Source organism: Pristis pectinata, chromosome 13 (assembly GCF_009764475.1).
Source record: "Pristis pectinata isolate sPriPec2 chromosome 13, sPriPec2.1.pri, whole genome shotgun sequence".
NCBI lineage: Eukaryota > Metazoa > Chordata > Chondrichthyes > Rhinopristiformes > Pristidae > Pristis > Pristis pectinata.
In genome coordinates this window covers 29,004,276-29,068,061 of record NC_067417.1, presented here as the reverse complement: position 1 = coordinate 29,068,061, position 63,786 = coordinate 29,004,276, and the positions used below count along the sequence as shown (strand labels likewise).

Here is a 63,786-nt window from a genome sequence, read left to right as displayed (position 1 = left end):
GCAGCAGATAATTTTCTGGTAGTAGGGTACCATTACAGATCAGCTAGATATATTTGTGGTGTTTTTGGCAGATAGCATATAAACTCTCCTGTACTGAGAGTAGCAGCAGTTCCCATCTATCAATCCCATTTTTAACTCTCTCTTTTCCAGTCCTAGAAACAGGATTCTTGATATTCACAATTCCAAAGATGGCAGCAGTCCAAACTAATCTGCCTCTTCTCAAATGTGAGAGTACAGGTATTGATTGCAGGCAGACGATTGAAAATGGGAGCCTTCGCTGCCAAACCCACCCCTGTCTTCTGCTATCACTTGCACTTTTTAAAAAAAAAATCAAGATTGGGCCACTGGCAGTGACGATTAATTAGATGTCTAGCTTTTTGCCCCCTACCAAACAGACAGTAACCTTCAGCTAGACGAGGAGTTCACTTCCAGCCTTCACCTCACTTCATGGTTCTGGCAGTACTCACCTTTGTAAGAAGTATCACAATTGGTAGCACTGTCTTGCCTCTGAGTCAAAAGGTTGTGAGTTTTGATGCTTAGGGCAGAGACTTGAGTTTAAAAAAAATCTAGACTAATATTTCAGTAGGAAATTCTACACTATCAGGTGTCCTGTCTTTCAGGTGCCACCCTAAGCTGAAGCCCATCTGCTCCTTCAGATGGATGCAAAATACCATGGAAGTTTGGTAAATAAGGTTGAATGGCAGGGTTCCTATGCATATCTGTTCTGCCCAATATTTATTCCACTATCACTAAGATATAGTTTATGTTGTGTTTGTTGCTTTGTTGTTAATGGGTGCTTGCTGCCCAAAAATTGGTAGAACACCTCCAGTGTTGCATAGTGCATTTGAGGTGTGATCATTTCTTTGGAAATCCCAAGATTACAAATCTTTGTGTAAAGAAAGAAAACAAAGCTACTTATGAGAGCACATACCACCAGTCTCAAGGGCAGTTTCTATCCCGCTGTTATCAGACTCTTGTATGGACCTCTCGTGTGTTAAAAGATGAACACTTGACCTCCCAATCTACCTGTGCAGCATTTTCTCTGAAACTGCAACTATATTCTGCATTCTGTTTTAGCGGTTAGCGTAACGCTTTACAGTGCCAGCGATCTGGGTTCAATTCCCGCCGCTGTCTGTAAGGAGTTTGTACGTTCTCCCCGTGTCTGCATGGGTTTCCTCCAGGTGCTCCGGTTTTCTCCCACATTCTAAAGATGTACAGGTTAGGAAGTTGTGGGCATGCCATGTTGGCGCCGGAAGCGTGGCGACACTTGTGGGCTGCCCCCCAGAACACTACGCAAAAAATGCATTTCACTGTGTGTTTTGATGTACGTGTGACTAATAAAGATCTTATCTACCTCCATGTAATTATGTATGACCTGATCTGTCTGGATGGCATGCAAAACAAAAGCGTTTCACTGTATCTTGGTACATGTGCCAAAAATAAACCAATCCAATGTTGTTGGCATTAATAACAATAGCACAGGAGGGAAATATGAAATAGTAGCAGTGTAACATAACTTCACTGTCAAATTGTATCTGTTTTCTTCCACTATCCTACCTGAATTTGGGTAGGAAGCTGAAGGAAAATCCAGCATTGAGAGTCCAAAATCAATAACCATTTGACATTTGCCATGAGTGAAATTATAGAAGTTGTCAAAGATCCAATCTACTGCTGAGTTATTGGCAACTATTAGAGAGATTAAAATGACCATCCTGTTCTTATGATGCATCTTGATTAAAACAATTTCAAATTCAAACTCTTCATACTGTTTATCATTATTTCTACTCCTTTTAAAACTTACTTAATCAGGTTTATAACTTCTGTCTATACAGCATCATGAATCCCAAGGACCTGTTTATAATTTTTAATATGTATTCAATCAGATATTTTGCTCTAATGGAAATGGTAAATAGTATGTTATTGCAACGCTAAAAAGCAGATTTATCACAAAATCAAAATTATTTGTCTAATAGCAGTTGAGCCCAAGAGCTAACCTTATATCAGAACATTGTCCAAATGTTTGCAATTTTAATTTTGGTAGATGAGTTTAACTATTTCCAATTAGAGAATGTTTAGGATATTGAGTTGTGGAAAAATGTTATTCCACTGAAATTCACTATTTTATAACTATGGGAAAACATTGTATGGAGCTGATTTTCCCAAAGGCTTTAATAATTCCAAATAATGGATGATTTATATGAGATATATTTCCTTATTACATTGCATTTATGGTTATGTCCGATAATAAAAATATGCCAAAATATATATTGTTAGTTTTTGAAGTCTGAAATAAAAATAGAAAATGCTGGAACTATCATAGCTGGCAGTTTCTGTGGAAGAGAAACAACTGATGTAGGAATAATTATGTGAAAAAAAATCCCTTTCCCTGGTGCCCACGCAGCTCGTCCCAATTTCCTGCGTTCGGCCCCTATCCCTTTAAGCCCCGCCCCTCTATGTACCTATCCAAGTGCTGCTTAAATGCCTCAACGACTACGTCTGGCAGCTCGTTCGATATACTCACAACCCTCTGCGTGAAAAAGTTGCGCCTCAGGTCCCGTTTAAATTCTCCCCCTCTCCCCCTAAATCTATGCCCCATGACTCGCTGAATGAAACATTTTATTATTTATCATACAGAAATTAAGCGTTAAATATACAATGGTGTAGAACCTAATATTTCAAACATCTGACATGTCATTTGGAAATTGACATGAAAGGTCGCATATAAAGTTAGAAATTCCTTATTGGCATTATGCATTCATTTGTGATAATAGCTTCCAAATCCTCTTAAACGTCTTCTCTCCCTTTTAACGTTGTGAAATACTTATTACGTGTAAAAGCTTGGTGTGATTTACTGCAATTCAGTTACAGTTCTTAGAAGAAATGTTACTTCGAACACAGATGGATGAACTCTGCATTTCCACACTGCAGGGGTTGTATTAACAGATACTCCTATTGCTTATGCTCCTGATGACGACGGCCACAGACTATCAGCAGCTGAACTGGAGGTTCGTCGATCACAATGAAAGGGCTTTGATTTATATTTATTTGATGAGAGATTTAACAACACCCCACCGTCCAATATCTGACAACAAATGGTCACACCCGGCGACGAAGTGCTCCCAGGGCACGCCCGCTGCCTGGACTCGATTGGCTGCTCGTCCAACCAATCAGAGCGCGCGGGCGGGCAGCCGTCAACGGGTTCCAGCGGCAAAACATTTTGAATCTGGAGGGAAGTTTAACGGCCGGTGGCGCGCGGTTGTCGTCCAGTCCCCTCCCGCCAGGGCAGTGCCGCCATGTCCGAGGAGCAGCAGCGGCACAGTCCGCCGGCTGAAGCGGTCGCCGTGCACGGGGAAGGAGCAAGCGAGCAGCCGGAGTCGCCCAGCCTCGGCGACAGGGGGAGGGAGGAAGCAGGAGGTGAGTGTGAGAGGAGCCCGGCTGCAGAGGTGGACGGCCGAAGGGAAACGAGCCCCACCCCAGCCTGGGCACCCGTCGACATTGGTGACGGACTCGCCCGCCCCGGCCCGAATCATCCTCGCACTTGATGCCGTTTGTCGGCCGTCCATTTCCCCGAAACATTTCCCTCCGCAGATGCTGCCCGGCCCGCTGAATTCCGCCAGCAGTTTGCTTTTTGCTCCGGTTTGTCCCGCCTGCACCATCCTTGGACAAAGCCATAAAGTTCTCCACACAAGCCTCTTATCCCCGCTGGGCTTCCCCTTCCTAAGTCAAGCCGGGTGCTATGGGTGCAATGACAAGAGCTGCCCAGGAGCCGTGGAGAGAGAAACACCCGATGTCTTAAGTCGATGACCTTTCATCATAACTTGTCCCTGAGCGGTGACAGAAGGGCAAACGAGACGTTTAAACCACGCCCCAGCCGGTGTCGGGGGAGATGTTTATATTTGCGGGTCCATCAGATCTGGGAGCCGCAAAGATAAAACGTTTAATAAAATCTTGAAGAAATTCACGAGAAACTACTTCACGCAGTTTACCACGGGGTGTGATGGAGGCGTGTGTGGAGTTGGGGGGAATCTGGATGGAAAAATGTTCAAAGATTTTAAGGTTGAATGAAAGATGAGGCTTATTTGGAGATGAGTGCTTCAATGTAGCAGTTGTGTAGAACGGCCTGTTTCCTGCATCACGTAAGGTATAAACCTGGATTTTTTTTCCCTATAATGTACGTCATGGTTTTTTGTGAGCTAGATGCTAATGAAATTTGCTAAAGGTGGAGTCTCATCCAAATCTTAATATTGAATATTTTAAAAATGTAGTTTTTTTTAAATCTGAGATTTCTCCTAAACTGCTTGATTTTTTTTATCTTGAGTTCTTTTCCATTGCCTTATTATCAGTATATTCTGAACTTTGTTTCCCAATTTCAGTGCTTGATTTTATTTGCAGTCTTGTTCTGCACTTATTTCTTCTATTGACGGTTTTGTTTATTTGCCTCTTTAGCCTAGAGCTTTTTTCAAGAATCTTGTTGTATAACTTCTTAAAATTTTCCTTTTCATTTTGTCATTAACACAGCTCATGAGTGACAAAAATCAGTGCATCGATGATTCTGGATATCTTGCCTCATGTTGCTTAGCACTTATATTTGTTGTCAACTCAATGTTATAAATGTGCACCCTACTGCTCCAGGTATCAAGTAGCCCTGGGAACCTCAGTAATCTAGTCATCTGAATTGGGCAGTTTGCACTTAAGGACATAAGAATCAGAAGCAAAAATAGGTCGTGCAGCCTCTCAAGCTTGCAAAATTGTGGTTGATTTTGCCTTTAGCCCAATTCCATTCCCTATTTGTTATTTGCTAGTTTGTTATGTTTAAATTTTGTAAGTGAAGCTGTGTGTGTGTAAAATAGCTCACCCATATAGTAATGTCCTTACTGGCCTCGTAGCATTGGCATTTTAGGAGTGGAAAATGTTGGAAATTGTTTTACTAAAATGGTTAGAAGAACCATGGTTGGCTGTAGTCAGCTACTTTTGCAATATCACAGTTTAGTATATGTTCTAGCTTAGAAAAGGTTTGTGCCTGAAAAAGCACAGGAGGTATCAGCAGGGAGGAATTTTTAGGGATGAGAGAGAGGATGGAGTAGGAAGAGAGTGGAGAATGACATGTGGTCACTTCATGACTGGACCCATCCTGCTAAACTGGTTCCTTGCTCCTCTGCCTTTGCTGTAGCTGATCTTTTAAAAAAAATTCCTATTGTGCAAGCTATTTGATAAGAAGTCAGATGATCACCAATGATTAGACAAAGGAAATTTTGGGTGTGCAGGAATTGAAGGATTTAAGGAGGTTGCCGGGATGGCATGGGGGAAGCCAGTAGAGATGTTTGAGCATGGTGACAATTTTATCTTTTGTCTTTTGATGTTAAGGCAAAGCATTTTTATTGAACTACTCAAAATTAAAAACAAAACATTTTCCTTTGAATCATTCAAGTACTCTACTATTACTACTAGGGTGATTAAAGGTCCAGTTTGCCTGTTATATTTTTTTTAAATTGGTTAACTGACCAAATAAATGTGTATTTTCTAGTACTTGTTACATTACAAACATTAGTCACACTATACAGATGTTTTAATGTGATGTTTTAAATAAAAATTCAAAATAAGTTGGCCTTTAAATTTTACAAGGAAAATGCCTAAATGACAGTTATCACAGTAATTAGAGTGTGAGAGGTTATGTTGACATTACTGTACTTGTTTCCCATTAGAGTGGCCCATTTAACCTACTGCCCCCATGTTTTTGAGATGTGGGAGGCAACCCATGTGATCACAGGGAAAATGTGCAAACTTCGCAAGACAGCACCCGAGGTCAGGATTGAACCTGACTCACTGGTCCTGTGAGCCAATGGCTCTACTAGCTGCACCACCGTGCATCACTACAATGCATTTGTGTGTGTGATGTGCAAGGCTTGTGTATATGGTACCCAATGTCAAATGTAGGAGTGTGGCCTCTGAACATGAATGGTTCCAAGGCTCTATGTGATACACATACTCAATTCAGGAGCAGCTTCTTCCCCTCGTCAGATTTCTAAATGGTCCATGAACACTAACTCATTGTTCCTTTTATTTTGCACTGTTTATTTTGTAATTTATAGTTTGTTTTTGCATTGTACTGCTGCAAAAAAAACATTTTACATTATATAATAGTGATAATAAACCTGATTGACTTTATTTGCAATGACTGTTCAAAGCTAGGATCATCCAGGTGATGAGACAGCTTTAAGCGCATCATCATCAACCACCTCCAAAGAACCCTGACTCCCTTTTCTAGGCCCTGATCACCTTCATCAGGCCCTCGTACACTTCCCCCAACCCTGACTGCTATCTTGGCTCCTTACTGAGTCTTGCTTTTCATTCCCCAAGCTCTTCACACCCTTGTTCAGGCACACCCTAGCACCCAACCTCTTGCCTCAAGTCCTGACCCACTCCCTGCTATGCAACCTCATCTTCACCTTGGCCACTTTGTCCAGACCCAAAACCACTGTTCTAGTCCTGATCTTCTGCCACAGTCCAGAAGATAACATCCTGCCCACAATCCCATTCTGCCCCAGACATTTGTTTAATGCTGTGTGTATGGTCTCCAGCCATGCCTGCTCTGCTTCTTTCTCTAGGAACACTTGTTGTCTGGGATGCCTAGGCTAAAGAAAATTATCAGCAGACCTTGATCCTTAAAAAGGTATTGTGTTTCAGCATGAGATCAGTCCAGGTGAAGGAGCACCATTGACCCTCAAGGTTATACTTTGTTCCCCTCTCAGCACCTTGCCACTGTGGGTACAGGATGGCATGCCTGTCTCCAGAAGGAGAGGGAACATTTTATAGCTGAGACTCTTGCACATAGATGCCTGCAACAGAGAAGGCAGACCTATATCAAAAAGAACCACAACAGTAGTCCTGGTTTCATGGAGCCCAGTGAAGAACACAGGTCATTAATTTTCATCTTCATTTGCTTAACCTCTAACAATTTCATCATACTCATTCTGCAGGGTGACCTTCAAAGCCATTTACTAAATTCCAGCCAACAAATTGCCAGATTAAGTGAATTTGTTTTTACATCTTGTCCTGGTAGGACTAGGAAAATGAGCATAATATGCCCTCTTATTCACCAGGTGAAATGTACAAGAACTCAGGGTTGACACATACTTTTGTGGAAAAATTTAAGAATGGGAGGCAACTATCCAAGACTTGCCTTTATTAGACAGATGAGACTTCCCCCCTGTGGTTGAGAGTCTTGAGTTCTTTGTCAAAGCTTGGTAGAAGCAGATTCTTGATATGCAAAGGGTGAAACATCATTGTAAGCAGAAATGTGGAGTCGAGGTTGCAATCAGCCTACTGTTCCTAATTTGTATCTTTGTATGCAAAAGGTAGTGGTGGCTTTGCAAATTAAGGTGGTAGTGGGAGAAGTGAGAAGGCAGAATTGTTGCTGGTATTTGGATGATGGTGTTGGTTAATCTGAGCTTGGAGTTTACAATATTGATGATTGTTGTTCCTGTGACTTTTGGTTGGCTGATGAATGAGGCCTAAGGTGTTAGTGGACAGCTCTTTCATCTGTTATGCGAGGTCCTGGGTTCAAATCCCAGACAAGCCCCCAATTTTGTTACGAACCTGCAACAAAAGAAAGTCATGTGATAAGTGTTGAAAACTACTTTAATAACTACTTATGATAATAAGAAAAATAAAAGTAAAAGTGTTAGAAGTAACAATGTTAAACCTTGAACATTAACCCCAAAACTAAACTCTTCATGTGTGTGTGGCAAAGTCCCAAACTCCAAGTCCAGGAATGGTTCTTAAAGTTCAGTTCAGCAAGCCACAAGGTGAAACATGAGCAAAGGCTTCAACAACCACAGTTGTCTGAAGATAAAACGTAGATGTCAAGAACAGAGAGAGTAATTACAAAATCCAAATGGTCCACGATGGAACCAAACAACACCTCAGTGTTTACTCAGTAGTGACTTCCTCACCCTGAAAAGAGTCTGAATCGTGGCCATCCACACATACCTGTTTCCCTCCACAGGTCAGTAACAAAGTTAACTCCACCAGATTACTCCCAATTTCCATACGTGGATTGCAGTAACAGAGTTATTTCCTCATCCATCAATAGAAAAAACTAGCAGGCTGGTGTCTCTTTTCTCTCCCCTGACTGACTTTGTCAACAATATTAAGTCCTTTATCTTCTGTTGATGTAAGCACGCCACACACATACCACTGCTCTTAAAGGGGCATTTACCTAGTCTGTAACATCTGACAAAGCTCCTTGAAGCAAAATATGGCATCTTGCACTTTAAAATCAATGACAGCTTTGACAGAAGACAAAGCACTACCATCTTTGCTTTCTGCTTGGGGCACTTTGGGGTCAGGGCCTCCACATTACACCACCTGCAGCCCTGTCATCATCCTGATCTTGCTGCTGGATGTGCACAAGGAGACTGTGAAATGACTTCTTTGCATCTGTCCCAAATGAGTGCAGGTACAGTGATTGCAGGTGGTGATCCTGGGGCATGGTCCCTTTCCAGTATGATCTTGCCCCATACATCTTAAAAGTTGTTCTTTTCCAATACCTATTCTTGTTAAAGCTGAAGAAAGGCTTCACAACTTTGTGTCAGTTGACAAATAGTTAGCTCTCATAGCTCCCTCCTACCTACTTTCCTTCATTTGAAGGAATTGGTGTTGCCCTGCAGTTACAGAAAGGAGGGGTGGGAAAACAGACACAGGTACTCAATCTATGAATGTTTGATTTTTATAATGTGTTCTTTTAAATGCTGAAGAATGCTAACACAATCTCTCAACTACTTCCTGCAGTGGACAGTGATGAATTCAACAGCCCCAGTGGATCTACTGACCAAGTATCTACATGTAAGTATCCAAGCAGTATGGACAATTGTGAAGTTTAGGCACAAATACTTTCAGGTATAGATTATCTTGGCAGTTGATCTTGCAAGATCTAATGTCAGCCATGCTTAAAGTCAAGCCAAAAGCAGTAAAAGCTACAGAACATGGAAATCAGAAATAAAACAGCAAATCAAATGGCATCTGCAGAAAGAAAAACAGCCACTGGTCAAGAGTAACTTATTCCCCATACATGATTCTTAGTAGACTCTGTAGGTAGATACTGTTAGTGCAATAATATTGTAATATGTTGGGCCAAATTGAGCTTACTGACAGATCTGAACTTCTGCTCCACTGTTGGACTTTTTAATTGAGTCCAAGGGCAGATCACTGATATGCTGAGGGGAATTGGATACTCTTGGCATTTACCTTCAGCTTTATCCCAGGGGTGGCTGATGTGTGAATGGCAGCCCAATTCATTTGAATGGCTTGAAGATAATGTAGAAAAACTTAGTTGCCAGTAGGTGTAACTTTGTTTTAATATTTTTGATTTGTTAGTAGTTCAAGTTGTCCTTAAATATTTTGTTTTGTTTAATTTTAAGTATCTGTTTGAATAGTTTTTAAATGTCTCAGATGCTTAAACATTTCAAAGGCCTTTTACAGTAACAAGCTGTCAAAGGTGATTGGGCTTCTTATTTCAAAATAGATTTCCTAAAAATTGCAAATATTAATACAGAACATTTAACATTTTTATCACAAATGTTTACCTTAATGTGGTTTCAGTTATCATTTGTATACAGCCCTTGAGCAAATAGTTCATGGAGATTTAACACAGATTTCAATCAAAGGGGTACTTTGGCAGGAGACCCTTAAATAATTTCTTCACCATAGAGTCTTTGAAGTAACTGCACCCATCTTCAGCATGTCACCTTGGACCTTAGAATGTGCCAATTTGCAGGACTCAGTTGTGGACAACATCTTGCCCTGCAAGTTTTGGGCAGACCAGAGTGTCTTTCATACTTCTCCAGCAGAAGTTTGTATTTCTCTCAATATGTTCCTAGGAACAGCCTGTAATATGTAGAATCCTGTATTATGCAACTGAATGGAACAAACTTCAACAAATACCACTATCTTTTCCAAGGCCTTCCTGGCAAATGTGCATTCCAGAAGAGCAACCGACTCTTTTCCTTTTCAGTACAGCTGTCATAGCAGCATGTGGAATGACTGACACCTATCCTGTACATGACAGATCTGACAATGAGATCTTTCTCACCATTAGCCACATCAGATCGCAGCCTGTTCCATACTCCCATCACTGAGTGGTGAAGTTCCCCCAAACCTTTCTTCTTTCACCCTAAAGCCACATCCTCTCATACTTCTCTCCTAATCTAGGAGAAAAGAGCCTACTCACATTAACTGTCTATACCCCTCAATTTTGTAAACCTCAAATTTCCCCTCATTCTTCTGTGCTCCAAGGAATAAAGTCCTAACCTGTTTAATCTTTCCCTGTAACTCTTGAAGACCCAACAACATTCTAGTAAATCTCCTTTGCACTCTCAATCTTACAAATGTCCTTCCTATAGTTAGGTGACTAGAACTGCAAACAATACTCCAAATTTGGCTTCACCAATCTCTTATACAACCTCACCACAACATCCCAACTCCTATACTCAATACTTTATGAATGCCAGGATGCCAAAAGCCTTCTTTACAACCCTGTCTACCTGTGACGCCACTTTCAGGGAATTATGTATCTAAACTCCCAGATCCTTTTGTTCCTCTGCAGTTCTCAGTGCCCTACCATTCACTGTATGTCCTACCTTGATTTGTCCTTCCAAAATGCAACACCTCACTTGTCTGCATTAAATTCCATCTGCCACTTTCTGGCCCATTTTTCCAGTTGGTTCAGATCCCTCTGCAAGCTTTGAAAGTCTTCCTCACTATCCACTACACCTCCAATTTTAGTGTCAAACTTGCTGATCCAATTTACCAAATCTAGATCATTGATATAGACAATGGACCCAACACAGATCCCTGAGGCACACTAGTCACAGGCCTCCAGTCTGAGAAGCAACCATCCACTACCACTGTCTTCTCCCACAATGAATTTCAAATCCAGTTTACAACCTTTCCGTGGATACCTAGTGTCTGAACCTTCTGAACTAACCTCCCATGTGGGACCTTGTCAAAGACCTTACTAAAGTCCATGTAGACAACATCCACAGCCTTTCCTTCATCTACTTTCTTGGTAACCTCCACGAAAAAAGCTCTACAAGATTCATTAAACATGATCTACCATGCACAAAGCTATGCTGACTATCCTTGATTAGCCCTTGGTTGTCCAAATACCTGTACACCTTCCAATAATTTACCTACTACTGATGTCAGGCTCACCAGCCTGTAATTACCTGGTTTACTTTTAGATCTTTTAAACAACAGAATAATGAGCTACCCTCCAGTCCTCCGGCACCCCACTTGTGGCTAAGGACATTTTAAATATATCTGCCACGGCCCCTGCAATTTCTACACTAGTCTCAATGTCCGAGGAAATATCTTATCAGGCCTGGGGATTTATCTACCTTTATTCGCTGTAAGGCAGCAAGCACCTCTTCCTCTTTAATCTATTTGTTTCATGACACCTGCTCATTTCCCTTCCTTCCATATCCACTATACCAGTTTCCTGATTAAATACTAATGCAAAAAACTGTTTAAGATCTCCCCCATCTCCTGCAGCTCCACACAGATGACTACTCTGATCTTGTAAGGGACCAATTTTGTCCCTTACTATCCTTTTACTCTTAATATACTTGTAAAAACTTCAGGTTTACCTTCACATTATCTGCCAAAGCAACCTCATGTCTTCTTTGCCTTCCTGATTTCCTTTAGTATTTTCTTACTTTCTATACTCTTCAAGTACCTCATTTGTTCTTATTGCCTATACCTGCTATACACCTTTCTCTTGACCAGATCACCAATATCCCTTGAAAACCAAGGTTCCCTATGCTTGTTAACTTTGCCTTTAATCCTGGCAGGAACATGCAAACTCTGCACTCAAAATTTCACCTTTGAAGGCCTTCCACTTACTGAACACATCCTTGCCAGAAAGCAATTTATCCCAATCCACTCTTCCTAAATCCTCTCTCATTTCCACAAAATGGGCCTTTCTCCAATTTAGAACCTCAACTTGAGGACCAGACCTGTCCTTATCCATAAGGAACTTGAAACTAATGACATTATGGTCACTGGACCCAAAATGCTCACCTACCCATACTTCTGTCACCTGACCTGTCTGGTTCCCCAATAGGAGATCATGTATTGCATTCTCTCGTTGGTACCTCTATATATTGATTTAGAAAATTTTCCTGAACACATTCGATAAATTTCAAGCCATCCAGCCCTTTCACAGTATGGGAGTCCCAGTCAATGTGGAAATTTAAAATCCCCTACTATTACAACTTTGTTTCTTACATCAGTCTGCTATCTCACTACAGATTTGTTCCTCCAATTCTGACTATTGGGTGGTCTATAATACAGCCCTATTAGTGTGGGCACACCATTACTGTTCCTCAGCTCCACCCATATGGAGTCTGTAGATGAGCCCTTTGGGCTATCCTGTATGCACAGCTGTGATATTTTCCCTGACCAGTAATGCCACTCCTCCCCCTTTCATCCATCCCCCTCTCTCACATCTGAAACAGAACCCCAGAACATTAAGCTGCCAGTCCTGCCCCTCCTGCATCAAAGTCTCACTAATAGAGATGTTGTAATCCCACATGCCAATCCACACCTTAAGCTTATCTGCCTTACCTACAATACTTCTTGCATTGAAATAGAAGCACCTGAGAACATTTCTATGTACAAACCTTTGATTTCTGTCTATACCTGCAGTCCTCTCATGACCTTTTCCCTCCTCCACCTCACTATCTGCTCTAACACCCCAGTTCCTCTGCAAATCTACTTTTAAACCCCCCAGAGAAGCACTAGCAAACCTACCCACAAGTAGGTTAGTCCCCCTCCAGTTCAGGTGCAAGCCATCCCATCAGAACAGGTCCCACCTTCCCTGGAAGGAAGCCCAATTGTCTAGAAACATGAAGCCCTCCCTCTTGTACTATTTCCTTAGCCACATATTTAGCTGCATGATCCTCCTATTTCTAGCCTCACTAGCTCATGGCACAGGTAGCAATCCTGAGATTGCAACCTTGGAGGTCCTGTCCTTCAACTTTGCACCTAATTCTCTGAACTCTTTATAGGACCTCCTCTTCCTTCCTATCCACATCATTGGTCCCTACATGGACCACAACATCTGGCTGCTCACCCTCCCTCCTGAGAATATCAAGAACTCAGATATCACAGACCCTGGCACCAGGGAGGAAACAGACCATCCAGGATTCTCAATCTCTCCCACAGAACCTCCTAACTATCAAATCCCCTATCACTACTGCTCTCTTCTCCCCCCCCCCCCCTTACTTTCTGAGCCAAGGGTCCCACCTTGATGAAAGACACAACCACTGCAACTTGTCCCTGATAGGTCATCCCCACCAGCAGTATCCAAAATGGTATACTTATTGTTGGTGGGAACAGCCACAGGGGTGCTCTGCTCTTTCTGTCTATACCCCTTCCTTTCCTGACAGGGACCCAGCTACCTGCCTCCTGACTTTTAGGGGTGACTATCTCCCTGAAACTCCTGTCTATTTCTGCCTCACAAATGATCCAGAGTTCATCCAGCTCCAGTTCCCTAACTCAGTTCATCAGGAACTGCAGCTGGATGCACCTTTTACAGGTGTAGTCAGCAGGGACAAGTGTGCTGTCCCTGACTTCCCACATACTGCATACAGAGCACACAACTGCCCTAACAGCTGCCATCACTACCTACACTTAAGTTAATTAAATTAAAAGAACTCATCAGCCTTGCCTCTCAGGGAGCAAGCTCTTCCTCAGCCTCTGCTCACCAAGGCCACTTGAGTCAAAGCTCTTTTCCTACCCTGAGCCACTGACCACTCCTCTTCAGTTACCCCTCCTTTATATTTGTCCCTGCCAATTACCTCAAAGACACACTCCCTCTAATCAAGCACTCAACACTCTGTTTAACCCTTCAGTTGCCCTCCACTTATTAAGCTTTTTAAATACACTCACCGGACCTGAAAGGGAACTGCTGCTCCAACGGTGCCGGGCTTATAGTGGAAGGTTATTAGAGATCATCTTACTGGGTATGGCACAGGTCTGATCTAGGTGAATCACCAAGCCTAGATAGACTTGACTCAATTGGCAATGATCTTTACCAGAATCTTGTAATAAGCAACGCAAGGGGTCAGCAATTTCTGATTTCCTCCCTCCTCTTTCAGCTTGTAGATGCACGTGATGATTCCCTTCCTCATATTCTGACATAGTACACTTTCAGCAGGACTGGACCAATCCAGTCCCACAGAACTAAGTACAACTTGTGTTACGAATCAGCAACAAAAGGAACACACGGAGTCATGATTCAGTGTTAAAAACTATTTTATTAATCACTACTTATGATAATAAGAAAAATAAAAGTAAAGATGTTAGTATGTTAGAAGTAAAAATGTTAAACCTTGAACATTAACCCCAAAAACTAAACTCTTCATGTGTGTGTGGCAAAGTCCCAAACTCCAAGTCCAGGAATGGTTCTTAAAGTTCAGTTCAGCAAGCCATAAGGTGAAACATGAGCAAAGGCTTCTTCAACAACCACCGTTGTCTGAAGATAAGACGTAGATGTAGAGAACATAGAGAGAGTAATCACAAAATCCAAATGTTCCACGATGGAACCCAAATGACACCTCAGTGTTTACTCGATAGTGACTTCCTCACCCCGAAAAGCATCCGACTCGAGGTCGTCCACACAAATACCTGTTTCCTTCCACAGGTCAGCAACAAAGTGAACTCCACCGGATTACTTCCAATTTCCATACGTGGATTGCAGTGACAGACACAGCTATTGTTTCTCATCCGTCGATAGAGAAACTAGCAGGCTGGTGTCTCTCTCCGTTTTCTCTCTCTCTCTGTCTTTGACTTCGACTGACCTTTTCAACCACGTCATTATGTCCTTTATCTTCTGTTGACGTAAGCATGCCACACACACACACACACACACACACACACACACACACACACACACACACACACACACACACACACACACACACAAAGACAGACACTACTAACTCTATCTTAAAGGGACATTCACCGAGTCTGTAACATTGACTAGCCTGCCGTCACTTCGAGGAGTCTTACTTGCCCTGAAGGAAAGAACTGACCTTGACATCTTGTCAGGATTAACAGTTGGTCTAGAGTTTCCTGCTTGTTGAGATCTTTGCTTCTCTAAATCCTCAGATGGAAGACAAGAAGTTCTGACAGGCTGTGGTTTCTGTGGCTTTTAGATCATATAGAAATTATGGATCCATAAAGCATGAGGCTGTGAAAATGTTGCTGCTCTACTTGGGCTGTTCATCATTAGAGCTCCCTTTGTGAACCTTTTGAAAGAAGAAGCGCAAGCACGTCTCGGCCTGCCTCGAGCAGACTCTGGATTTTGAGTTGAGAAGCAAGGTTTACTCTGTCTTTACCCCTCGGAGCTCCTTCCCAATAGTTAATCCTATCTACTGAGAAGGAGCAGATTCTGCATTCTTTCTTTCTTTTTCAATCTTTTTATTGAATTTCAAATCAATTCAAATTAATATACATAACAATAATTATACATATGGTGCGAAGAGATCGGGATAACAATAATAACGGTTAATATTTATACTCACAAGGAGTAAAGTATGTAATCTAGACCTCCCACTCTCTTGCTAAGTGTACATAATGCAAAAAGAAGGAACTTCAAAAGAAATTTGATGATATAAAAAGAAAACGCCCAAATCCAAAAAAATATAATAATAGACAAAAGCAAACCAAAAACTTCAAAGAAAAAAAAAACTGGACTGATATTTTTAGATTAAAAAAAACATTATTATGTCGTCATCTCTGCTCCTCTATATTCAAAGGTTATTGAAAGGGATTTGAAAAAGGTCTGCTTATATCATATCGAAATATTGAATAAATGGACTCCAAACTTCCTCAAATTTAAGTGAAGGATCAACAGTACCACTCCTAATTTTTTCAAAGTTTAAACATGTTATAGTATGAGAAAACCATTGAAATGTAGTAGGGGGTATAGGGTCCTTCAATTTAAATAAAATGGATCTCTTGGCCATTAATGTAACAAAAGCAATCATACGATAAGCAGAAGCGGGTAAGTGGCCAGAATCCATCATTGGTAACCCAAAAATTCCAGTAATAGGATGGGGTTGTAGATCAATATTCAATACAGTTGAAATAATATTAAAAATGTCTTTCCAATATTTTTTCAAAAGAGGACAGGACCAAAACATATGCGTCAGGGAAGCCACTTCCAAATTACATCTGTCACATATAGGATTTATATGGTGATAAAAATGGGCTAACTTGTCCTTCAACATATGGGTCCTATGAACCACCTTAAACTGTATCAAAGAGTGTCTAGCACACATTGAAGATGTATTAGCTAATTGGAGAACTTTCTTCCATGTCTCTGTAGGTAAGGGTATCTGGCGTTCTCTTTTCCATTCATTCTTAATTTTATCAAGTGTCTCTAGACGTATTTTTATAATCAGATCATAAATTATTGTTATCAAGCCCTTCTGATAAGGGTTAAAACCTAAGATTTTTCCCTTAATTTCAGTTTTATATAGTATCGGAAAAGAAGGTAAAGTAACTTTTAAAAAGTTTCTAATCTGTACAAATTGAAAAAAATGTGATCTAGGCAAATTGTATTTATTGGACAACTGTTCAAAAGACATCAAACAGTTATCAATGAATAAATCACGAAAGCATGTTATTCCCTTCATTTTTCCATAAAGAAAAAAGCTAAGTCAATTCTAGATGGTTGAAAGAAAAAATTAGATTGGATAGGACTTGATAAAATGAATTTATTCAATCCAAAAAATTTACGAAATTGAAACCATGTTCGTATTGTATGTTTAACAATTGGGTTAATCATTTGTTTACTCAATTTAGTAAGTGCGAAAGGGAGTGAGGCTCCTAAAATAGAAGCTAATGAAAATCCTTGCACTGATTCATACTCAAGATACACCCATCGAGGACATTGAATTACATCTAAATCTTGTGCCCAGAAAATTAAGTATCTAATATTAATTGCCCAATAGTAAAATCTAAAGTTAGGCAAAGCCATACCACCAGCCTTTTTTAATTTTTGTAAATATTTCTTACTTAACCTTGGGTTTTTATTCTGCCATATATATGAAAGAATTTTAGAATCAATAGAATCGAAAAAGGATTTCGAGATGAAAGTTGGAACCGCCTGAGATTCTGCATTCTTATCTGAAGTTGGCATATCTGCCTCTTGGTTTCTGAATACCACCTTAAGGAAGAAGAACTTATTGACATTCATCTTGATTGCTTTCCACCAGTGCATTGGAAAATCAAAGAGTTTCACAACTCTCCAACCTTTCTAATCCCTCTTGAGTTCCTGAATGTTTTTATGGGGTCATCAGTTTTATGTTCTGTTTCTAAATCTCTCGGCCAACCCTCTGGTCTTCTTGTAGGTGACAGTCAGCCAGCAGAAAGCAATGGTCAGAGAAGGACACTGGTGTGATTTTTTTTTTTCCCCCCTTTTTTGGTGGATTTAACAGTGAGTTTTCTGGATATCCTGGTGCTTCCAGATGCAAGGCTTAAGAACGCTCAGCCCTGTTTGCAACTGTGAACTCATTCTGCGTCAAGGGTCACCTGTTTGTGTGGAGGGTTGGCTTGGCCTGCACTTAGCATCCGGAAAACAAAGTCACAGTGGGTATTGTAGATGATGATTTTGGCAAATGAGCCAGGTCTGTAATGCTCTGGTCCTTAATCTAAAAAGAATGGGCTACTGATGGGTTCATTTCAGCTTTGTAAGAATATGTGCTTAACAGTAAACAATGTCTTTCTAAATTCAGGTCTTTTTCAAGATCAAAAGGAAAGTAATGTCAATTGTGACAGTTCTAACAAGGAAATAACTTTGAAAAGAATTTTCCATGGAAGAACAGCCATGTTTCCAGAAGTTGTTGAGACAACCCAATTATCATACTATGAAAGATACAAGGCTTACCAGGACTACATCTTGGGTATGTAATTTCAATCAATGGTACTTGAAATCACTTTTTTTTAAATTCCAAGAGTAACAAGGTAATATTGATTATACATTGTGATCTAGATCTTCAAAAAGAAAAAAAGTATGGACTGCAGGTACTAGGTAGTGTTTAACTCAATAATGACAGTTTATAAAACAAAAAGGCAAGAGAAGGAAGAGTGTTTCCTGCATTAGTATTTAGAAACAATTAAATGTTTTGACAGTTTAAAAGGTTGGATATCTAGTTTTGAAAGAGTGCAAATTTTGACTTAAGTAAGCATCTAAGTAATGTAAAATTCTGTGGGACATTGTTGCTCTTATGCTGGTTAAATGTAGTTGCTTAGGTTGCAAAGAAGGCTTGAAATTAATATACAGTTGATATTTTGGAGACCAAGAGGGAATTTTATATTTGATCATTTTTAATAATTGGGTGATATCTTTTATAAAATGCATTTTACTAAAATCTATGGGTTGAATTTGCAGAATGGCACATGATTATCTTTTTCAGTATTAATTTCTCTATTGTTCTTATGATGCAGAATGTTGGGTAGAACTCTTGAAATGAATAATCTTAGATAGTTTAGGAGAATGGGCAAAGAAATGGCAGATGAGAGTGAATGTTGAGAAATGTGCCGTTGTACACTTTGGAAAAAAGAAATAAACAAGCAGATTACTATCTCGATGGGGAGAAAATTCAAAGAACAGAAGTACAAAGGGACTTGGGGATACTCGTGCAGGATACCCTGAAGGTTAACCACCAGGTCGGATTGGCGGTAAAGAAAGCGAATGCTATGTTAGCATTCATTTTGAGAGGTATAAAGTATAAAAGTAAGGAAGTGTTGGTGATGCTCTATGGAGCACTGGTGAGGCCTCATTTGGAGTACTGTGCACAGTTTTGGGCCCCATATCTTAGGAAGGATGTACTGATATTGGAGAGAGTTCAGAAAAGATTTATGAGGATGATTCCCGGAATGGAAGGGCTTACTTATGATGAGTGTTTGTCGGCTTTTGGACTGTATTCATTGGAGTACGGAAGAATGAGAAGGGGACCTCATAGAAACATTTCGAATGTTGAAAGGACTGGACAGAGTAGATGTGGCTAAGCTGTTTCCCCTGGCGGGTGAGTCCAGGACTAGAGGGCACAATCTTAGAATTAGAGGGTACTGGTTTAAAACAGAAATGAGGAGAAATTTCTTTAGCCAGAGGGTAGTGAAATTATGGAATTCTTTGCCATGTACAGCTGTGGAGGCCCAATCATTAGGGCGTTTAAGGAGGAGATTGATAGGTATCTAATTAATCAAGGTATCAAGGGATATGGGGATAAGGCCAGAAATTGGGGCTAGATAGGAATAGTATTAGTTTAGCTCATGGAGCAGATTCGATGGGCTAAATGGCCTAGTTCTGCTCCTTTGTCTTGTGATCTTGTGAATAATAGTTTTGAATCAAAAATTTTAAGTCATTGTGAATAGAAAATAGTTTGATTGTGATTCTTTTTAACTAATAGGTGATACAAAACCATCAGAAGTGCAGGAATTCATTGCAGAATATTTGGAGAAGGTTCTAGAACCATATGGATGGCAAGCAATCTGGTCCAATGATATATTTGAGGTGCTGGTTGAGGTAAATAACGACTTGGAACATTTATGGTGATGTTAACTACTGCATTTTGATATTTGTTTTCATTACCATATAAGAATCCATCTGTGGTGGGTAATTAACAATGATAACTTTAGGTATATTCCCCAAGATCTTATAGGCTTTGGATCCTTGTTACTCCAATAGGAGATTTTTTTGTTTGATGTGTTCTGGAAGTAAAACAAATTACTCATACTTTTTAAAATTTGCTGATACAGATCTATGATGAAGCATTATCATTTAAGTCCTTCATACTTCTACATATTCGCTATTATTTGGCCATCTTTCACTGACCTCACAATCTACCTTGTTATGACCTTGCACCTTATTGTCTGCCTGCACTGCACTTCCTCTAGCTGTGACACTTTACTCTGTACTCTGTTGTTACCCTGTACTGTCTCAATGCACTGTGTAATGAATTGATCTGTACGAACAGTATGCAAGACAAGTTTTTCACTGCACCTTGGTACAAATGATAATATACCAATTAGTTTAACTTTCTTTGGCTAGGGAATTACATTTGCCTTGATTTGGTCGCACATGATCAAAATTGTAATATGCTTTTATTTTCTATTGTACTGTAAAATAATTAAATTTGCATTCTAAATTGTGCAAATTAAACATAATTAGAAATAAAATGCTGAATTGTTTTACTAGTTTTGTTTTTAAAACAATTTCAGGTGACTGATGTGGAGACTTCAAGCCTAAGGGCAGCGGTAAAGCTAACAGAACCATTCCTTTATGAGTCTGAAATGTATTCTTTGAACATGGAAGCAATGGAAAGTTTACTTGAGGCAAAAGAGCACCTTGTGCCTCTACGAGAATTGTACGTGGTTTTTGATGAGTCAGGAGAGTTTGATCAAACAGCCCTTGCTATTGAACATATCAGGTAATAGACTTAATTAAAAACATTTTTGACATTTTCTAAACAATCAAGGATTCAGACCATACTTGAAATAAAAGTGAAAGACTGATCATGTTCTTACTGAAAAACTATTGGAAATAAAGAAACTATAAATAACCTGTGGTTGTTGACCAGTAAGAGTTATCTTTTTTCAACAAATACTCATCTTTCATGTTGAATGTGGTGCATGGTTCATTACTCGTACATAAAGTTGCCACCAATTGACCCGGAGAGGACAGCCAAGGATGGAACTGAGCAATGGGGTAGATGAGGCTTGGGTAGCAAATGATAAAGAAGATGGATGGGTGATGGCGAGATCTCTGGAAAAGGGTACACTGGTGGCAATATGTTGGGAAAGTGTTATGCAGGTGTGATATTACTCATCTCCTTTTGCATTTTTTCCAAGGTAGCGAGTGAGAATTCTGGAAGGTATACAAAGTTGATTTTGAATGTGGATTTATTTTTCACAGTGGGGGAAAAGAAATGAAATTTTATGAAATGATCTGCCCCAGCAAAAAAGAACTGAAGTAGAGATTTGAGATAGCTGGACTTAATAGTGTAAATTGTCATGTTTTTTTCCTGTACAGAGTTACATAATGGAAGTGCATTACAAAAAATTGAGCACACACCTAGTTTCTAAACCTCATTTTCTATTAGTATTAACAGATGAAGGAAGTCTGGGATATGTGCAAAAATATTTAGAAATAAAAGGATCTGTTCACTTTCTGGTTTTAGGACATTATTGGTTATGGTGCTTTTATTTTATGTAAGTACACCTGACTTGCGTCAATAACTCTTACTAGGATATCTTTCAGTTACTTTTTCAGGGGGGAAAGAAGTCACTCTTTTACATTAAACCTGTAAATCTAAGACTTTATTTTACAATGGATTTATTTTGGCATCAGCAACGTTGAAATTCCTCAATAAATTAGTAGTACCTTTTCAGGGTTGTAGCTCGTTCAGACCAGGAGTCTCAGTCAATGGTCAAATTGATGTTTACAGCCTATCAATGAATCAGTTTATTTATGTATTTAGCTTTTAATATGATTAGTTGCAGTTAGTGTAAATTGCTTAATATTGTATATGTTGCAGATTTTTCTACCAACATATTTGGAGAATCTGGGATGAAGATGATGAAGATGATGATTTTGATTACTTTGTCAGATGTTGTGAACCAAGATTAAAGCTGTAGGTATATATTGTCTAAATTTAATATCGGCTATGTGTTGACAGAATATTGAGAATTGATTTATTCAATTTAGTGTTAATATATATGTCATTTCTGATGACTAAATGAAGTATTTCAAATTAATTTGGAACAATTTTTAGAAACGGTGAGATCTTTCATAATTTCTCAACTTGGTTCAAATAGAAATTGCAAATTTGAACTTTATAAAAAAATATTTTTATGTGGAATGTGGTTGTCTCTGGCAAAGTCAGTGTATATTGTCTATCCCTAATTTCCTCCATTTTAGAGGCTGTAGGACTTTAGGGAATTGGTTGGGTTTTTATGACTATCTGTTAGCCCACAGCCACTGTTACTGATAGTAACTTTTCCAAATTTAGTGAGTTACTTGAATTCAAATTCCAGCTGACGTGCTGCGTTTCCAGATCAATAGTCCAGGTTTCTCAATTTTAGCCCTATAAACTTAACCACTAAGTTACTGTAACCCTAAAGTTATAACTTTCCAGTTGCTCTGATTCTCAACAGGTCAGGACTCAATTTAAAAAGGATGTGAGAATCTGATCTTCCTAACCATAAAGGGCCTGCGATATACCATTAATGTTTAAATAATGCAGTGTAGTTGAGTTAAAAATGTATTGTATCACATTCAGTGTCAGCTCTGTAAATAGTTAATTTTTTAAAATTAAAGTTTTAAAGAACCTTGGAACACGATCAGTTAATTAATTATTAACAATTGCTCTTGGATTTAGTCATTTTCGCTTAATAAATATTTTAAATGTTAACCAATTTTACTTAAGTATACCTGTCAATGAAATAGAAAGGTTGAGTGAATTTTGATTTGCATGAGCTTCATAATTTATTCATAGCTATATTGACAGTAAATTATACCCTTCACATCCTCCTTGTCTAAATCTTGTTCCACTTGGGGCCATCTACATTCCTTTATTTCTTAGCACCATTGTGAGCTTCACTATTAGTTTGCTCTTTTTATTAAATTGACTGATTCTTGACACCAGATGGTGCTCTAAGCAAACTGAAATTTGATCTGCTTTTGACAAAATTTTAAACTGTGTGATTAAAATAGATTTTAATAAACGAATTGCAGGACTTCAGCATTTTGATTGTAGCAATGTCACTGGAATGTCTAGTTTATTTCATCTGTCATTAACTTTCGTCCTTTCTTGTGGTGAAAATGGTCATGATACAAGTTTCCACTGCCATATGCTTTTGGTGTTTTGGCCCAGTCCCTTTCTTATTTAAAATTTGACATTGAATTTAACAGGCTTTTTACATTGTGGACATCAGGTAATGGTGTGTTCCTGCCATATATTAATATCTAATTGATGATGTTGGCAGAACTTGAGGTCTTGTGTTTGCAATGAGATTCTGAAACCAATTGTTGCACTACTTCTGACAAATCTCAAAGTTGGCTGACTTCAGAAAGGAAGGTTGAATTTAGTTTTGTTCAATTCGTGTAGCTCAGTTCCTTACTAAATCAATTCCATGAAATCCTGTCTTTATATATAAACATGACTGCAGAAGTTGGCACCTGAATTTTATTTTTGATCAACCAATATAGTAATCCTCAGTGAAATACAATAATCTGTTGCAGTTTTATATTTTGAATCTTTTGAAACTTAAATAGTTGCATTGGATTAACTGAACCTGCATCAGGTACAGTAAAACTCTGATAATTTGGCACAATGGGGACTTTGGACTCGCAGATTTTCCAGACTATTGGATGTTACTTTTATTAATACTTCAATACAGTTTTAACTCGCCTTTTAAAATGTTACATAGTATTATTATAACTTTTCCAGGGAACCCAGTTTAAAGAGAGCACCAGGGCCCTGGTGAGTCAGAATGAAGTACAGTAAACATCACCCATCAAGCCAGGTGCCAAACCCTTCAGCATTTCCTAATAGTCTGATGATGAATTATTGAAGTTTTACTATATAATTCAATAGTACTCTAATAAACTGACAGTACTTGCTACTGTAGCAGTAACCCACAGAAAAGGCAAATGGGTGTTTTTGTTCAGGTATCATAAATTCATAAATTCGTACCAATGGAGAATATTCATTTCTTTCCAATTCAGGTATTATGATATTCTTGAGGATCGTGTTCCTGCCGATCTCATTGCTGAATACAATCACCTGTTATCAAAGTGTGAGGAGACATACAAAGAATTTATAAAATTGAGAAATAATATCTCTGTTAGTGATTCTGAATCTGAATTGAATAACGTTTCCATGGTGGAAGGTGTTAAACTTTGTGAAGAGCTGGATAAGCTTAAATATAAGCTTCAAATAATGGAGTCTCCACTTTACAGGTGATCCTTTTTTAGATTCGCTCTTTTCTATAATTGATATGCTTTTTCTGTTAATATAGAAAGTTATGAAAATTTAGAATAATTACAGATTTATAGGTACTACCACTACAAAATTATTCTATAACAATTTTTGGCTATGTCTTGCATTCTTTGAACCTGCATTTCATTTACCAAATTAAATACATACAATATCCCACAAAGGAAGTAATACAAAATTACTGATTTAGAGGAATATTCAATTTTAAAATATTAAAATGTTAGGAGATAGAATGAAATTGAAAGAGACTGGTTGGGAAAATATAATCGAGAAATGTAAATAAAGCTTTGTATAGCTGAAACATCTGTTCCTAAAAAATGAATAACTCTCAAGAAACAATATCTTTAGGTATGTGCTACGCCAGGATGGCTATGGATTGCCAGGAAAGCAGGCCAAAGGAATTCGTTCTTCAGGTGAAAAAGTTATTCATGTTGTTTCAAGCTCCATGACCATTAATCTACTGCAATCATTATTGAAGGAGAAACTAAACCCAGACTCTTTTATTCAGGAGCAAGCAATGGAGGTAATGATTTTCACTGACCATTGAGGGAGTGCAATTCTAGTTGAATAATCTTGAGTTTAGTCAATATAATCAAAAGTATAGCCTTGAGAATATTCAAAATAGTAAATCTTTTATTATATTGCTGTCACAAGAACATCAAATATTTGCAGTATTTTTTACTTTTGCAGTGGTTATATAGGTGCAAATGTCATGTAAATTATTCTTACTCGGCTCATTTATGATGGAACACTAAGATTCAGTAGAAAACTTGATTAGCAATTGTTTAATAGAACATGATGTAAGTGGCAAGTTTATAGTTGCCTTTATGGGTTCCCCAATTGTTGACTTGATGGTAAATTGAATTTTCATTCAAAATGGTATTGCCTTGTACAGTAGTAGAGCACTGTGCGACATATTGTTGCCATGTAGTTGGGTCAGAGCCAGACTTGCCTACAAAATGACTGAGAAGTGAACTGAAAAAGCCTTGTCTACAGTTTTGTTCCTGACATTCAGGAGCATTCAAAATCATTGATCAATTAAGAAAAATTGTTCCTTTATTTTTAAATTGCTTTGCATTTAAATAATGAAAAACGTCAAAACAAGCCTACTTTCCTTCTCAAAGCCATTCGTGCAATGAGGTCAGTGCTGCCGCACCAAGTATAACCTGGTGTGGCATTAATGCTGGGGACTTGAGCAAATTCAGGATTGGCCCATGATGTTGTGCTGAACTAATTAAGCTAATGATGCCTAATTACACTGATCCTTTCAGTCTGCACATGATCCATATCTTCCCCCACCCCCCGCCACCAATTCTCTGCATATTCATGTGCCTATCTAAGAGCTGCTTAAATTGCTTAAGTGCCTTTATCGTATCTGCTTCCATCACCACCCCTGGCAGAGCATTCCAGGTACCCACCATTCTTTGTGTAAAACGAGAAAAAGAATTGAATGTAATACTCTAGATACAGCCTAACCAGAGTTTTATAAAGCTGGAACATAACTTCCTGACTCTCGAACTCAATGCCTAGACTAATAAAGGAAAGAACGCCATATGATTTCTTTACCCCCTATCAACTTGTGTGGCCACTCTCAGGAAGCCATGGACTTGGAGCCCAAGATCCATCTGTACATCAACACAGTTAAGGGTTCTGCCATTAACTGTGTATATTCCCTTTTACATTTGATCTCACTTTTGCTTTTATTCATATGCGAACCTTAAAGATGCCGGTGTTAATAGGGGTTAAATGTTGGCAATTCAATGTGGAACTGCTGGCATTTCCCAGCAACCTCTAACACAACAGGACAGCACAAACAGCTTTTTGGTAGAGTGTCTAGTGCTTTGTGGCCTTTCTAATCATTAGACAAATGTACAACATTTTTCCCTCTTTCAGTTTCATAGCGATCCACTTGCAGCAATAAATGCCTGTTACGAAGGAGATGCTGTTATTATCTGTCCTGGTTGTTACAGTGTGAATGGCTATTTCAGAATTGCTGATTCCATTCAAGTAGAAGGTAAGGACTCTAAGGAAAAATATATCTTTATACTGCAGCAGGTTTTCTCATCGATGTATCTGAGGAAAGGGAGGGTAATATTTATTTCATTGCAGGTAACAAAGGGCATAGGAATAATTAAACTTGGGGTTGATTGGAAGGCTAGAAATGAAGGAGGGCAGATTTCTTGGAGGGAATAATAGGATAGGGAAAGTGAGGAATTTGGTGGGGTAAAAAAGTAAGGATTTTAAAATTTGAAGATTTGTTCAATTTGGAGCCAATGTATTTCAGCAAGCAGAGAGTAATGTGCAAGTTTGGACGTATCAGTGATTTGATAGTAGCTCACAAATTGCAGAGAGCAGAATAACATGAACTGAAAGCATTTAATGTTTCCAGCAATACTTTGCTACTCCAGAAAGTAGTGCTGCATCATGAATGTTGTGGTGATATCTGGTCTTTTAAGAGCTGTTCCTATCCTACAAATATGCTGTGGCTTTGTTCCACTAAATCACAAAGATATTTTGTTCTGTTTTCTTTCCCAATCCCTAGGGTATGGACTTCCTGATGACATTGTTCTATTGAAAGAAGGCAAAGGAGACACCTTTGTTGATTGCACAGCCACTTGTGTAAAAATATCAAATCTGAAATTTATTCAGCATGACGCTACAGAGGGTATTTTATGTAAGTATGGTATTATTTTGCATTCTGTTTAAAAGGGTAGAAGAATACAGGATGTTTTTGTATATAAAATAATTATTAGAATCCCCATATTTCAATTCTGCTCAGTTGAACTTTATTTGTTACTAATACTTTGCTTCATGATAGACGCATTACCATAGAGCCATACAGCACAAAACAGACCCTTCGGCCCACCATGTTGTGCCGTCCATCAAACCACCCTCACACTATCTAACCCTTTCCTCCCGCATATCCCTCTATCTCACATTCCTCCATATGCCTATCCAACAAACTCTTGAACCTGTCCAATGTATCTGCTTCCACCACCACCCCAGGCAGTGCATTCCTTGCACCAACCACTCTCTGGGTGAAAAACCTCCCCCTGACATCTCCCCTGAACCTCCCACCCATTACCTTAAAGCCATGTCCTCTTGTCTTGAGCATTGGTGCCCTGGGAAGGAGAAGCTGACTGTCTACTCTATCTATTCCTCTCAATATTTTATATACCTCTATCATGTCTCCTCTCATCCTCCTCCTTTCCAGTGAATAAAACCCTAGCACCTTAAGCCTCTCCTCATATTCCATATGCTGTAATCCAGGCAGCATCCTGGTAAATCTCCTCTGCACCCTCTCCAACGTCTCCATATCCTTCCTATAATGCGGCGACCAGAACTGAACACAGTACTCTAAGTGTGGTCTAACTAGAGTTTTGTAAAGCTGCATCATCACTTTGCGGCTCTTAAACTCAATCCCATGACTTATGAAAGCTAACATCCCATAGGCCTTCTTAACTGCTCTATCCACTTGTGAGGCAACTTTCAGTGAACTGTGAATACGAACCCCCAGATCTCTCTGCTCCCCTACACTGCCAAGTACCTTGCCATTTACCCTGTACTCTGCCCTGGAGTTTGTCCTTCCAAAGTGTACCACTTCACACTTCTCTGGATTGAACTCCATCTGCCACTTGTCAGCCCAGCTCTGCATCCTATCGATATCCCTCTGTAAGCTCCGACAGCCCTCCACACTATCCACAACACTGCCGATCTTAGTGTCGTCCACAAACTTACTAACCCAGCCTTCCACCCCCTCATCTAAGACTTGTTGGTCTTCCAGCACTGCGAGATGTCTGTAGGGCAATGCTGCCGACTGGCACATTCCAGGCTGCAGGAGTACGTGCTGAGGGACGCACTGAAGCTGGGTGCAGCCAACGCAAAGGCTCGGTGGGGAAGGACTACAGTTTAGGGTTCTTCTGCCACTGGAGAGGGAGGGGCGGGGTCAGGCGAGAAAGCCCCTAAATATTGTAAATACAGGACTGGGTAGCCCCCAGGGAGCTGCACTTGTGGCATCGGTGCTGTTTTTTATGTAAAAAGGTAACATTAATGAATGATCTGTACAAGAATATAAAGGCTTGCACTGTTTTATAATTGTTTATAGTTTGTCTTTTATTTTGGAATTAAAAAAAAGAGGTGCAGTAGTGGTGAAGAATGGAGTTAGTCACAACAATACAGGCAGCCTTCCATATGACCTTAAACCTTAACCATGTTTCTCTTTCCACAGATGCTATCTGACTTTGAGTATTTCCTGCATTTTCTGTTTTTATTTCAGATTGCAGCATCTGCAATTTAATTTTCCACTTGATCTGACCTGGCTATGATAGATTTATTTTTTGAGCTAATAAATTAGATGCTTTCTATTAAATATACAGTAGAAACTTGTTATATCTAGTGATAAGTGACAGCCAACAAATGATATGCCCTTAAGTTCTAGTTTCACTTTTTTGGGAAAAATAACATTTTAACACAATTTAGGCAATGGGCTTATTAATCATTGTTGCTAATCCAATGCTATTAATTCAAGAAATTGGAAACTAAAACTGAAAATGCCCAAGGTTTCTCTGTGTAGAGACAAACTGTTAATATATAGAGTGATGGCAAAATCTTGTGTTAAAATTATTTGTCAAATGATTGGCTTAGTTTTTATAAATCAATAATTAAAATTATATTCCTCTCTGAATTAGATGTAAGAAAATCTATGACTGGTACTGATTTGCTTGTGTCATTTGTGAAACAAATATATTTAAAGTTTGCAATTTAAAATAAAAATTGAAGGTGTGATGCTCAAAAAAAACAATACAAATATGTTCAGTGGCTAAGTATAGTCGAACAGGGTGATGAAAATGTTTCTTGATTTCAAGATTTGAAGAGAAATATGAAGATTCAACTTGGCCAGAAAAGTGCTGAAATAATCTAAGTAACAAGGTATAAAAGACCAAAAACACGAGGGAGAGGAAATAAGGAATTGGGATAGAGACAATCTGAAGTTGCAGATTGAACATAGAATTAGAGGAAAGAGGAATGCAGGAATAAAAACATTGGAATCAATGAAACTTTATAAAAGAGAAACAACAAAACCAGGAACTAGGAAGAATTGAGATGGAAAATGAATATTCAATCTAAAAGTAAATAGTTAGGTATAAAGCATACCAAAAATTACGTTGGTTTATATTTCAAGATTACTTCCAGTTTGCATGTAATCACAAAGCAAGTAGTAAGAAAAGCAAAATAGCAGTGCGGTTGACGTGGTCTGCATGGACTTGAGGCTTTTGAACAAGTACCACATGGGAAACTGGTTGAAGAGATTAGAATCCATGGAAACTAGGGCAAGATGGCAAATTGGATCCAAAATTGTCTTGGTAACAGGAGATAGAGGGTGATGGTGGACAATGTTTTTTGTCACTGGAAATAAGTGACTAGTGATGTACTAGTCCTGATAAGTTAGTTGATGAGGTTTGGGAGGACTAACAGGATAGAACATTCACAATAAAAGATAGGATCTGAGGGGACATTGGGGAACAGAGGGACTTTGGTGGATGAGTCCAAGGATCCTTGAAGGTGCAGCAAACAGAGGCAGATAAGATGGTGACAAAGTCAGACTGGATACTTAGTATAGAATGTAATACTGGATAGGCTGGGTTTGTTTTCTTTAGAATGAGGGAGGCTGAGAGGGTCCTGATGGAGTTATACGAAATTTTAAGGGACATGAATAGGGTAGATAAAAGGGAATTTTCCCAATTGCAGAGGCATCTAAAACTAGAGGAAATGAGATTAATGCAAGGGGTAAGACATTTAGAGGCGATTTGAGGAAGTGCTTCTGGAATGCACTACCTGAGTGGGTAATGGAGGTAGGTACCAGCACAACGTTTAAGTAACACACAGAATGCTGGAGGAACTCAGCAGGTCAGACAACATCAATGGAGGGAAATGGACAGTCAATATTTTAGGTCAAGACCCTTCATCTGGACAGATAATTAACCAAATCCAGATGAAGGGCCTTGACCCAAAACGTCGACTATCCATTTCCCTTCATAGGTGCTGCCTGACCTGCTGAGTTCCTCCAGCATTTTATGTGCTGGTCCAGATTCCAGAACCTGCAGCCTCTCATGTCTCTGTGACAACTTTTAAGGATCTAGATGACCACTTGAATCACCAGAGCATAGAAGCTACAGATCAAGTGCTGGGAAATGTGATTAGTATTGATAGCTGCTTGATGGCCAGCATGGATGTGGTGGACTGAAGGGTCTGTCTCTGTGTTGCATGACTCCATAACACTATAACTCTAATAAACTTGTATATTATGGTCTGAAGATGTTTCTTTTCCTCATTCCTGAACTTTGAACAGTTGATCATCTTTAGTTAGGACTTGCAATTCCCCATTGCTTCTGTACATAGAATGCCTTTTGCTTATTTACCTGCACACTGTCTTGGTTTAACACACTGATAATGCACATTGATTGTTAGTATGTGGAGCTGCCAACTTTTAATCTCAAGATTCAGGCCAATGCGCTCTATCAACTGACAGTATGTGAACAGGTTATGTGGTTCTGTTGCTTTTCAGGAATAATATACTGAATCACTTCTGCTGTTAATCACTGGAATTTGAATAAGCCTTACAATAAATTATCACACTAATATTAAAGTGTAAAATATAGAAAATGTAATAGTCGATAGTTCAAATAATAGCAGTATGATGAGCTCTTTATCTCTAAAGGGGAATATGAAATGTCTGTGGATGCAAAAAAGGCCAAAGAAGTCATTGTGCTCTGCTCTGTAATAATGACTGTGGTTAGTTCTGCAATGATCGTTTTCACAGCCTAAAGTAGTATTGTGGGGAGAACAAATGTTTGTGTTTTTTTTTAGTTAGATTCCATTTATAAATTTTGGTTAATTATCTCTTTCCTGAAACTGTTGGTGGAAGAGTCTGTAAGATGTAAGCCTATAAGATTCTATTATTCCATGTAACGACTTTCAGGGTAGAGACCAAAATTTACATTGAATGTTAGGCAAATGTTAAAGGCAAAACTGAAAGGAATAAAGCACATTACTGATACTGCACTAAAAGGCTTTGACATTTTAATGTTGAGAAACATTTTACAATTCCATCTTTTCCATGTGTTTAAAGTATCTTTTAGTTTGCTAATGATATATATCTAACATTAAACTAATTTAGCTATGTATTTTAATTAGGTGTCCGCAAAGGCCAGACTATTCTAGAGAGTTGTGTATTACAATGTGACTCTACGGGGGTTGTGCTGAAAACCACAGCAGAACTGCGTATGAAGAATTGTGACTTGTATGGAGCAAAGGTATAGTCTAATAACATATTCAGAATTGTAAATATTTCAACAGTGTAATAATCCCTCAAGTTTTGGCTTTCAGCAAATTGTGCTACAATAGATTTCAAATTGATTAAAACAAAATTGCATTTTAATCTTAATCAAAGTGATCAATCGTGTTGTTGCAATTTCTGTAATTATCTAGGTCTAAATTTTACAAAAATATCAATTTTGTGATGACAATTTAATTGATCAGGTAATGCACTTTACAAATGTTTTCTAGTAGTTTTTTTCAGTATATTCTACACTAAATTCTATGAGGAGATGAGATGGATGTAGCTTGAATGTCAAGAGTGATCTAGATTAACCTGATTTCCTTTTCTTTCCATAGAACCATAGCACAATACAGGCCCTTCGGCCCATCATGTGCTGACCTTCAAGCCACTCCTAGGACTATCTAACCCCTTCCTCCCACATATCCCCTTATCTTAAATTCCTCCATATGCTTATCTAACAATCTCTTGAACTTGCCCAACGTATCAGCCTCCACCACCACCCCAGGCAGCGCATTCCATGCACCAACCACTCTGGGTGAAAAACCTCCCTCTGACGTCTTCCTTGAGCTTCCCACCCATTACCTTAAAGCCATGTCCTCTTGTATTGAGCATTCATCGCCCTTTGGTCATGCCTGCTCTTTTAGTCTTAGAATTATGTTGGAAAGCATTAAGGTGTTAATTTCCTGTTTTTTTTTAAGAAATATAAATTTAACATTTAAATTCATAAGGCAGACTTAAAAACAGTATTTAGTTGCTTCTAGAAAAGAGCAGTTTTTAAAGTAACAGTATTTAAACTGAAGAAAATAGGGTAGGAATGACGTTATAAGAACAGAAAATGCTGGGAACACTCGTACAGTGTCACACAGCATGTGCGGGAAGAGAAACATTTCAGGCTGAAAAGATTTCAGTTCTGGTGAAGGGTCTTTGACCTGAAACGTTAACTTATTTCTCTTTCTACAGAGGCTGGTTGACCCGAGTGTTTTGCAGGAATGTTGTGTAATTGATTTAACTATATAATTCTAAAGGTATAGATCACTCCAAGAAATATGCCTTAATTAGAGGTTAGTACCTCTTTAAACAAATTATTCAATAATTGTTGAAGTAGTTTTATGAATTCTGTGTCCAGTAAAACTCCAGTAATTCTCTATCTGATCTTCTTTTTGGGAATCCAGCTTCTTTGGCCTTGGGCTCATCTGGTTCTGTTTCCAGCATTCCTTTTTAACTCACTGGCACCGTTTCTCACACTCCTTTTAAATGCACTTGGGTCCCGTTTCCTGCACTCCTTTTAAGCTCACCAGGTTCACTGGTAAATTTATTACACTGTTATGTAACATTTTTTAGAAAAGTAAATTAAAAATATGTGAGCTATTAATAAATACTATCCAATATTCCAGAAAATCTATCATTCCGGCTCTACCAAAGTCCTCAAGTGGCAGAGTTTTAGTGTACCTAATCCAGATACACTGATCTTAAGGAAATCTAAATTAAAATGTCATTTTTACCTAGCAAATGCTATGCTACCAAACAGCTTATAATAAAAAAAATCATGTTAGCAATATTTATCAAGCAATTGGATATGATAAATTGCTTTTTTGTGAGTTCATTATCAATTTTTTTTTGTTCACAATCAAATTGGAATTTGCTGTGCAATATATTTGATTAATTGTGAATTAAAAGCTGATTATTAATTTAATGGTTCATGCTTCCTTCTGCCAATTTGGCACTTGTGACAAAACAAAAAGTTTAGAAATAAGGTTTATTTTTGCTTCAAAAATATTTATCAGCTGTTTTACTGATGTACTTTTTCATTCATTGTTGTTTATCCCAAATTGTTCTTGAACAGATGGTTAGCTGACACCTTAAACTACTGTATTTTGTCTGGTGAAAGTTCATCCACAGTGCTGATGTGTTGGGAGCTCTAGTGTTTTAATGGAATGGTGATATAGGAACATCAGCATATTTCTAAATTGGGGTAGTGTGTGATATGGAGGGGAAATAGCAGGTGATTTTGTTCCCATCTCCTATTCCAAGTCCTGGGTGGTAGAGATGGTGGTTTGGGGAGGTTTTGTCAAAGAAACATTATTGAATTACTCCACTGCATTTTGCAGATGGTATGCCCAGCAGCTATAGATGGAGGGGAGTCAGTGTTTTAAAAGTTAAGTCATAGGTGCAATGATTAATTCAAAATGTATTTTTTGAGATTGTTAAGAGGATGAAGTTAGAAACTTCACCCAGCATTAATCAAATTGCACAACAAATTCCAATGAAGGATTTAATTTTACCTAAAATCTATTGTTGATTTAAATTAATGTATCTTCTCAGATTATGATTGAGGAAATACTTGTTTGAGAAAAGATTTTCTTTCTAACTGCAAAGTGTTCATTCTTGTTTCCTTTTTTTATTAAATCATTTAGTTGTATTTTGTTTAAGTAACGGTCCATATTTTGCCCTTTCACACAATTATGTTGCATAATTACTGTATCATTTTCTAAACAGTAATTCCATTTACTCACTTTCTAAAAGAAAATGGAAGTAGGGAGGTTAATTTTAAACTCTCAAAGGATTTACATAATCAATTAACTTAAAAAAAAACATACTACCTTGAGGAAAGAGTGAGATTTCAAAAAATTTAGCAAAATTCCCCACTATTTAGCACTAGTCAACATTGGGTATCTGGCACCATGTTTAATTCTAATGGTTCAAGAAAGAACTAGGTCACAAAAAGCAAAAGACCAAAGGATTAGGAAATTTTTAAAAAATTAAGCCATATGTTATTAAAATAGTAAAGAAAAATACTCTTGCAGAGCAATATATTGGGTATAAATTGAAAGTTTGAATGCATCTAATCTGGGAGGCTTTCTGGCACTGTGTTGTAGGAATAGATTAAAAGAAAATCGCCAATTTATATAGAAGATTAGTAGGAAAAAGACTAATGTTATCATTTTCAACAGGGGGCAGGCATTGAAATTTACCCTAGCAGTACATGTGAGCTGTTTGGCAATGATATACATCACTGCAAGGAGGGAATACTTATTAAGGTAAGTTCAATAATACTTGGGGATATAAGCAGTACAATAGAAACTTACATTTGCATAACAACTTAAGTATAAAGAAAACAATTCATTCACAAAATAGGAACAGATAAGACATTTTTTAAAAAAGACAACAAGGTTGACCAGATATTTGGCCAAAAGGTGCATTTACAGCAGATAATTAATGATATAGAGAGGGTTTAAATTATAGGGAATTATATATTGATTTGAGGCTTAGAATTAACAATGAATAGAAGTGGTTTCTTACATAATGAGGCAAATTCTATTAGAATGATCCAAAGAAATGAAAGCAATGTATTTGTATTACTACAAAAAGATGTGTGTAGGTTATGTGGCTAGATTAATTTTTTAATCTTAATATATCTCAGTTCCTGTTTTCTGCTTGTATGTTCAAACAATTTTCATTAGTAATGGGAAGTTTGCATTTTTGTTAAATGTAATAAGTTAAATTTTCAACTTGTCACTTGAGCAGCATTGTTTGTGGATTGACAGCCTGTATAAGAGAGAGGATTTTCATATTTATTTCAATTGGAGAATTCAGTGATCAACCTGCTACTGGGTTTCTTTGCCCTGTGGCAGGCTGAAAACCTTTCTTTGCAATTTTTGAAATGTCCTATTCGAATATGTAAGACTGCTGCTGAAGGAATTTCTTCTGTTTTGAAATGGATTATTTTTCCAGGCTGTAAGACAGAACACCAAGTGTAGGTTTGTGAAGGAATAGTCCATGCATATCCATGCTTGAAAAATGTTTTAGCATATGCTAGAAAATGTCCAATAACCAGGTGTAATCTGTAGCTGGTTATAACCAGTATGTGTGGTACAAAATCACAAGAATCCCAATGAAACTCATTTTAACTTGTTGCAGAATTTCATGGAGCAGCTATATGACGTGCCAAAAATAACAATGATGAATAATCTTGTACATAATCATGAAGACTATGGTATTACAATGTCCAAATTTGCAATAAACTTCACAAAAATGAAACCATTTTTTGTACCGCGGCTTACAAGTAAGTGGAAAAGAACGCTTGTGAATTGGTTGATTCTTTATCAGATTTTTTGCATATGTAATCTGAATTGGGGCAAAAAAAGAATAGAAGAAAATGTTGATTTGATCAGATGAAGTTCATAAAGACTACAACTTACTGAGGAATTTTACACTATGACATTTCTACAATATTTTCTGAATGCTTGGTGAATAAAAGTTTGATTTTGGTATAATTTATTGAGCACTTCCTCAGATTCAAGTTGATTTCGGTAGCTCAATTGTTATCTGGAAATATGAATTCATACATCCCTGTATACCAGTTGGAAAATCAGCTAAATTCATTTTTTTAAAAATGATATTGCTTTACTCTGGTTTTTTATCCTGGCTAGAAAATGAAAAATATGCAACAAAAGAAATCTGGAGTTTTGCTTGTCTTTCTATTCTTTAGGTGACGTGGAGCAAAAGAAGTTACAAAGTGATTTCAAAGAACAAAATTTGGAATTAAATACTGGATGTTGTGTAACACAGCAAGTACCAGATTTATTAATTGATGGGTGTAATCCTACTGCATGTGAAGAAATAGTGGTCTTGAACCCCACTGATACTGCTGAATGTGATGAAGCAATAACAAATGAATTAATTTCTACTTCTGCAACAAAGAGGGAACAGTCCAGAAGTAGATTAAATGAAACAGTAGAGAGTGAGCTGAATAACTTAATGTCACAAGAAATATTCCCATCTATTGTAGGTAATCATTTTAAGAAGAATGGAAAAGGAAGTTTTGGAATTGTTTACTGTTAATTTCATTGTTGTGTATATAAAACCTTTTGTAGATAAGTTGTACAGCTGCTTTTAAAAATTGTATATGTAAAATGGCAAATTCACAAGCAAATGAGAAAATGCTGTAATTGTTCATAGTATTGCAGTCCAAGGGTCTTCTCAGCAGTAGGTATATTTAGTCAGGTTTGTGATCATTTAAGCCATGAACCTGTTTGATCAAATAAAGGTATTTGCAGCTAAATTATAACCAGTTAATTTGTCTTGTATCTAAGGTCATTTAGAAAGTATTTTCACAAACTGCAATTTTGTCACAATTCATTTGAGTAAAATTTAATTTATGTGAAGTTTATAGTGGGTTAGTCTCAGAATTTTTCATATGCTATTGCTGTAAACATTGAGCCCCAAAATGTATACTGCTTGTGAAATCCAAGAGCATCTTGGCAGCCAGCTTTTCTGCTCAAAAGCTGTAACATGTCTGAAGAGCCAGAACAGTTAAGGGCTTATTTTATAGCCATACTTTCTACACATTAATTTCTGGAGATTAAAAAAAAGTTACCGCTGGAGGAATTCCATGGGTCAGGCAGCATCTGTAGAGGTGGAGGATGGTCGATGTTTCAGGTTAATATGCTGCATTAATCCTGATGTAAGTCTTGACCCAAGATGTTGACCATCCCTCTGCCTCCACAAATGCTGCCTGACCTACTGAGTTCCTCCAGCTTTATGTTCCAGGTTACAGCACCAGCAGTGTCTTGTATCTTCCCTAATTTCTGGTCTGTTTATTTTCAACACTACATTTATTTAGCTTTATTCCTGCTACCTTTTGCTTTTTGTTTTGGTTGAGGGCTGATGTTATACAAAGGAAATAGTTTACTACCAAATCAACATATCACATATGTGGCTAGAAGTACTTCCAGTCAATTGTTTATTTTCCATTATCTGTATTAAATAATTCAATACTTATATTTGCTGTGCATGAATTTGAGAACTTTGTTTGTATTTGAATGAAGGAAGATTCTTGATAACCAGGTGAAATCATGTAACTTTGTATTAATGTTGAGTTGATATCCTGTCACACTGTTAATGTGGACCATTTTATTGAAAGGTAAAAATGAGAATAAACATGAAAATACATATCCTACAGTGTTTATTTTATTTCCAAATATAATTAATTTACTTTGTCAACAGTCATTTCCTTTACTTCATGCTTTTACTATTGCCAGTTGCAGTTGATGACTTTTTGTTTATTGGTTTAATTACTGAGATCCTTATTTAGAATAAAGTTTTAATTAAGCACTCACTTGGTTTTCTTTTGGAACTAATTATTTTCTTTTGTATTGATTTGCAATTAATTTAGTTTTTCCTTGAATGCTAATTCCAAGTAGGCAACTGGTTATTAGTTAATGACAATACTAAGTATGGTAGAAATAATAAAGAATCTAATTATTTTGTGTTGAGTAAATGTAACACATGACATAACTTAGGAATCTGGAGGAAGCATGCTGTTTGGATCTATAAATGTTGGATACAAGGACCTGAGACCTATGAAGGAAATCTTATTTTCCCCAAAATACTACTTTGTAAAGGTGTTGCAAAGTTCTGTTGAGAATAGAGAAAAAAAAGTTTAATGATCACTTATGTGCATCAATTTAGAAGTTTCTGTATGATGCAAGTGTGCATAACACATTTATTTCAAGATTAAGGGAATGTTAGGAACGTGAACAGGATAGGTAGATAGGCAGCACCCCCTATACATGTACATTGCTAAGTTGAAGGAATTACAATTTTTTTTAAAGATGTCAGTTAATTGTAATGATTCTGCTGTTTTTATGGTTCAGGGAAGCCTCTTGTTTGCTTTTAATTGCTCTTTTGGGTTGCACCATCTTTATTTTTGTTACATCATTCCTGCCCTCTTGCAGGTCTCCCCTCCTTGCATCCCCAGCCTTCATAATTGCTTAAAACCTGCCACGTCTCTAATTTTCTACCATTCTGATGAAGTCATTACCTGAAATATTTATTTTCCTCTCCCAATGATGATGTCTGACTCTGTGAGCCACTATTTTCTTGTCTTTAGATTTGTATAAATTACCATATTCCTTTCACAGTTTTGGAATCTCCTGAAGCACTTTCAAAGCCATCTAAGTACTACTTGAAATCTAATCATTGTTTTGAAGCAAAATGTCAGCCAATTTGTGCAGAATAGTGTAGTAAAGGATTAGCTTAAATACTTTAAATGGAGTTGGCTCGGGCATTGCGAGAATTTCTCTGCTCTTTATGGAATGCTGTGAGAGAATTTATACCCACCTGACAAGACAAATAAGGCCTCTATATAATGTTTCATTTGATAAACTGTACTTCTGTCAATGCAGCATGCCATTCAAATGTCAGCCTTAATTAGGTGATAATGTTTGGGAATGGGTATTAATCTATGACCTGTTGTTTTACCTGCTACCAATGAAGCAAAATAAACAATTAATGCCCCTATTTGATCATTCTGCCTATTTCAGATAACTCCAATTACTCCAAATTTGTTAAAGGATGAATGATAAAGCCATGTGGGAAAGAAGATGTGTGGGATTGGGTTACTATTTACAACGACATAACTGTTTTCATAACCCCAACAGCATGTAGTGCAGCATCTTTAAACTTTTTTTCTAAACTGAGCTTTGAAAATAATTCAATTTGTCATGCTTGCAAGGTTTTCCATATCCAAAAAAATGTAAGGGCTTGAGACTTAAAAAAAACTGCTCTCAATTCTACTGATTTCTGAATGTGTAATTAGCAAAGAGAAGGCTTATTGGTTTTGTGACTCCAAATATGAATCTTAAAATTTGAATAAATTAGCACTCAAACACACTTAGGTGAAGTTCATAAATACACCTGATAACATCCTATTAGATCTTAAATTTGAGATCTGTATAACATTTCGTAATTTGAGATGGAAATTTATGACTTGGGTATAAAAGTTAAAACAAAATAATTGTTCTATATGCCCATAATGATGCTTCGTAGAATTGAAGACATTATAACAGGGAAGGAAGCTGTCTGAGCTTCATGACTCTACTAGCAATTCTGTTGCTGGTACTTAGCCAAATGTCCCTTCCCTGCTATTTTCTACTTTTATATATATTTTAAAACTTAAGTCTGCTTTAATTATATTGCCCGTTTCAAAAGCTATGTGTGGTTAAAAATTGCCTCAAGTTTTAATTACTTGTTTTTATTTTCCAATTTCCCCTTTGGTAATCATCAGGCAATAATGCCTTGTTTTTAATTCATCAACCATCAGAAACACTATTTAGTGTTTCATATATAGAGCACTCTTAGTTCCTCTGTTACCTCTACTGAATCTATGAAAAAAAATCAATTTTCAAATCCTACATAATTATAACCTTATTCTTTATATTCTGATAATTCTTATTGATTTTTGTCTTCCTATAAAAGGCCTCACATTATAGTACAACTGGTCCATGCAAGATCATATAAAAATTCAATATCCTCCTTTCTTTTACTTTGTCACTGCTATATATGTAAAGTTTAGAATAATATTTGTTATTTTTTTCCAGAATGGGTACTCTATTCTCTGCAGTTAACAACACCTGCAGCCCATTCAGATTAAATGTCTCTATATTCCTGTATTGTCTCTGGTCGGCCGCTAGTTGCAATGAACTCTAATTTGAGCAGGGACATGGAATGACCTGTAATACTCTGGAAGAGAGTCAGTACACAGACAATGCTGTAAATTTCTGTGGAAAACAAAAAGGGAGGCAGATAGACCACATAATTTCAATATTAGAAAGATTAATAGTAAGTATGAAATAGTTACAGAATCACAAGCATTATTTTCATGTGGTAAATTAACTTCTCAATACAGGACAATGCAAATCTATGAGTGCCGAATCAAAAATTTGTAAAGTTTAAATTTTCTATTTTGCATTTGATGTATGCACTTAATTGTACTATGTTTACTTCATTTAAAATGTTATTTAAATACTATAGATTCACTTAATTATTTCCATTGATATTTCTATCTTTCCTCCCAATAGAAGGAAAATGTTTTGGCATCTCAATTTAATGAGATCTGTTGATCATTCCTGCACACTGTTCTGCGATTTAGAATAAAACTAACATTAAATCTTGTGGTCTATTTCATAGTGTACCCTTTTCCTTTTGCTCTTCTAAAATCACTATAACAGGGTTTTCAAGCAGAAAAATGGCACCATTTAGAATGAAATTATTCTGCCAATTGATCATGGTCCCATTCTTACAAGTTTTTCTAGGTAAGCCGATATAGTATGACCTTTCTATGTTGAGCCTAACAGCCATGGCAGCTAAGATCAATTCTTCATTGACAGTTAAATTCAAGTTAATTTCTTCTGAAAGAATTCATCATCCAAATTAAATGACTAAGACACCATTTTAGAAGGCAACAAAATTTGCATCCACTATTCTACAACCAAATTTAAATAAAGTTAATCTCTTTTTCATGGCTGTTTTCTCATTTATTGTAATTTATAACATTCAAAATAAGATTTAAAGGAAATAGAGAACTTTTACAATATGTGTTTCATTATTACGTGGAATGTGCTGCCGGGGTGGTTGTGGAAACAGACATGATAATGGCATTTAAGAGGCATTTAGACAGGTACGCGAACGTGCAGGGAATGAAGGGATATGGATCACGTGCAAGCAGATAGGTTTAGTTTAATTTGGTATCGTGGTTGGTACAGTCATTGTGGGCTGAAGGCCTATACCTTGCTGTACTGTTCTATGTAAATCTGGTCCCTATACAGTTTATAGGATTCTGGCATAATTTTCAAGTGGAAATGAATGGAGTGAAATAGAATGGTCTAACCGGCTGTTCTTAATGGGGCAACTGCACATTGCTCCAAAAAACCAACAAAACACTTCTTGATCCATATCTTTCTACGTACTGCTAACTGCATAGTAACCTTGACCTTAACCTCATTGATGTTTCTTCATGGGAATATTTCTGGCTTGCATCATGAAAAGCCCTCGGGTTTACTTCCTTCCACACCATTTGTAAATATTTATCGAGTGTAGGTAGCTTACTGATATTTTGCAATATGAAGCCCAATTATGAAAAAATATTTGCATCTTCCTATCTATAACACCATTGCCTACCCAATATGCAGACAACAAAATAAGTCAGAGAGTATAGCAGTTGCTGGAAATCTGCAATAAAAAATATACTGGAAATATTCAGCAGATCATGCAGCATTTGTGGAGGGAGAAACTGAATTAACACTTGTTTGATGGCTTTTCATCAGAACTGACAATGAGTCCCTTATACATATAGAATTTACATTAAATGGTAACAACTCTATTCAAACCTTTTTGGCAAATATTTCAAATATGCCAAGAAACATGTAAACTTGCCCTCCTGGTCTTTTATCTCATAATATATTTAGGAGTTTACTCCAGCACCTTTGCCATCACATTCAAATTTTCATTCAGGAAGTTGCTGATAGTATCAGAAAAATGAAGTGTTCATTCAGGCATTTGTAACATAGGACCCTATCTCTATTAATGTCCATCAGTATCTGTCATAAAATAAAACAGGAAGACAATTTTAAGTTTGAGGTTGTCGAGAACTGTACACAGCAAGTAGTAAATGAAAAGCATGTTTTGACATTCTGCACATTAGTACTTAAATTGTATTTTACATTGATGTTTCAGTCATTTTTGTTTCTGTGAATATGCTTTCGTATTTTCCAAAATATATTTTGTTTACCAATACTGTAAAAGTGTTTGGTAAAGTAAACTCATGTGGCTGAATATGTTTAATTTACTATCTAATTTGCATCATTTTGATAGCAAAGGGATTGCTTATAGGCTAAAAACACTGGTTCAGCCCAACTAAGGTAAAGGAATCATGTCTCTCTTATTTTATCTATTTGCACAAACTGTTCTTTAATTTGTGACCTATGCACTATATTTATATTATCAATAAATTACACTAAAATAATAAATTCACAACTAATTGACATAAATTATGTGTATCTAACCCCACAGTTGCAGTGTACACATGCAGAATTCTGTAATGCTTGAACGTGTGCACTAAACCTGGTTCTGTACAGACTTGCCAGCTAACTGTCAGGGTGATAAGGGTGATAAATTAATTACCCACTTTTTTCTACATGTTTTTTGTCAAATATTTCATTGCTGCCTAGCCTGAAACCTGCTTCAAACCAAGGTAACTGAATGGAGGAATTTTAAAATAAGCTCAAAGTCAATAGTCTTGTAAATTTCAACTGATTTTTTTCTACACAGGAGTGGCTATAGCAATATTTAGGTAAATTTTCATGGATGATATACAACTCATTGGAAATATTGCATGTTTTTGAAATATGATCATGGCATCTTATACTAAAATAATTATATGATTGTTGTCTTTATGAAAAACAGTCTTTATCTTGTTTACAGATTGTATGCCTGATGTGCACCCATCTCGAAAATACAAAAAAATTAGAAAGCACTCAAATTTAGAATACTCTTAAAATATTGCTCTAATGAAAAAATATTATTTGGTGTAGCACCGAGTCAGCTTTACTTAATTCATATTGACACAACCCAACTATTATTCTGCATTTGTTATTGAAGATTTTCTTCTAGAAAGCTGCCAAAATGATTTATTGATGTAGAATAAAACCTTGGCACTTTACAAGTAGATCAAATTAATTTGACTCTCAGGTAATAGTTCAAAAGTGCTGTTAAGAACACAACAGCTTTGGTCTGTTGGCTAATTCAATAACATTTTTAGGTAATGGCATTTTCTGTTCAATGAATTTATGAACTGTGATTCAGCAAAAATTTGGGGCAGAGTGTTCTGCTTTCTAATCATCCTCTGTGTAAATACTTTGGCCCTAACATGCTCAAGGTCCCACTCTCCTGACACAGATGCAGTAGGCCAGGACTTCCATGCTCACAAATACAGTTTGAAATCCAAGTGGCCCCGGAGTAATGGAGTAAAAGGGTTTTCACCCCGATTAGAGGCTTGGACATGTCAATGGAATTCAAGCCATCTATCAACTGGCATGCATTCCACTTAAATCTCACTGAGGTGAATGAGCAGAATTTCTTGAAGAGCTTGAAGTAACCCCAAGGTAGAGCCTTATACTTATAATGCTGCAGAAGGAGGCCATTCACTCTGTCAGGTTGATGCCAGCTCCCAGGGGAGCAATCCCATCAGCCCCATTCCACCATCTTTATTTTCTTGTACCTCTGGGACACATCTTCTCTCTCACATGCCCATCAACTCCCCTCTGATTCCTGTTGTCATTAACCTACAGTAACAGGTAATTTATAGTGGCCAATTTACCTACCAGGACATCTTTGGGATGTGGGAGGAAACTAGAACACCCAAAGGAAGTCCACACAGTGATGGGTGATAAGAGGAACTAACAGACGCAGAGAGCAATGCTGGAGCACTTACTGCTTTTCATCAGTTTTTACCAATGAAGTGAAAACTGTCAAAAAGAGGAGATAGTAAACATAATGAGTGGGATGAAAATTGATGAGATGCTGGAAAGGCTGGCTATGTATTCTTGATTCTTTAGGATTGCTGAAGAACTTACAATAACCTTCCAATCCTCAATAGTTGGAAGAAATATGCAGAGGATTGGAAAATAGTAAACGCGTCACCCATGTCTAAAAAGGAATGAGGCCAGCTATCATAGCAATCAGTATAAACTCTGTGATAGCAAGGTTTTTAGAAATAATAAACAGGGAAGGAATTTAAAGAGCAAATTCAGCTCTCCAGCAACCAAAGCTCTATTGTCTTATACATTATGATGATTAACAAATTAAACCATGAATATCCCCATCCTCAACATGAGTGGTGAATTTCCAGACACATTCAGTCAGAAGTGCTGTGTGCATGACCAACCTCACTCTTCTCCTTAAGCCAAAATCCATTCTTCAGCCAATGTAAGTTACTCCTTGTTAACCTAAGAAATGATTGAGAGCATTGGAAAGTATAGGCACAATGGAATCCAACAACTTGTCTATGGTGCTGATGACCTTTGCTCCAGAACAAGCCATGGCTCTAGCCATGAAGTTTCAGAATAGCTGTAACACTGGCAATTTGAAAAATTGTCTATGTACAGTCAGTCCTTAAAAAGCAGGACATATTCAACCTTGGCAATTACCATGCCTTTGTTGATGCTTGAGAATAAATTGGAAGGTGTAATCAATATTTCAATTTAAACTACACAGAATTTATCAATAACCAAGTTACCTGCGTTTGGTTTGGATTATGTCAGGACTATTGGGCCTTGATACAACTTTTGACCATTAGTATTCAAAAGAGTTGACTTTGATTGGTGAGGTGGGAATGACTGCCTGGAGCATCAAGGCAGTATTCTGGCGGTGGCATTAAGGAGCCTTATTAAAAGTATAATTCAATGGGAATTCAAGGAGAAAACTGTGCACAGCTTGGAGTTATACCTGGTGAAAAGAAAGATTTCTGTTGCTATTGGAGGCCAATCATCTCAGTTCTAGGATATTGCTAGAACTGACTTTTCTCAGGTCAGGGTCCTGGGATCAATGATCTTCAGCTGCTTTATCAGTGACTCTTGCTTTATTAAATGGTCAGAAGATGGGGTGTTTATTGTTCAATTTAATTTGTAACACTCAGATGATAAAGCATCACTGAATTTGTACAGCTGCTTGAAGTAGATATTAGGTTTCACAGGCCTCAAGTTATGGCAGATCTTTCAAATGTCATAATTATTAGCACACTCTTCAAATTTTGCAAACATTTCATTACAGGGAATAAAACAATTAAAATCTTTCTGCTTTTCGGTTTTTGAACTTAAAAACATTTTTGCCTGTTTTTATTTGTTTCTTTGCTGTTACATTTGAGGATTTGTTGTTTATTTTTATTTTGAAAGTTTAGGCTGAGAATTAATGATAGAAATTGAAGTCTGGTTGGTGGGGCCTTTTACTCATCTTCTATTTGTGTAGCAAGTGACTCTTGGGTTTGAAGATGGGCTGGGTTTTAAGATAAAGGTTAAAAGCTAGGACCTCCATTCCAAGATATTTGGTGACATAGATAGCGGACCAAGGCAGAATATGATATGCCCCAAAATTGGACCCCTTTGTGCCTATTTTTCAAGGGTAAAATGTGCATAAAAATCAATTTGCTCATATTTTAAATCATTTGTGCCCAATTCCAGTGGAAGTTCTGCCAACTGGAATATTGGGTCTGGTACTTCTGAGTGCAATTTCCTTTGTGCAATTCTCATTTCCTAGGCAACATTCATCATCAACCCTGATTGGTCCTTTCTTGATTAGCATTTCAAAGTGGAGCTCTGCTGTGTAATCTACAAACTGTGGTTTTAGCTCTGAGTAAAACTAGCAATGAACTATTCAGAAAGTAAGCAAGTAAATGATATTAAAATGCCCCATCCTGTTTTGACCTATAAATATACTTGACTGAGCTGAGACAGCTTACATTGAAAAAAAATAATTGTTGGGTTTCAATGTGGCTTATAGTCACCGTACCCAAGCATGCTGCAACCAATAACAATCTCCAATACAGCCTTTCCTACAGCTCTGGCAGCCACCATGTAGATGCTTCTTTAAGGTTCTGACCTATGTCCCATGGTTTTTAGGAGCAATAATGCAGAAGGCACATCTGCAAGTAGCTGCCTTTTGAAATCACACAAGTTGCATTTTAACACACCAAAATGGGGAAAAGTGCCCTACTGATTATTTAATGTTTCACAATTTAGTGATTTCTTTTTCATTGTATGTAGCACATTAAGAAAAGGATGAAGTACAATTTTTAGGCAATGGTGTTTTAAATGCTGAAAAACATCCACAGAAGATTCACAGAAGTGTTAAGAACTGACATGGATGGCAAACTAAAAGAGCAGACAATAAGAGCAGAACTCAATGTTTGTTCCAAGAGGGGGATTTTAAGGAAGCCCACAGAGAGGAAGAGTGGAGAGATTTAGGGAAGGAGCTCCAGAGCATGAGGAAGAGATGATAGGAGTGGGGAAGCTAAGAAATGGGTTAAATTTTATGAAAATAATGTTATCAGCTTATTGTATTGTTGCATTGCTCATTCCTTGAGACTTTGTTAAATTCAAACTGTTCAGCAAAATTTCACATTAAATTTTTCAATATATATCAGTCTTTTTGTTGTATGTTCTTAAACTTTAAGTATCTTTTTGTAGCCTCCAGTGAAAGCAGAAGTGAAAGATTTAGCTATCAAACAATAGTTGAGGCATTAATCAAATCAAGTCCCAATGCAACAGAAGATAACAGGGTCTTGTGTATTGAGTGTTCATCTACCAATGAATAATGACCACATGCAATAAAATAAAATGCACTGCGACTGTGGTCTGTCTCAGTTGGGAAGCCTGTTCTATAAAGAAATGCAATACTTCCACTCTGTATCCTTGAGAGCTGAGGCTGCATTTCTGTGGTCCTTCATATTTCTTTTGGTTGATAGGAAGCAGGGTGTTATGAAGGTTAATGGGGAGCAAAGGAAGGAGATGAATCTCATTTAATATTACCATATTTGTCTTTTGAATTCAAATAGAAAGCAATCTCCTTGTTTTTAAATGGTAAGTTTAAACAAGGGTATCTCTAGAAATGGGCTTAAGGAAAAGTCACCTTCACAATTATTGGGGATAAAGTTCAGTTGCACATGAAAATATGCTAAGATGGCAATGGTTGGGAAACCCATGCCAGATCCACTCCATCTGTTTCCATCAGCTCAGATTCCAGCTCTTTCCATATGGTGGAGGGTGGTATGGAGCTGGGATCTACATACACTGAGTCACTAATCATGAATGGACTGCCATCAGAGCAGATGAAATATGTAGCTTGAATTCACTTAATAGTTTTGCTTCAGTTGACTCAGATGTTAATGCTGTTGATTTCTGAGGGAAAATGGTCCAACATTCTTGGGGCTGCTCCGGGTTGGAAATTTGCCACTTATCAATACAACTCCAGCTATTGGCTATGTCTTCCTATGCACAGGGATGGAGTCTCTGCTGCTCTCTAGTGAGAAAAAAGGTGATGAATTCCTCTGTAGAGAGCCTTTGTCACATTATAAATGTAGGGATATGCTGCAACCTACAATGTATGGCATATGTCAATCACTGCTGCTACCTGGAATGATCCGGAGACTAAATCACTGGAGGCGACAGTGCCCTTGTCTGCAATGATTCCCAGGTACAAGTCCATGGCTGGAGCTCTGCCTGCAGTAGATACCACACAGCAGATCTCACTGATTGGACCTGCTTACCTACACATGCTCAACGTTTGTGCACAAACATACAGATCATGACCAACTTTGTGTCCAAATAGGGACTTGTATGAAAAACATGTGTTATGATTTAACTTCTACCATTTAGTGTTTTAGGATACACAACCTACACAGATCCAGACAGAAAGCAAAGTTAAAAAAATAATGCTGGTCAAAAAACAATCGTGGTAAATGCTGAACAAGTTTCTTGAATTTGATATGATAATAAAACAGGAAAATTTAAAAATAAAAGATTTACATTTATAGTGTGCCTTTAACAACCATAGGTGCTTTATATTCTAGGAAGTAAAGGAAAAATTGATGGGACATTGGGGAAAAAAAAGAAAAAGTTGTGACTAATGATGTTTCTTACTTAAAACCATGATGGGCTATGCTGTATGATTCTGTAGCAAGTTATCATTTGACTGTAGCACAACTGCAGGAGTAATTTGGAAAACTTATTTGGGCAACTGCATTCCATCACTCAGCAGGTTAAACAGTAACAGTGTGGAAAGAAACAGAGTTGTGGTTTTGGGTTAAAAACCCTTCATCGATGTAAGTAAGATTTTTCAGTTCTGACAAAAGCTCTTTGACCTGAAACATCAACTCTGCTTCTTATCCCACTGATCCTATCTGACCTACTGAATGCCTCTTGTGTTTTCTGTTTTTGTTTTGTATCTTCAGAATCTGCAGTTTTTTTCGCTCCAATTCCATTTCGTCAATGACCTGGCAGATGCCATTGACAGCAATACTCAATATTCATTTATTAACAGCGTCCTCTCTAAAGTAGTTAACGTTCCATCTTGTAGAAGATCAGAGGTTAAATTACCATAATTGGATACAAATATGATTTGACAGCTGGAGGACAACAGGGAATACAAATGAAAGTTTGATTTCTTGTGTTACAGCATCAGCTAACTATTGTATTCCCCTCCCAATATTTGGTTTTGTTACACCCAATGAAACAGAATATCAGGTAGGAAGAACAACGATAGCTGACATCAAGGTGTCTGCTTAAAGTTTGTTTAGTGGCTGAAGGAGAATTTTCCACTCCTGTTCTTCTTTCATTTTCAGCATTGAGAACATTCTGTAACTTTTAAACTGGTTTCTTGTCTGTGACAGGAAAATAGCATCGGAAGAATGCCGTTTAGTTCTTCAATGTTATCATGCCATTAAGTTAATTCAGTTTCTGTTGTTAAAATTAACAATTGACCTACAGTAACATCAATTGCTTTTGTGTGGAAGAGGCTTCAGATCTTCTAATGACAATTGCAAGCAGAAGTCTGGCATAATCCATCCTAGAAAAGCATGACCCAAAGTTTTCAACTTTGATGACTTGTCTTAGACTCAAAAACCAATGGAAATTGTTCCTCTTTCTTTACCTATCAGCTTGAAAACATTGATCAAATCACTCCTTAATCTAAATTTCAGGCTGCAATTTCTTACTTTTTGTGTTAGTTTATCTTGTAAGTTACCTTGGAGCCCAGGGATGATTTTGGTAAATAGTTGCTTCAATCTCTTCAAGGCTAATGTATCCTTTCTAAAGTGTGGTACCCAGATTTGCTCACAGTACTCCAAGGATGGTCTAACTAAGGTTTTGTATAACTTCCACCTCCTAGTACTCCTCTAGGTAAAAAGGTCGGTGTATAATTAGCCTTTTTCATAATTTTCTATACATATCTGTAACAACTAATTATCTACATGTCTCTTTGAATCTTCACTGGTTCTAGCTTTACATAAATTGCATGCATTTTGTTCTTTATAGTCTCGAAGCAGATGATTTCACATTTCTCTGCATTAATATCTACTTGCTGCAATTTTCCCATTCTCTTAATCTTTTAATATATCTCTGTACTTTTATGCTTCTATCTACATAGTTCATATTGCCTGTCTTTGAGCCACAAGCAGATTTGAATATGAGCTTTCTATTCAATCAAATAGATATGATGAACAGTTGAAGCCCCAGCACAGATCCTGGCAGTGCACAGTCACCTCATACTGCCAATAAGAATACCTATTCATTAACCCAACCTTGGTTCCTAATGCTCAGCCTATTTCTTAGCTAAGTTAATAATTCACCTTCAGTTTCATGAGTTTCACCTTTAGCTAACAGTTTCACATTTTGCATTTTATCAAATGCCTCAAGTTCCTGGGTGTCAGCATCTCAGAGGATCTATCCTGGGCCCAACACATTGATGCAATCACAAAGAAGGCATGCCAGTGGCTCTACTTTGTTAGGAGTTTGAGGAGAGTTGGTATGTCACCAAAGACTTTTGCAAATTTCAATAGATGTAGAGTGGAGAGCATTCTGACTGGTTGGATCACAGCCTGGTATGGAGGCTCCAATGCACAGGATCGCAAGAGGCTGCAGAGGGTTGTAGATTTAGCCAAATCCATCATGGGCAAAACTCTCTTTACCATCGAGGACATCTTCAAGAGTCAGTGCCTCAAGAAGGCGGTGAAGCACTATTACTAAGCAGAAGGCAGATCACTAAGGATCCTCAGCATCTGGGGCATGCCCTCTTCTCATTACTATCATTGGAGAGGAGGTACAGGAGCCTGGAGCCTGAAGACCCACATTCAATGATTTAAGAACAGCTTCTTCTCCTCTGCCATCAGATTTCTGAACGGTCCATGAACCCGTTAACACTTCCTCATTATTCCTTTCTTCGCAATATTTATTTATTTTGTAATTTATAGTAACTTTATGTCTTTGCACTGTACTGCTGTCACAAAACAACAATTTTTACATCATATAAGACAGTGATAATAAATGTGATTCTGATTCTGAAGTCCATGTAGATAAAATCCATAGATCTTCCCACAATTTTAGTCACCTCTTCCAAAAATTCAGTCAGCTTTCCAGGCTTTGCACTTTGGAAGTCAATGATGGCTCTTTCAGATCAAGTGAAAGAATTCAAGTCAGTCATTCACTACATCCTTAATGATGGAATCTAGTAACTTCTCAATTGGTTATTAGTTAACTAGAGTATATTTTCCTGCTTAATGTTCTCTGATCTTTCTAAATAGTAGAATGATGTGCAGTTTTCTGATCAAAAGGAGCTGTTTCAAATTAAGAGAATTTTGGAGAAGGAATATTAGAAGATTAGCAATTTCCCAAGATGGAAATCATTTGGTGCTGGGATATGAAGCTTTTTGGTGCCATCATTTTCTTCATTAGTGATCCTGGGTTTAAGCTACTATTGATGAGATGCTGTGACTGAATTAACATCATTTTTTTGGTATGCCTAAGATGCTACCCTGTATCTTAGCTTTTACTACTGATGCAAAGCAATTATTCAACACATCCACTCTCTTTTTCTCACTGAAGTTAGTTTTCTTGGGGTCTAAACTAATTTTTTTTCTGAACATTGTAATTTTTATATTGTTATATCCTTTGCATGTCTCTTTCCATATTCCATTTTGCAGCCCTATTTTTGTCAGCTTTTTTTTTCCTTGGGTGCTTCACAGTTGTCAAGATATTTGTTTTTGCACATTTGTATGTTTTTTCTTTCATTTTAATGTTCTCCTGTACTCCTCAGTCTACCATGGCTATTTTAGTTTTGGTAAATGGATCTCTTGCCACTTAGGAATATAAACTAGTTCTGTATCATATTAAATTTCCTTTTGAACACTTTCTACTTATCATTCTGTTTTATTCATTAACATATTTGCCAGGTTTACAGTGAAATGTTTTCCATTCAAAGTCAAAGTCGAGTTTATTGTCATATGCACGCTAATGTATGGGTGCATGAAAAATTTACTTGCAGCAGGATCACAGGCACATAGCAGCATATAAGCAGCATTCACAAAATAAAACTGAAACTAAACATAAATCATGCACAATTTTTACAATAAAACACAATTAGAACAAAGAAAGTCCATTTTAGTGCAAAGTGAACAAAGTGATCGTAATGTTGCTAAATTGTAGTGAACAGGGTTTTGGCAGTTGGTTGGAGAACCGAATGGTTGAAGGGAGGTAACTGTTCTTGAACCTGGTGGTGTGGGACTTCAAGCTTCTGTGCCCGATGGTAGCTGCGAAAAGGTGGCATGGCCCAAATGGTGGGGTTCTTTGATAATAGATGTTGCCTTCTTGAGACAGCGCCTCCTATAGATACTATCAATGGTGGGGAGGAATGTGCTCCATATGTGTTCTAACTACAAAATGTTTTCTGGTTAAGAAATATTTAAAGATACAATAAAGACATGGAACACAGGTAATAACACTTTATATGTCTTAAACAAATTCTAGATCTAAATAAAGTGAATAGAATAATTGAGACACTAGTAAGAGCTCTCAATTAAATTATTTAAGGGTTGAAGACTAGTTGTTTACACATCTTTGCAATCTCTGATGTTGACTGACTTTAACAAGGTATCTCGCTGCCTTTGAGAAACAGACAGTTTCTAAATCCGATTATGTTGTTTTTATTTTATAATCAGCTAGTAAAATAGCTGGTAAAGCAGAATTCCCAGGAAACATATATTTTTACTTGAAAGGTAATTCAGCGCAGCTAGGTGCTTTTGGATCTTAATTAATTATTAAAAGTTATGTGTTGTTTTGAAGTCCTACTTGGGAACTGCAGACTGCACTTTGAAATGTTAGGATTTTGCACAGAACGAATACAAATTATTAGGAATTGCTAAATTTTAAACTGTGCAGGTTCTAAAATTGCATCTGCACAATGATTAGAACAAGTCCCAATTGATGATAAATGCAGCTGTTTTGCTGAATTTTAGGAAGTCAATGATTACTTTATTAGGTATTTGTAAGGAGTATGGTGTGTCTAGCATGTTACAAGTGTACCCAGGACAAAATACCCCTCAGGCTACAGTATTATGATCCCTGATGAGGTACAAGTTCACATTAAAACAGCCTTGAATTGGCGTCAAGTCCTTCAATCTGCAGGGAGGGCCATGGATCTCAAGGGCTGAGGTACAATGTTCATTTGACGCAAGTGGATTTCTACACTGCTGTCATGCATGACCTTGAAGTGAGAAGGATTTATATTGGATGTAAGACTTGGAATGTTCTTTGTATCAGCAATATGTTTTACACTTTAATCAGCACAAAATGCTTTCCTTTGCACCATAGAAATTGACCCCAAACCAATGAGAGTTTATTGTTACAATTAGTATAGCAAAGTTATTGCAAATCATTAATTTGGTGTCTGGCCAATTTAATTGTTGCTGACTATAAATGAACTGCTACTGGAATTTGAGCTTTTCCTCCTTGTCCGGCTTTACTGTTGCAGCATTTGGTACTGCCTATTATTTCCGCACACTTGGTCCAGATATAACTGAATATATTTGAAAAGGATAGTTTCAGGAAGATAAATTTCAGATTTACAATGCTATAATACAGATGTTCACTAAAAGTAAGTTTTATTGATCCAGCTTGTAAAAATAAAATAATTTTGTCTTGTAGGAAATTCTTGTGGAATAGGAGAGTAATTAATGTAGAATAATGCATGTTAGAGTAGAATTGTACTGAGTTGTATCGTATTCATAAAAATGCCTACCATAAATCTTCTGGTAATTACAGCACATTTGAAGAGTGACTATAAGTTGTTCCACTCTAGAGTAAAGAATAGGTGGGAATTTCCTCGGAGCAGTTTGCCACCCACAGAAATGCTTTGACAGCTGACAAGCTACGTTCTCCGGGTGAACCAGCTTTCGAAAGTTTGAATGTGATTATCTGTACAAAAGTCAAAGGATTTAAAAAAAACTTGCAAACATGAGAAGCACTTATCAAACTTAAGAATAAATGTGTAAATTAATCTGATTAATTCAAAAAATGTAAATCATTTGAAACTCTACTCTTTTGCCACTGTTCCTTTCCACATGTAAGTCATTGATCAGACAATATTCCCAGAGTAATTGTTGGCTGCAAAAAAATAGTGGTGTATTGTTGGACTCCACAAGGAATCCAGTGATAGAGTACAATGGACTGCACAGCAGTGATTGCCTTTACTGGAGTCTGAACATGTGTTTGTGTGTGCATGTGTGGGAGTTCCAAACTTCCTCACATGTGGTTGCAGAGGTGAATGTTACAGTGGAACATCCATCTTTTTTGTGGAAATTTTGCGGCAAAATAAAGAAAGTTATGTTATGGTGTCAAAGTAATTTGTGATTACGTGAAAACCTTGTTTTATTTACAATCCTTAATCAACAATGAAAATTGAAATAAATTTCAACCTAACAGTTTTCTGTGAATGTGAAGGCTCTGAAAGATGTCTTCTTGTGTTTATAGTAGTGACAGAAGTTTGGAATGAAGATTTAGCCCTCAACACAAATATAAGACCTTAATTTTGTTCACCACATCTTTGGAATTCTTTGTATCAGAGGGCCATGGATGAATATATATTCAAGACTGACATGGATAGATTTTTGGAATCTGGGGGAATCTAAGGATATGTAAACATGGGGGAAATGTTGAAATAGATCAGATTATTGAATGGAAGAGCTACTTCTTATGTTATTATATTTATCTTTGTTATTCTTTGGTATATTGTTTCTTGAAGCTCTCAGGATCATAACATAGACTAGTAACTGTCAAATGTTATGATATCATCTAATGCATTTGAAGGATCAGTCAATAAGGAAGCTACAACTTTGATTTGTTCATTAGTCTTTAAAGGTTGTCTTCCATACATGAATCTCTTCTTTATAGCTTGAAATGTTTGGTTCGTAATAGCATTTTTTCCTTTCTTTGTTATGTAAGCATGAGCTATCCTGCAGGCTGCCTTCACTGTGTAAACTTGGGGACTGCCAGCAATAAACTTCCAGCTTGGACAAGAATGCATATCTTTTGGATATTGACCAGCAGGGTGTCTGGCAAATTGTCCTCATTCTCCTTAGGATATGGTCAATCATTAAAAGGTTTTTTTCTGGACTCTTGTAGTATGCTTTCATCAAATTCTTTGGTAATGTTGTGGTGCAAGTTGGTCCATTTAGTTCTTTGGACATCACTTGTTCTTACATTACTGTAATTCAAATTGTATGTTTGATAGAATGAGAAGAAATGCCAGATTATCTACTGAACACAGTTCAAACTATTTATGCTAACTTCTAGTCGATCGCTCAATTCTGTACTGGATGTGATGTTGCTTGATGCTGTTAGGTTGAACATACTGTGTGTTCTGTAACTCACCTTGTAAATTCAGAAATCTGCTGCCTCCTCCTCTGATCATACCAAGGGTATAGTACAAACTGATCACTTAATATATTTTAAAGGATAAAAAAATCACCTGACCAAATGACAGAAAAGAGCCACACATTTCTTAATGAGACTGTATCCTTATGTGTTGCTATTCCGCTGCTGGTGACAGCAAATCCCAAATGTCTAAGAAGGCTGAACCACTTTCAAACACCAAAGAATAGCATACCCAGACACCAGGAGAACCTCTTGATCTTCTTCATACAGTGAAAGTGGATCCTTATCATACATCTAAACCTTTTAATATCTAGTTGAGGCTCTGGACTTCTATATTTTCTAAAAGACAATACTCTAGGAGTATTAGGCTTATGGGCTTATGACAAGAAGATCAAGAGTTGGGTTTCAACCTTCTGGCTCAGAGGTAAGGGTACTCTCACTAAAAAAAGCTACCATTTTGTTAGTGAGAAAATGTCTGTTGTTCAACAAATGTGAATAGCATATTGAATACCAAATGCTTGTAAAATATACTTGGTGGCAATGAATCAACGCAGTATGGAATAATTAAAAACAATAGTTATTAATTTTTTATGTATCCAGCAGAGTAAGAATAGCCATGAAAGTGGTGCAGTTTTGATTTTCTAAGTTCCTAACTGTGAAACACAGGAAAAGTGATATTGACTTTATTCAAATGGACTGGCTGACAGATAGTTTATTGGATATTACTCATCTGTTGGCCTAAAAACAAATTGATGTTGTTGTTTTTAAGGCAAATCTATCAATAAAGATGTATTTTTTCACTGGATGCAAGTTTAGGGTTTATCAACAAAACCACTGAAAATAAATTATGCTAGTAAATCTACTCCAGGTATTTTCCTTCTTTCTCTTTTCTGTGGAAAGTACACACACCTCATTGTATGGTACAATTTAAAATGAAAATCAATGTGTACTTGGATTTCTGATATGTCCTGCTACAGTGCCAGGCTCTTCAGCATGAGTAGAAAACTGAATGATGTGAATTGCTACTGTCAGAATACTGCTCAGTTTTAATATTGGCCTAGGGCATATCTGTAATATTGTGCATCAACTTTGTATCTATCATTAAAGACTGTAGCATTATATGCTAATTAGCAATTTTAAATTGCCTTAAAATACATCAAAAATCCCTAATCTACTTGAATCCAATTTTATTTTAATGATACAAGATTTCAAACTCCTGATATCTGCAATGCAATAAATGAAAAAAATTGCATTTATGTGGACTAAGGCATAGTTTACATGTGGTATGATTCTACAGATCCAGTCAACTGCTCTAAGGCATAATAACAGAATAGGGGAAGGTGAGGAGAAAGAAATCATTTTAAAAAACGTCATTGATTTAGAAATCATTTAACACACACATCTCCTGTTCAATTCACTCCTGGTGCTCACTGCAGAGATTTTCTTTGATCACTAGCTCTGTGCACAGCTGGATCTATGCTCTGGTCAATAATCTGTTATTATTGTACAGTGATACTTTAATGTTAAAAGAGATTACTTGAAACGTTAGACATTATTTGAACCAAAGCTCTTCTTTCTATGAATTATTAATGAATGTAAATCAATAATTAAGCCCAAGGGTCCATTACAATTAGCATTTAAATTTCTTTCTATAAAAGTCCAACATTTAGTATAAAGCAATATCTGAGAAATGCTCTTAGCATTCAGTGTGGAATGTCATCATTCACAACAGCCACTTGTATTTATATAGCACCTTACACAAAGTGAAGCGTACCAAGGCATTTCACATATTCCAGTTCCCTATTGTCCAAGGTTGTAAGTTACCATATCTTTCAAAAACAAAGGTCTATGAATTATAGTTATCCTGATATTGATAAATGGGCCTCAATATGTGATGAAAATTGAAATTTATAAAACTTCATTTTCTGTAATACCTCGATAAAATGTGGCTAAAAAATTGACTTAAAGTGAATAAGGAATCAGGATCAGCTGGAATACAAACCCTAAACCTGTGGACAAATACAGAAGCCTCTGAAGCCTAGAAATTTTATTGGTTCTGTAAAGCTGTGTCAAACAGATGTTTGTAGGGCCAGTACCGTAAATTCACTGGGTTGGATGGGGGATTGATTGTGAGTGGCTGCTGGGGATCCTGTCATGGAGATCAAATGACGGATTTTGTGGGTGATATTCGTTATCAGTTTGATGAGGGTCAATGAACAGTCAGGCATGGGGAAGGCAGGAGATTGGAGTGGAAATCATGTTCAGATTGGAGATCAGTGAGGGAACAGGTGAAGGTTGGTCCTGAAGTCAATGTGGAGAGATGGAGGGGGACTGTGAAGGGCTTGAGTAAGAGATGCCACAACAAATAACAGATGCAGGCTGGAATGGCATCCTGACATCCATTGAAACTTATATTGAAATTGTAAATTAAGTCACGTGGCACTCAACAACTTAGCACTATGTGACATAAGTCTTAAGTCTCTCTTTTATTCTCTGGTCTCCTGCAAACAACTTTCCAATTAGATTCAAGATACTGTCCTTGGAAATAAATTTAATTAAAACAAGATTTATACTTCATCATGTCTAAAGGATGAAGCAACACCAGAAAATTTTCAGACCAACATTATTGATGTATTGATAGTGATACTTATGGAGTCAAAAATAATCTGCTGGATTTATATTAAAAGTCCATTAATAAAATATGTTATTTGCACCTTAATTAACCCTTGGTCATCATGGTTACAGTGATGCAGTAGTTAGTGCTGCTGTCTCACAGTCCCAAGGACTGAGTATCATCAAGATGTACTGGGTTAGGACATAGAACATAGAACAGTACAGCACAACGACAGGGCCATCAGCCCACAATGTTGTGCTGAACTAATTAAACTAGTCGTTAAATGCCTAACTAAACTAATCCCTTCTGCCTATGCAATGTCCATATCCCTCCATTCTCTGCACATTTATGTGCGTATCTAAGAGCCTTTTAAACACCTTTCTCGTACTTGCTTCCGCTACCACCCCTGGCAGTGCATTCCAGAGACCCACCACTCACTGTGTAAAAAATCTTGCATTGGGTTGGCTACTGTAAATTATTCCTTAATATATGTTAATAGCAGAAGGAATCAAAGAGGAGTTAATGGGCATCTGTGTCAGAGAATAAGCTGTAGGGCTAGAGGGAAATAGGGAGAGAGGGAATGGAACTAATGGGATTTCTACTCAGGAGCCAACATGGACCGAATTGCTGAATTGCCTCCTTCTATTATCACTATAAGTATTCCAGCCAATTTGAGAATTTTTTGAAGTGTGTTCACTGTTGCAATATACAAAAATGATTGCCAATTTGCATGCAGAAAGATGATACAAACTGCAATTTGAAAATGACCAAATAATCTGTTTTCAACATTCTTGCTTTGGCGATAAATATTGGCTAGGACATCAAGGAGAACACTTATGCTCATCTGGGAAAAGGTGCTGGGATTTTTTAGATCCACCTGAGATTGCAATGTCTTGATTGGACATATTGTCTAAAAAAGAAAGGACTTCACCCCATCTCCCACACTGGAGCTTCAGCATAGATTGTGTGCTTATGGTGGAACCTGCATCCATAATTTTTTGGCTGAGAGGTTAGTGCCACCAACTGAAGTCCAGTCAAATGTGGAGACAGTACATCATAATAAAGAGGCAATGGATGAAAAATTCATAAATGTTAACTCCTATCCATGGAATCATGAAGATTAATGTCAAATCTAATTCTTTAAAAATAATTTTTACCTTTAGTACTGATATGTATGAGCACAAGAGCAAATGTACCCAGGATGTTGCATGGAGAATCTGTCAGTGAAGTATTATTGAAGTCCTACACTTACCTGCATGTCCTTTATCGGTAGTGTGTGGTTATTTATAGAATCAAGTCCATAACCACTGAGAATTGGAACACAAAAACAACTTTGAACTTAGTAAAACCAGAAGGGAATTCTGGCTTATGTCCTAGGATTTTAAGATGCCCTTCATTTATAACTAAAATTGTGCCATTTAATTGCACAGGAAGCAGGAAAAAATGCTCCTATTTTTGAACATCACCTATTATTTCAGTTATAAGCCATTTGAAAATATCAATTTCAGTTGCTCTGTATTTTTCACTATTTTTTAATCACTAAGTACTCTTGAAGTGTCAAAGCATATGCCTTTTAAGCGCCTTTCTGATATGAATCAGACACTCTAATGGAAAAGAAATGAATAGACATTATTTTAAAATGATTGGGGTGACTCCTTAAATTTCCCTGCCTCTCTTATTCTGTTTTTCCCTTTAAGATATTCTTAAATCCAAGTTCTTGTGTCAATAGTCATTATGTGGCTCAGTGTAAATTGGTAAATTGGTTTATTATTGTTACCGTCAACATTTGTTTGATGATAGTCATGAAGTGCTTTTGGGCATCATGCTATATTAAAGGTTCTATATAAATGGAATTTGCTGTTCCTTAAAATTAGAAAAAAGACATTGGAACAGCTGGAGGGGAATTTATTGCCTTCAAAGCCAATTCATAACATGGGGGCGCAATCTAAAATGAGCTAGGCCATTCAGGAGTGAAATCAAGAAAATTGTTTTCACATGAAAGTGTGGAAGAGTAAAATTCTTACCCCTAAAAGGCTGGATGATGGGACAGCTGATATTTTCATTGCTGATTTTTAACTAAGTTTTTCAACCTGTAATGTTTGTTTCTCTTTCCACAGATGCTGCCTGACCTGCTGAGTGTTTTCTGTTTTATTTCAGATTTTCCGCATCAGCTATTTTTGAGTTTTCATTGGTAGATTTTTGTTAGGTGTGAGTGTCAAAGTGTATGTAGTGAAGGACGAGTGAATGAAGCAGAGATACAGGTCAACCATGATCTAATTGGACTATTCAGGACTTGGGGAGAAATAGTCCATAATTCAACAGGCACATTGTCAGTCACCTTTGGAGCTTTCAGCCAACTGCCCTAAATCAGCAGTCAATATGTTCCAGCCCTGATAGTCATCCTACCAGCTGTTTAAATCAAAATGTACTCAATTTTTGGCTAGATTAAGCAGGATGGGTTCAAGCTGTGAGGCCGAAGCTTTGTAGGTACAGCACAATTTTAGCTTCTATTGGATGGAAACATGGTTAAAAAAAAATTACTTGAAAGCATTTGATTGTAATGTTTTGGATGCACTGCTGCAATATTCCACAGAGAATTAGTGTGTCCATCAGCTTCGGCTCAGTTGTGAGTGTTTTTGCCTCTGGGTCAGTAGATTGTCAATTCAAGTTGCACACAAGTGACTTGAGCATAAAGTTGAAGCTGACACTCCAGTGAAGTGCTGAGGGAGTGTTGCAATGACAGAGATGCCATCATTCAGATAATATGTTAAACCAATCTGCTCTGAGGTGGATTTAAAAGAATATACAGCAGTATGTCAAAGAAGAGTGGGGAATTTCTTCTTGGCTTGTTGGTCATTCTTTATCCTACAAACAATGGGTTCAATAGTTATTACCATGTTGTTACTTGTGGGGATATGTTGTGCACAAATTGGCAGCCATGTTTCCGACATTACTTCAGTGACTGTTATTCATGAACAGCTGACAAATATGCACACAGTTGACTCTGCAAAATTATCATCCATTTGGTATTGCAAAGTACTTTATAATCTGGTAAACTGCATATAACAGTGGACTTCTGACTGAAATTGGACCAAATATTTAATTGGAAATATTGTGAGCAGCAATCACTTACCCAACGTGATACTGTCAGTATTGTCACATGCATTATTCAATGCACCTTATTTCCAGAATAACATCAGCTTTCAAAGGAGTCACAAAATATAAATGTGAGAGATTTGGAGTAAAATATTCTTATTTGTCATCAACTGTCTTGGAAGTGGTGTACAGTGTGAGTTGTGAGTAATGAATTTACAAGGAGAGAGAGGTATGGTCCAGCATTACATCTGTGTAAATGTAGTTCAATGGATGTAAGAATGAAAAAAATGAAATATATGAAATAAATGAACGTTATTGGAATCGGTCCTCAAGGATGTGGTTATGGAATACCTAGAGGTGCAAGGCAAGATAGGTCCTAGCCAACATGGTTTTGTGAAGGGAAGATCCTGCCTGACCAACCTATTGGAGTTTTTTGAAGAAATCACAGGTAGGGTGGATAACGGAGAGGCGGTAGGTGTTGTGTATTTAGACTTTCAAAAGGCCTTCGACAAGGTACCACATAAGAGACTGATTAATAAGATGAGAGGTCATGGAATTACAGGTAGGATAACAGAATGGGTGGAGCATTGGCTGGTTGGCAGGAAGCAAAGGGTGGGAATAAAAGGATCTTGTTCTGGTTGGCTACTGGTTACTAGTGGTGTTCCGCAGGGGTCGGTGTTGGGGCCACTTCTTTTTATCTTGTACATTAACGATTTGGATGATGGAGTCAATGGTTTTGTGGCTAATTTTGCAGATGACACCAAGATAGGTGGAGGAGTAGGGAGTATTGAGGAGACAGGAAGGTTGCAGAGAGACCTAGATAGTTTAGGAGAATGGGCAAGGAAATGGCAGATGAGATTCAATGTTGAGAAATGTGCAGTTGTACACTTTGGAAACAGAAATAAACGGGCAGATTATTATCTAGAAGGAGAGAATATTCAAAGTACAGAAGTACAAAGGGACTTGGGGGTACTTGTGCAGGATACCTTAAAGTTAACCACCAAGTTGGATCGGTGGTAAAGAAAGCGAATGCTATGTTGGCATTCATTTCTGGAGGTATAGTGTAAGGAAGTGTTGATGAGGCTGTACGGGGCACTGGTGAGGCCTCATTTGGAATACTGTGCACAGTTTTGGGCCCCATATCTTAGGAAAGATGTGCTGATGTTGGAAAGGGTTCAGAGGAGATTTACCAGGATGATTCCCAGTATGAAAGGGCTTATGTATGATGAGCGTTTGTCGGCTCTTGGACTGTACTCACTGGAGTACAGAAGAATGGGGGGAGACCTCATAGAGACATTTAAAATGTTGAAAGGACTGGACAGAGTAGATGTGGTCAGGCTGTTTCCCTTGGTGGGTGAGTCCAGGACCAGAGGACACAATCTTAGAATTAGAGGGTACAGGTTTAAAACAGAGATGAGGAGAAATTTCTTTAGCCAGAGGGTGGTGACTGTGGAATTCCTTGCCACCTACAGCAGTGGAGGCCAGATCATTGGAGGCGTTTAAGGAAGAGATAGATAGGTATCTAAATAGTCGAGGTATCAAGGGATATGGGGATAAGGCTGGAAATTGGGGTTAGGTCTTTTTTTGGGCACCCCCCCAATTTCTCATTTCTTTTTCTTTTTTCCTTTTCTTTGGAGCAGACTCGATGGGTCGAATGGCCTACTTCTGCTCCCTTATCTTGTGATCTTGTGATATCACTTATTGTGAGCAGCAATCACTTACCCAACTTGATACTCATTATTGTCACAATTTCTAAAACAAGAAATGTTTGTGTTTTTTAATAACAATTCTAATTAAAGAATTCTCTGACGTTGTGCCTTCAGCGCACTCCCGAGAGTGTTTGTGATTCAGCAGAGGAAATGCTGAGGTAGTGGCAACTAACGGATGGGGTGCTGCTGCGTCATAGCAACATGCAATTCTGGATGAGTTGCTTTGGGGGTTCACATTTGAAGATATTCAAGAACATATGTACATGTAACAATCTCTTGTTGTCATGCAGATGCGAACAGTTGGTAGGTATATTGCAGCTTTCCACAGTGCAACCAATATTCATGGCTTTGCAATGTGTTATTTGTCATCTTATAGGTGAGATGGCAGCACGGTCATTAATGCTGTTGCCTCATAGCTTCAGGGACCAGATTTAATCCTGACCTTAGGAGCTGTTGTATGGAATTTGCATGTTCTCCCCATGACAGTGTGGGGATCCCTGTGCCTCCTACATTCCAAAGATGTGCTGATAGCTTAAGTGGCTACTATGAAGTTATCTACTTAGTATAGATAGGTGAAAATAAAAGAAACAAAGGGGAGCTGATGACATGTGAGAGAGAAATCTATATATGTCTGAGGGTTCCCAGTTCAGACATCTTCCTCCTTCTCTTCTTGGCTGTCCCTAGGATCAGCTGCTCCCACTCCAGTTCTGCGGGATCCAAAGTGGCTGAAGTGTTGTGCGGGATTTGCACTTTGTGCACAGGTAGGGCAGTTTGTGCTTGACAGGATGAGGGGCAGGTTACTTGTTTGGGATATTGTGCATTCTTTCCGCTGTTTGCAAAGAACCCCTGTGTGCTCCCATCAAGAAGACTTGAAGTGCTCTGACCCTTCCTATTTGTGTCTACTTCATCAATCAGTGAGGATGTCAGTTTTTTAAGGACATTTTGAGAACATCCTAGAGCTGTTTTGCACTATCCTCCTGGAAATGTTTTGCTTTGACTGAGCTCGGAGAAGAGGGCTTGTTTTGGCTTAAGTATTGAGCATGTGGATGGCGGGTAGTTGAGCATGTTCAGAGCCTTGATGCTGATGATGCTGGCCTGCAAGAGGACACTGAGATTGGGTTGCACGGCCTGTTGATCTGTGGGACTGCAACGTCAGATACAAAGGTGACCAGCACATTTGGTAGACTTCCCTTATCTAAGTGATTTCTGTGTGCTCTATGTTGGAAAACCATCCAGAGACTTTATCAGACCTCTTTGCAATGCAGCTCTTTGAATTGACTAGTAACTGATCTGGATTTCCTCCAGATGCTCCGGTTTCCTCCCACATTCCAAAGACGTACAGGTTAGAAGTTGTGGGCATGCTATGTTGGTGCCAGAAGAGTGGCGACACTTGCGGGTTGCCCGCAGCACATTCTCAGTAATGCAACAAGATACATTTCACTGTGTGTCTTGATGTACATGTCACTAATAAATAAATATCTTATAAATACTTTAAACATTTACTGTATCTGTTGATCAGGGCACATGTTACAATGCATTAATTGTTTTGAGTTCTTTGCTGCAAATTCCCTCATTCCGATAATGCATTTGCATTTCCACTGAGGAAAATATAAACTCATATTTCATTCCCTTTTCAATAAATGATAACATTTCATTTCCTTTCTTGAATGCTTGCTTGTTTTCATTCTATTATTTGTGTACA

At 37.6% G+C, this 63,786-nt stretch overlaps 1 protein-coding gene across 1 annotated transcript; it reads left to right on the top strand.

Annotated features, from left to right (window-relative positions):
- Positions 1 to 3,084: 3,084 nt before the first annotated feature.
- On the top strand, positions 3,085 to 37,362 carry shcbp1 (SHC SH2-domain binding protein 1). Its single transcript, XM_052028355.1, has 14 exons — positions 3,085 to 3,414; positions 8,791 to 8,844; positions 17,805 to 17,972; positions 19,482 to 19,597; positions 20,293 to 20,501; positions 21,609 to 21,704; positions 23,801 to 24,034; positions 24,420 to 24,594; positions 25,965 to 26,085; positions 26,614 to 26,745; positions 31,266 to 31,384; positions 34,362 to 34,448; positions 35,329 to 35,473; positions 35,900 to 37,362. Exons 1-14 carry the CDS (start codon positions 3,294 to 3,296, stop codon positions 36,250 to 36,252), a joined length of 2,130 nt encoding a protein of 709 aa, XP_051884315.1. The 5' UTR covers positions 3,085 to 3,293; the 3' UTR covers positions 36,253 to 37,362.
- Positions 37,363 to 63,786: the final 26,424 nt, after the last annotated feature.

What these genes read in the sequence shown, in the direction of transcription:
- shcbp1 (XM_052028355.1), top strand. Translation starts at nt 3,294, where the DNA reads ATGTCCGAGGAGCAGCAGCGGCACAGTCCGCCGGCTGAAGCGGTCGCC. An exon ending in GGGGAGGGAGGAAGCAGGAG is followed by an intron (nt 3,415 to 8,790) that starts GTGAGTGTGAGA and finishes TACTTCCTGCAG; the next exon opens with TGGACAGTGATGAATTCAAC. An exon ending in ATGGAGTCTCCACTTTACAG is followed by an intron (nt 24,035 to 24,419) that starts GTGATCCTTTTT and finishes CAATATCTTTAG; the next exon opens with GTATGTGCTACGCCAGGATG.